Consider the following 72,089-nt stretch of genomic DNA (forward strand, 5'->3'; position numbering starts at 1 on the left):
CTGGTTGTAGTGAACTGAAACCCTTTGTCTTGCCTATGAAAGTATTTGTGCTGTTGATACTTATAACATTGTCTTTTTACCCCCTTTTAAAGTAACTGAAGTGCCATTTTGCTCCCACTTCAGGTGAGCTAAACTTGTTCAGAAATGGATTGGTTGTGTATTGTCGTATATTAGATTGTGATATTGAGCTGTTCTTACTAGTGGAATGTTTTCCAAATGACTGAGTAAATAAATGTATATTCTTTTACCAAGAAACCTTGAGTAAGTGTTTGTTTGAATCACTGTATTTGTTGGTCCTTTGTTTAACCTGTTCTACTGCTCACTTTACTCTTCAGATAAGTCTGGCTGCTCAGCCACTGCTACAACATTACTGTGTAGTACAGGCTTGTACCAAAGGTGAAATTGTACTGACACGTAGTCTTAATTGCGTGTAGTGTTCCCAAAGGGTACTGCATAAGATTCTGCCTAACACTTGGGGAAGAGGGTTCATACTATTCATTGATTTTTTATATCATACTAATCATGTATTATAGGATAAGTGAATGTATGGTATCGATTTGTGAACCCCGGTCTGGTAAAACAGCATGTATTATTAGCAGCAATGTTAAGATGAAAACTTACAAACGGCATGTCTTTGTATGTGTGACACAATACCATCTAGTGCAGATGTGAAAGTACTAGTTTTTTGATTTTTATAGTGTACAAGGATGCAGGAAATTATGTTTCTGAAAACGGGCTGTGAATCAGACCCTCCTTTGAAAATGCCCCATGGCAAAGTTATAGTGCACAGAGGTGAATTGATGTAACATGTCTACTGGCATCACAGCCACAGCACAGCTATTGCACAGGGCAGGTTGAAAGTTCACCTGTGCACTCCTGACAACTGGTGGTGCACACAGCCACTGCCAGCAGTGGTAGAAATTTAAATTCTGGTAACTGATCAGAGGACATCATTATGGAGTCACATCAATTTGATATCATACTGGTAGGACTAAGATGTGACAGCACGGAAGTGTATTGACTTCTAGTTTAAATGTCTATACATCTGTCTTGTAGAACAATAATCAGAATGTTTCTTGCTTTGATTCCCCAGTAGCAAGGGATAGTCTTCCCCCCTAGGGTATTGAAACTTCCCCCAGGAGGTATTCAGGAAATTATCAGAAGAAGCACTGACAAAACGAAGCTAGCCTCAGCAAGGGTGCTTATCAATGGTATAACATTTGAGCTAATAGACCTGTGGAAAGGGCAGAATTAGAGTAGCCAGAGCCTACAGGGTAGGCCAGGAGAGAGGTCCCACCATCTTGCATCTATTAGGGCACTCTTCCTTTTTCCTGTCCCCTATGTCCTGCAAGGAAGACACTCTGGGTGTGATGTTAAAAGGAAAAAGGGCACATACAACAACTGGAATTGGACCCCTTAAAGCAGATTTGCCTTGTACAAGCCACCTGCGGAACTTTAACTTTAAAATGTCAGGGCCATCTGCCATGTTTTTATTCATTCCATGACTCTAAAAAGAAAAGAAGAATCCACGTTTAGACCTCTGTTGGGAGCGCAGTTAATTCCAAAGTCCACTGCCAGTAAAATATTGGTAACCGAAGTTATTAGAAATCTCAAACGTGTTGCCCACATGAATCCGCTATCTATTCTACCTTTCCTCTCATTGGGTGAAGAGGACAGGCATGACTGCTGACAGCTTCTCCTTTTCAAGTCTGTACTGGAGGCATTTATACAGGACAGATCCCTGTTAGGGTTTCATTACTTACGAAACGGTATCCCTATATTTGACTGAATCATCTTGATAAGATTATGAAAAATATGTCTTGGAATCTTATTAGAACTAACACTGCTTGACGGGTGGTAGTACAGTTGAGATAAGCATTACAGAATGGGGGCATATCATTTCCTTTAAACACCATTGGGAGCCAATATCTTATGAACAGATTAGGCCTTGTTGCTGCTGCAAAACAATGATACCAAGGAAGCTCACTGCTTTCCTTTAAGTCAAATCCCCTACAAGACATTACCATCCTTCTCCTTCACTGGCTTCATCCTTCACTAAGAACAGACCCATGTTGCTAAACACTTCAATTCATTGATTGATTGATTTGTCATTTATAATGCACCTATATGCAAGATTTTCAAGGTTCAACCAGGTAGGGGAGGGGAAACAAGGGCAGGACAAGACAAACAATCTCACTAGGCCTGGAGACATTTAGATTGTGCAAGTGGAAGAACAAAGTGCAGGGGGAGGGATGAGGAAGTGGATGAGGAAGAAGTGCAAACAGGGCACAGGGCACTAGGTAAGTGTGAGGAGGCTGGGATTCCAACATAAGAACAGCAGCCTGAAGTGCAGGGAGCCCAGTGGAAGTGCGAGAAGGCCACATGGTAAGGGTGGGGGGACTGCAGGGGCGGGGACCTGGGGACCTGTATTGCTCATTGGAACACCAATCAGCCAGTCAAAAGAGGAGCAGGAACAAGGGTAGGTTAGTAGGGGGGTCAGCAGGGGAGAGAGAAGTAGGAGGTAAAGAGGAAGGTCTTGAGGAGCTTCCAGAACATAAGGAGATCCGGCTCAAGGCATAGAGTCCATTCCAGAGGAAGGCACCTGCTGAAGAGAGAGATCATACCACCATCATCTGCTTGGAGAAGCAACTCCCCCGCAGAGAGTTGGAGGCAGACGAGTGGAGGGCTTTGAGAGGAAGGTGCTTAGGGAGAGAGCATTGGAAATAGTACAGGCTCTGGCCCCAGAAGGCCTTGTGGATGATGCAGAGGTCTTAAACTTCATCCTTGCTGCCACCTGGAGCCAGTGGAGAGATTTCAGGGCTGGAGAGGTGCGATCCCTGGGCTTGAGGCCAAGGATAAGTCTTGCAGTCCTGTTCTGGATGAGTTTGAAGAGGGCGGAGAGAAGAGTTAGGAAGATTGAGAAAGAGACTGTTGCAGTAGTCCATCCTAGAGAGAACAAGGACTCTTGAGATGGTGAACTTCTGGGGGAAGGTGAGGAAAGGGAGAATACCTCTAAGGAGTTGCAGCTGGTAGTGGGACCTCTTAGCGAGGTCCAAGATGTGAAGAGAGAAGGAGAGAGTGAAGTCGAAGATGACACCAAAGTTTTTCACCTCACAGGAGGGTGAGGGGATGGGGCCCAAGGAGGGCAGCCAGAGAGAGAGAGAGAGGATTTGTGGCAGCAGGGGTCCCAATGAGAAGGATCTCAGTCTTACTGGCATTAAGACAGAGATTGTTAGAAGCACACCAAGTTTGAATAGCAGAGAGACAGTCAGGCTTGAGGGAGGAGGAAGAAGAAGGAAATTTGAAAGAGAGCTGCATGCAGGCTCAGTCTGGCGTACAGGGCAATAGGCCCATGGCCGAATTAAAAACTACAAAATGATGTTGTGGGCCAGTTTTTTGGTCAAAGTGGGCCATGTTTTTGCCCAAATTTGGGCTAGTTTGATGAGCTAATTTTCTCTGCAGGTAGTAGATTTGACCAGTGTTTCTGAATAAATATTCTTTAAAATACACAATTTTCATCTCACTTTATAAAAAAAACCTCCCCCTTGGTTACTATTCAAACAGTGTCACAAAACAAATGACTAGACATCTGCTACTGTGGCCCACTTTTTTCATTGGTGTTCAAGACACCTTTATGGTGCAGTCTGACCCTGGCTGCCTGTTATCGGCATAGAACTGAAGGTAGAGTAAAAGTTAGAGTTCAAGGGGGCCATGTAGATGTTAAAAAGCCTTGGGGAGAGGATAGAGCCCTCGGAACACCAAATGTGAAAGAGAGGGGGTGGCGAGAAAAGATCCAAGCTGAACCTGGGAAGGTCGGTCAAGGAGGAAGGAGGTCAGTCAAGCCAGAGCCTGATTAGTAGTACACAGGGTTTTCCAGAGGTGAGTGATCAGGATGTTGTGGTGGACCATATTGAAGGCAGAGGAGAGATCGAGGCAAATGAGGACATAGGAAGGGTTGCAATCAAGATTTGAGAGCAGATCTTCACAGGTGTTCAGGAGAGCATGCCTCTGGTAGCTCTGAAACCAGACTGATGGTCATGGAGACAACCAACAGCTTCAGTGTGGAGGGTTAGGTGGGAGACAGTCAACTTCTCCAGGAGTTTGCCCAGGAAGGGCTGAATACAGATTGGGTGATATTTTGCAGTGGTCGGCAGAGGTTTATTTTAGTAGAGGATGTACAATGGAGTGCTTGAGAGGAGAGGGGAGCATTCCAGTGGTGAAGGAGTGATTGCAGAAATCGGCCAAGGCTGGAGCGAGTGAACCAATGTTGTCCGTAATGGTTCTGGTAGAGCAGAGGGACACCTGTTTGGATGAGACTTTCATAGACCAGACTTGCCTGGAAACGTCTTCAGGTGAAACATGGGAGAGAAAGGGGCGGAAGGAGAGGAAGTAGAGGGACGGCAAAGGGGGGCCTGAGATAGGTAAAGGACATTAGAGAGGGAGCAGAGAGTGAGGACAGGATGCCCAGAGTTTCATTCATGGAATCAGAAGCTAGGGCCAGTCAGAGGGCCTGCGTAGAAGTGGGAGAGGAAGATACTGCAGTAGGGCTGGACAGCTCCTTACAGATTTTAAATAGTTGGGCTGTATTGTTAGAGGCTGAAGAGATGCAGGCTTGAATACACACTGTCTTCTTGGAGCAGGCGGCAGGCCAGTCTGTCAGAGGGTGCACCTGAAGCACCCAATTTTTACTCAGCTACCCTGCACATTCGTTTCTGGGTGACCAGATCAGAACTGTGCCAAGAGTTGCACTTTTTGGCAGACTTCAGGTGGAACCTCATGACAGGGGCAAGGATGTCAAGGGTGTTAGAGCTAGAGAGGTAAAGCTTAGAGAGGGCTTTCTCAGGGTGTGAGTCAGTCACAGGAGTAGGAGAAGGAGACAGGGTAGAGGCAAAGGCGGCCACTGCAGTCTCTTCAGGGGTTGAGGGACCGAGAAGGCAGGAGGAAGTTCTGGGTGGGCCTTTGTCAGGGACGCAGGAAGCCTGAAGTGAGAAGAGAGAAGAGAGTGGTCAGTCCAGGAGAGAAAAGTAGTGAGAGGCTTAGAAAGGGGGATATCTGACGAGATGGGAGCATCCAAGGTGTGCCCAGGGGAGTGCATCAGACCAGATGGAAGAATAGAGAGGCAGAGAGGGTTGCAAAGGTTGCAGAAAGACCCAGAAGAGTCTGAGGCATCCAGGTTAAGATTAAGGTCTCCATGCAGGAGAAGCTTGGAGGAAGAGCAAAGGAAAGAAGAGGGGAGGTCAGCCCATTCCGAGAATTATGGAAAGAACCCACAATAAGGTTTGACTGTCTTGGTGGCATTGTTCCAGATGGAGAGCAGGCATTGAGCCAAGGATCAAGCTAAAGTGTGTTGCAATTTGAGGAGGTGCAGATTGGGAGGGCCACCACTGTTGGTTCATCAGTGAAGTGTCTGTTGCCTGGATGCGTAGTTCGAGTCAAACAGCTTGAGTGTGGCTTTCAACGGTTTGAAGGATACTCTAGAGTCTGGTTGTCTCCTGATGAAGATCCATAGCAAAGATTATGGTGGTTTGGAGAGGTGGTTCGAAGACAGCGAAAGAAACAATGAGCGTGCATCTGTACATGGACACTTCGAGCCACAGGCAGGGCTGAACAAGTTACAAAAAGTCGCTAGATCAACCAGGACATGGGCTGGGACATCTGCAAGGATGAAGTTTCAGGTTAAAACAACCTGGATTAGCTTAAAATGCACTTTGTAACTGTCCATGGATACTCCTGATGCAAAGTGCGGGTGCGTCTGCACGTCCACGGATAGGACGACTGCCCACAAGACACCTATTGCAGGGGGATGCTGTGTGCGCATGCGCCCAGGTGTCCGCAGGTCAGGGGTGGGGCACACAAACTAATTAAAAAGTACATCACGACTACACAGACATCTCTGGACAGGGGCAGTGTTAGGAGGGCACTGGAGATCAGATGTGCATACACCCAGATGTCCGCAGGACATGGGTGGGACCCCCAAACTAATTAAAAATGTATCATGACTTTATGGACATGTTCCGGACACACTCTGTGTTCGTAGGGCACAGGAGATCAGGTGCGCATGCGCCCAGGTGTTCGTAGCACAGGGGCGGGGCCCCCTAACTATTTAAAAGTGTGTCATGACTTTGCGGACATCTCCGGACAGGCGCACTGTTTGAGGGCACCTCCATATTGGTTGCAGACTGCCCGGACAGTCGCATTGTCTGCGGATTTAAAAAAAAAAACACGCACCAACAATACATAGATATTTATTAGAACACAGAAATATACTCAATTAGGAAAGGGAAGGTGTAGCAGAATGGAAAACATATATGTAGGGATTGGGGTTTTCTACAGACTGTTCATGAGGGGAGGAAGGGATTTCATCATAGCGTCATTGATTGAAGGAATGTGGTGGGGATGATTGGCTGGGACGGGGGAAGGGGCAGAGGTACACGTGTGGTAGTGGTATCGAATATTGTCTTTAATATGACTTTTGACAAATGTCATTAACTGTACAAAATGAGTGTTCAGTTGATCAATTTTTGCAGACAGACTTAACAGTTCATTTGCTGCATTGGGAGTTTGGCACTGTGTGTACCTATCTTCTTGCTCATTTAGTAGAAATGTGAGCCCACTTTCTTCATTTGCACTATGTACCGTTAAAAAGAAAACCATGTTTTAGTGACATGTGCAATTATTTACATCACTTTTTCTACTTTAAATCTGTACCATTAGAGTTATTTCCTTCACTCATTTCATCATGGGGACATTTTCTTCTAACCATTCCAGGGTGCTTGGCATTTCTGTTTATAGAAAACAATAATGCTATTTTTTACAAGTCATGTACAAAGTCTATCATGGCTGTTAGTTTTAGAAGTGTATGGTTTTGGCACGAGTTATAGTTGCCTAGTTTACCAAAACTGGCGAATTTCTGGGGGTTTCAGTTTTACTTGTAACCATAACATCCCTTTAGTTTTTTCACTGGATTCCATAGGTTTTTATTAGTGCAACTTATCCATAACGTCCCTTTAAAAAAGTTTTCTCACTGAATATATATATAGATGACCTCCAAAAAAAAAGTATATGGCCAGCACTGAAATCTTTCGGCAAGTTGGGTGAGGTTTTGTACAAGGGGGGCAAAGTTATAGGGGTGTCCCATTGTTTTCCCCATAGACTGAATGGGGAAAAACTTGGCACACGCGGACAGCCCGAACGGTGTGCTTTTGTGTGTTTGGTGGAAATCTGACCAGTATCTTTGTTGCAAATTACTGAAATGTACGTCCCAAAGAATTGGTGATATCTGGGTCCACTCCACAGACCCATTTCCCTGTTCGCTCCACGGACCGAAGTCTCATTGGCCTGCGGCATGCCGTGATGTCAGCGAACGTTGGACACGACCAGTGGTTGGCTGGAGAGAGTCGTGCTGTGCATCAACGTTTTTTGGAAACGCTGCCATGGTGTATCGGAAGACAGTGTACCGGCGGAAGGGTCTGCAAAATATACCATACACCATGTGTTGGCCGTAAGAAGGGAGGGAAAGAGTGGGGGGGTGAGAAGTGGTTAATGTGACATATTTAAATAGGGGGAAGAAGACAGACGAGTGGCTTCAGTATTAGTGCATATTGCATCAATTTGATGGTTACGTAGACAGCCAACTACTTTGTGTGGTGATTGTAGACAGCTGTTGTAATGGCTCGATAGCTTGTGCCGCGACCTGTTCGCGGTGATGACTTTTCATGGTGAGGGGTGGCAGGTGAATTTCAGAAGGGGAGTGAATTGCACATGGCATAAGCTGGGTGAGAGCACAGATGCCTGTACTATGTGGATGGATAGCGTAGTTGGGCACATGGTGGCATGCATGGGTGCATGATGTATCTGTGGGTCTGTTGAAGGATTAGACTATTGGGTTCATGGTCGAAGGCTGTAGGCCGGCGGCCATTCACTGTAGAGCCTAAGGATTGAGCTCATCAACCGTAGCAATGCATGTCAGACTCTATATCCAGTAGAGGGGGTGCATGCATAGTATGGTGTGTGCAGATTGTTTAGAGTAGGGTTAGTGTTACGAACAGTATGTGGGTAGGTTGACAGTGATACAATACTTAGTAAAAGAAAGTCTGTACCTCAGTAGTATGTGAATGACAGTGCACAGGGGTGCAGGAGACAGTGTTTTACTTTTACCATATGGTAAATGTTAGAAATGTTGTACTGGGTAGCTGAATGACGAGGCAGAGGTTGGGTAGGAGAGCTGGTGGGAGTGTTGTGTATGTGAATGGTGTTAGTTGGTGACATGGTCACATGTATGGTGGCATTACGATGGAGTGGGTGTGTGGAGGGCCTAGACTATTGGGTGCATGGCCGAAAGCCATAGGCCGGAAGCCTTGTACTCAAGAGCCTAGGTGATGAGTAGAACAATGCCAGTAATGTATTGTTGACTCTGCATCCTGTCAGTATGGTAAAGGGTATGGTTGAAGGGCAACTTATGTGTGGTTGGTTAGTGTGCTATATACAGATTGCTTGTATTATGGGCACTATTGTGAGTAGTTTGTGGTTAGGCTGGCAGTGACACAAAAATTTCTGAAAGCGGGTCAGACAATAGTATGGGAATTAAAGGGTGTAGGGGTGCCAGAGACAGTGTAATGTGAGTACATTATGGTGACTGTTGCATTTAACCCTGTGCGTATGCATTGCGGTGTGGAGATTGGGCAGGAATGCTGGTGCCAGTGGTGTGTATGTGCATGGTGGTACATGGTAAAATACTGACATGAATGGTAGAGTTACAGTGCAGGGACTGTGTGCAAGGAGCACACCCACTGAAGACTTGCAGGTTTGATAGTGCATTAGGCACAGGGTGGTAATGTTTGGAGAATGGGTGTGGAGGACATTGTACATGTGCTACAGCAGCACAAGTGAGTTCCAAAGCATGTATTGTGCGTTCCATGGTTGTGGTGAAAGTTGCAACATGGTACAGTATTTGGTGTACGGCAGGAGATGGTGCAGTGAGAAGTTGTGTAGTGTGGCCACAGAGTGCAGTGTTAATGTAATGTAAGTATAGAAGAGGGTATGGTTTAAGTGCAGCTTACATGTGCTTGGTTACTCTGATGTGTGCACATTTATTGAAGTAGGCCCAATATTGTGCAGCTGTTGTGAATAGGTTGCCAGTGACACAATACTTTGTGAATGGCAGTGGGTAGGGGTGGTGCGGGCTGTGGTATGTTTGTGGATTCTGCTAATTGGGATATTTTTCCGTGAATGGGTGTTATTTGGTGCGGGGGAGTTGGGTAGACGTGGCACTATGTATGTTACGTGTGTGCATTATGTTAGGTAGCAAAATGGTGGTATGCATGGATCCATAGTGTTGTCGTGGGTGTGGAAAGGGCTGCACTGTTGTGTGCATGGCCATAGGTGTGGTGGGTGCGCCTCTGGATAATTGTGGATGCTGCAATTGTGCATTCTTTAGCAGAGGTTTCTGGTGGAGAGGCTTTGGAATGAAAGAGGACGTGATTGAGTGTGTAACGGTAAATATGGAGTGGTGTGCAGAAATGATAGTGTGCTATGCAGAGGTTTTGTATGTGAATGCTGCATGCGTGTTTGAACATTTGCCAGCACCAAATTGGGGAGTGGAGCAAAAATTGAAAAAGTATTTTGTGTGTGTTACTGGGCCGTGGCCCTAACTATAGATGGGAAAGCGCACATGCCACATTCTGCCATTATGAGCATGGTGGAAATCGAACTGTGGGAAATAGGCAATTAGATGTTTATGGTGTGGTCTCGTGAGGTTGGTGGAGATGGAGAGACGCACAGTGCTTATCATTGGTGACACCTTTGTGCGCCATCCGCACAGGTGTTGCGTGCAAAGAGGCGTTGCTGGTAATTTGGGGTTGGAAGGACTGGACACTTTCTGGAGCTGTCAGGGTGACTGCAGTTTTGGCAGAATGGTGCCACTTTGCAGATATGTGGCTTCTTCATCAACATTGACTTTGTCGTTGTGGACTATGGAAGTCTACATTTGGGTTATATGTCGTGTGGATGTTTAATCCACCATCAGAAGAGGTTGCTGAATGTATAATTCAGATTTTCCTACTGCTAAGGTTGTTTTCTCATGCATAACACCAAGAGACGTATGGGCCCAGGACGGTGTGATTTGTCCACAGCCAGAGGTTGGAAGGCATGTTATAACCAGAATTATGTGTGATTTTATGCAGACTGTTGGTATGTTCTCCACCCATTATGAGGTGATGAGGTTGCACAACATGCAATGGTTCTGTAGAAATGGCATTTATTTGAGCACCAATGACAATGCTGTTTTCTTTTACACTGTGCAAGAAACACTGAGCAGAATGTGGTACAAAATAGTGAGACGAGGCAAACAAAAATGCATGTAAACAGGAAAAACAAAAAAAGTTGCTTGCACAGCCATTAAAAAAAAAACGATGGAAGATACAATCCCATTTTGAGGATCACATTACTTACCCCGCCACCCCCCTCACTATAACATATATAGTACTTTTAGGATTACACGTGCCACATCCTGGGTGGCCATGTGGATTTATGCGGATGAAGAAAGAATAATTTGTTTTACAGAACTTTGTAGTGGACGTGCTTTGGAATGGCACAACACTTGTACTGTAAATGTGTAACGGTATATTTCAAGTGTTGTACAGAAGGGACAGTGTTGGATAATGGCGGCTTCGATGCGATTGGTGGATGTGTGTGTGCCTATTAACGCATAAGCCAAAGAGGTAGTGCCACAGGGAAGATAGTACCCTTGTAAGCATGCTGGGCAATGGGAATGCGCATGTCGGGATTATCCAATTAGCTTCTTAGGTTCCATCTCACAGGAAGGGGCGGTAACAAATTGATACTGTACTTCGTGCACTCAGACTGGTAGAAATGGAGAAACGCAGAGTGCTGTTACTGGGTGATGGCTTTGTGGTACATTTGCACAGGTATGCCTACGAAAAATACTTAGATGGCACTTTCGGGTTGGCAGGAGTGGAGGCATTGTGGTGCGCTGTCGATGTCTGAAATTTTCGGCATTGCCATTGACCTTTGCAAAGAAGTCGTCACTTTTGGGCCTTTTTACGTTGTCGTGCTACACTACGGAACTCAGCATGTTGGTCACTCCTCTTCTTCATATGTGGTGCATCAACTGAAGAGATTGTTGACAACAGTGAGGCGTTTCATTCCCACTGCGAAAATTCTATTCTCATCTATACCGCCAAGAAGAATGTGGGTCTGTTGGAATAGAGATTCTTCCCACCCAGAGGGCAAAGGTGTACTATCAATGGAAAAATTGCTCCTTTTTTAGCAAACTTGGAATGTTCTTCTGCAACAATGAGATCACTGGGTGTAGAAATGAGGTTTTCTTCCATGACAATGGCATGTCTTTATCGAACACTGACAATGGTCTTTTGTTGCAGCATTTACAAGATGCATTGAAAACCTTACTTTATAAATATGTGGAGTACAGGAAAAGAAAAATCTCTATGAAAAGTGAAAATCCTTTGTATTATCCTTTCCACTAGCAAGGCTATGCACCTGTTCTAGTGTAGTTTGTTCCCTGTGAGAGGGTGGATTATGTTTCAGCAATGGAAGCATGTCTATATTTTTGTATGATGCTGCAATGTTCTTCTGCAAGATTGGCATCCCAACATCATTCTTTTGGGATATCGCGTGAGGCCGAAGTCCCGCCAGGCCTCGGGCGACCCCACGAAAGAGCTCAAAGCCGTCACTGACTCAGACTAAGCTGACAGAGGACACCAAGCAGGTAGAGCTTCGGGCCCTCCTCTCAAATAAACTGGAAAACGACTCCAGAGTGTGCATTTCATTGCATCATTCTGCACTGTTGAAGGGCAGCTACCTTTGGACTAAATTCTGCACTTTGTCTGTTTTGCACTGTCATAACCAGACAAATCTCCTAGGGGGGTGTGGATCACTATGCCCCCCCCCTGCTTTTGTATCTCAGGGCCTTTGTGGACTGTGTTACTCCTAAGGTACTCCTATGGACACACTAACATAAGACACAAAGAAAACAAAAGAATTGATTCAACAATAGAAACACTTCATACACACCAATGCATGATGCAAACACTACTATAATGCAAATCTCGAATTTACACCTTCTATGCTTTTGGTGCAAATCTATAATGCAATGCAATAACTATAAGCCTGGCAGGCTTCTAATGCAAGCAATCTATTAGCAACTCCAATCCACACCATTCCTCTCCATTCCACACCACACTTCATACTCTCTCTCTAAGACAATCCCTGTCTGATTACCACATCTATCATGTCAGCCAAAGCTCTGTGTGAGTGTCTGTCCGAATTCCCCATGCACGTGTCTCATTCAATACTCCCCTTTTGCTCTGTGTTGCTCTGTCTCTCCTCTCCAGCTAACTATGCAACCAGCCAGTCAGTCGGGGCCTCTCCTTGGCCTCGCTCTGCCAGATCGTTCTCATCAGCTCTCATCAGAATGCTTCCCCTTCTGCTTCCTCTCTGAGTCTTCCAAACGTCTCCCCTATGCCACCGCCAAACATCTCTCTTCCATCTCAGAGTCAGCTCCCTCGATCTCTCAATCTCTCATAGTGTCAGTGTGTCATCCCCCCACGAACTCCATCTCCAACAACTAGAAACTACCAAAGCCTCTCCTCTCATTATACTGTTCAATGACGTAAATAGATATCCATGGTTACATGTCTCTCTAAGCTAATATGCTTCTCTATCTATCTATCTGTCAGCATTTCTAAATCTGAGCAGTGCCTAAAAGTCTGTGATCCATGCCTTGTACTTCTCTCAATTACAGCGTGTTCTGGTCATCATTAACTTTTCCACATATCTATACCATGGCCTTCCTCTGTCTGTGTTCACCATCCTACCATCTCTTCATATTTCTCCATTCACTCCCTCTCTCCTTGCATGTCTCTGTCTGCAAATTCTCCTCTCGCTTTCTGCTGCTGCCTGCCCAGACCTTTTCTGTCTGCGAAGCACAACCCAGGGCCTGATAAGCCAGCCCTTCTCCTCTCTCGGACAAGCATCACGTCTAATCTCTGTCTGCTAAGAAACTGTTTACGCATTCCACCTTCACACTAACTCATGACAACTTCTACAGTCTGTGGCGCTTCTGGGTGTATCAATGGAATGGCTTAATGCTTTCTCTAGTGCTCACTCTCTCACTCGCAAACCCAAGCGCTATCTATAATGCAGACTCAATGCATATTTTAAGTGCACACTCATGCATGTCTCTCTAGAATGCATACATAATACATAACAACATATCTTTACATATGTCTACATGTCTCTACAAATATACCATATATGTGGATAATCTAATGTCACTACTTCATGTCACTACTAATCAGTACTAATCAGAATGAATGATGGATAACTGAATCCATAAATGGATAATTATTATCTAACAATGGGTAATGATTCTTTAATGATGGGCAATGATTCCATAATGATAACAAACCAGGCTTCTCCATACTATCTGGTTTTACAATCTCTCCCCTTATCATTATATAATCTTTAATAACAATTTGCCAAGAAATGTCTCAATGTGGCATCCTAAATCAGGGAAAATAAAAAAAGGGAAAAAAACATTCTATCTCATAATGCAAAAATAAACCAAACTGGAAGCATTTCACTCTATCAGTGGCAAGCTAAAATTCAAATGCATAGCTGCAAATGTGTCAATTTTCAGATGCAATCTCTAATGTCAAATCATAGCAAAAAGTCAAGTCAGAAGTGTAAAGCCAAAGGTGTGTCTACAAGCAGATTATTCAAAATGAAAATGCAATGCATTCAATCAATGCATGTGTACTGTGGACATCAGGTGTATTCAATTACAGTGTGTCAAGCACAAAATGACAATATCACTTTCACAGGTGTCAAGGTGTATCAGTGTATTGGTCACGCAGGCCAATTCAGTTACATTTCCAGTTCAAGTTATTTCCAGTCTCGCATGTCAGTCTGTGATCACATCAGTTGTTGCCAATCAGAATAGTATGTGTGTCCTCACATCTGTGCAAAATTCCAAGTCAGTACAAATCCAGTTCTAATGCAAATACCTCAGCCAAGGAATGTCAACAAAGCATGCCAACAAAGTGAGTGTTCACAAATGGTTCACAAATGTGTTCAACGAGCATGTGTGTGGGCATCAAAGCATAGTCCAAAGCAAAAAGTAGTTCCAGATGCAAACAGATCTCAAGTGTATGTCCTGCAAACTGACAATTTGAGCGACAGATTCGAGAGCCTCACTGCTGCAAGCTCTTCTCACAATAGGTGACAGAACTTTTCTTCAGAGCAATCCCTGCTCACTGTTTCCTTCGATGATGTCTCAATCTTCCCTATTCGAAAGATCTCCCTAGTCTATCCTCTTTTGATACTGATGTATCATTCACATAGCACTCATTCAGAGTGTTGAAAAGCAATGCAAAACAGATGGCAACTCTCCATTGGCAATTCCATGCAATTTCAGTGGCCCTGCAATTCACTCCTTCCTTGCCAGGTCATGCTGTTGCCAGTTGCTGCTGTGCCATGCCATCTCATGCTAGTATTCCAGTTCATGCCATGCTAGTCCCTGCTCTTCTCATGAGGGACCAGCCAACTTTGCATGCTAGTGCAGATTTCAAACCACAATGGTGTCAGATCAATGCTCTCTCTCACTCCCACAAGAGACAAAGAACTTCACTGCTTTTCAGACATAGTTAGCACCGGGAATTCAGATGCTTTCAGAGCGCATCTTCCTGCTCATTTCTCATTTCTCTCTTCTCCTTAGGCCCAAACTTGTGTCTGGTTCTGGTTCACAAGGTAAGGCATTGCAAATGGATTCTCTTCTCGCTGCAGATTACAAAACAGGCCACAAAACAATTTCTCTCCTTTTGCTGAACATCTTTCACTCTCTTTCTCTCTCTTGGCACAGAATGCTGCAAGGTGTTGATTCTCTCTCTACAGTCAGTCACAATCTTCACTTTCCATAGCTTCAGTTGTCATGCCAGGAAATCAGGTAGCAAGCAGGTCTTCTGAGTACCTTCTCAGAGCACAGCCATTGACAAAGCTACACCCTAAGACCTCAAATCGGTCGGTCGGCATTCCCCAGAAGTGCTGCTGCAAAACATAGGTGTCAAGTACCAATGTCTTTCATTGCTGCTTCAAACAGCCATGATGCAAAGTCAGATGATTTCATCAAGGTCTGGTCAATCTGGTCTGGTTAATCTTTGTCGTCATGCTTCTGCCAATCATGGTCTGGCCAATTCATGCGATGCAATCTGGTCAGTCATCAAGGCGATTTGCAAGGTCTCACTGTCTGCAAATTTCGGTCTGGTCAGGGTGTCTCTCCATATTTCATGCAAAGAAAACAAAAGTGCAAGTATCAGTTTTCTCATCCGTTTCAGGTGTATCCAAAGCCAAAAACAATACAAAATGTATTGCTGTATGCTTCAGTGCACATAGCTAGTTCTAAACTCCCCTTGTCTCTCAAAAGACATCAATGCTAATTTCTCAGTGTCTGCAATATCAGTTCTAGTGTGACAGTGTGCCAGTGCATCTGTCTAAGCATGCCTGTCTCTCCTTACTGCATGATGCATTACTCCTGCCATTTCTATCTTTTTTTAAAAAAAGGACAACCCACTTCACCTAATTCAGAAAATGCACGACTGCATTCCTCTGTGTGTCAAAACGTTCTCTATTCATAGAATCCATTTCTCTTTCTAACATCAATGATTCATTCTGAATCCATCCATTTTCACAAAACAGATGCATTCCTGCATTCAATTGCACTCCATGCCCTGCAAAAGCATTGCTCTCTGTGTCATTTTAACGTGGTCTAGCCACCGACTCCCCTTTCAATATAATGTATTCCCCCTTTCAATATAATGTATTCATGCTGAATCACTAAGTGTTGACAAAACAAATCGATTTCATTCATATGGACACTGCTGCCCGCATGTGTAATGCAATTTAGATTCAATAATCATTCCTTCCTTTCACTGCTTACTCCTTCTTCAATACAGTCTGCTTATCCCGTGCAATGTTTCTGTATAACATAACCAACCCTTCTCTCCATGCGTTCATTCAAACAACTCAAAATATTCAAAGAATGCAATATCTCAGAACATCCAACTTTATCACGATTCACTCGATTCACTTTCTCCATCAATTCTATCCAGGTTTCTACATCGATAGACAAAACAATATTTTCACTTTCTAATGTAGGCAACGTACTGCTGTTACCAAACCTGCCAAAAATGCCATTACAAATGCCACTACTATTCAAATCAAATATTTTCACCATCTCTTTTCTGCTCACAAACCTAGTTTTCAAATGCTTCACATAAGTGCCTACATGCACATAACTGCTTCCATGCAAAGTTGTCTCCAATGATACAGTTTCATAATGCAAATCTTCATAGGCAAAACCTCTATGTTTTCCTCTAGCCAATTCATTAGGCACACTGCACATGTCTGTCAAAAATGCACTCTCCATTTCCTCTATTTCCTGGCAAACATCTCGTTCAATGTGTTGCTATGCTGTTGCTGCAATCATTGCTGCACTATCATTGGAACAAACTGCTGTCTGGGTGACACTATTTCTGTCATTATTATGAAGTAACTCTTTCTCCCCAATAACAATATTCAAATTTTCTCCATGCACTACTTCGTGATTCACCCCTACCAGGTTTTCTCTAGGAACTCTCTTCCCACCCATCACTGCTCTTGTCAAACATTCTTTCAACAGGTAATTCAATGCTGCTGGCACTTCTTCCCAGTTATCAATTACATATAAACGATATATATTATTGCTTGCAAGTTACTAATATATGGTGTCATTTCTGTTCCAGCTACTTCACTATTCATTTTCAATTCTCCAATCATTATGGTTGGTGCCAGCCAATTTTCTTATTGCTTTCAAGTCACTATAAAATGAGCTCATTCTGCAGTAGTAATTCACCCTCGGGACCTTCTTCAACCAAACCTCACAACACTTCAGTGAGTTTCAAAAAAACAAGTTTCAAGACTTCTCTAAACATGCAGATACAGTCGTCGACTTGCCAAAAATCAAAAATGTGCACAAATTCAAACCAAGAGGAATCCAAAACAAAGGTCAGATTTCCCCCAAAACTATCAATCTCCATGGAGTTCCAAACAAAATACCACAAGCGAAAAAAACTGTTTCTCTAGCTTGGCCAAATGGATGTACCTTTATTCCCAAAAAATTGCCAGTCATGAAACACTGCTCTAGATCAATTTGAATTCAAATTCCGGATTCAAAGTCACAGTCAGACAATTGCGTTCCCCTTCCTACAGTGAACAAAATTGTGGACAAAGCATGCTCTAATTCATAACATACCCAAGACAGACAAAACACACAACATAAAATATCTATTCCCACAAACTAACAGAAAACACAGCTGCACACAATGTTCAAACTTCTATTTCAGCTCATCGATGAGTGGATCCAAAGAGCAAGCTGCAACATTCTGCAGACTAAACCTACTGTTCCATGTTATCAATCAGCATCAGTGAAGTCCCACTTTATGGGTGCCATTTTGTCATACCCACACAAATCTCCTAGAGGGGTGTGGATCAATATGCCCCCCCCCTGCTCTTGTATCTCAGGGCCTTTGTGCACTGTGTTACTCCTAAATTACTCCTATGGACACCCTAACATATGACACAAAGAAAACACATGAATCGATTCAACAATAGAAACACTTTTATACATACACACCAATGCATGATGCAAACACTACTATAATACAAATCTAACATGTGCACCTTGTATGCTTTTGGTGCAAATCTATAATGCAACCCAAGAACTATAAGTTTTACAGGCTTCTAATGCAAGCAATCTAATAGCAACTTCAATCCACACCATTCCCGTCCATTCCACACCACACTTCATACTCTCTCTCTAAGACAATCCCTGTCTGATTACTCCATCTATCATGTCAGCCAAAGCTCTGTGTGAGTGTCTGTCCTAATTCCCCATGCACGTGCCTCATTCATTACTCCCCTTTTGCTCTGTGTTGCTCTGTCTCTCCTCTCCAGCTAACTATGCAACCAGCCAGTCAGTCAGGGCCTCTCCTTGGCCTCTCTCTGCCAGATCAATCTCATCAGCTCTCATCAGAATGCTTCCCCTTCTGCTTCCTCTATCAGAGTCATCCAAACATCTCTCCTATGCCACTGCCAAACATCTCTCTTCCATCCCAGAGTCAACCCCCCCCCTCGATCTCTCAATCTCTCATAGTGTCAGTGTGTCAACTCCCCACGAACTCCATCTCCAACAACTAGAAACTCCCAAAGCCTCACCTCTCATTATACTGTTCAATGACGTAAATACATATCATGGTTACTTGTCTCTCTAAGCTAAAATGCCTATCTATCTATCTATCTATCTATCTATCTATCTATCTATCTATCTATCTATCTATCTATCTATCAGCATTTCTAAATATGAGCAGTGCCTAAAAGTCTGTGATGCATGTCTTGTGCTTCTCAATTACTGTGTGTTCTGGTCATCATGCCATTTTCTACATCTCTATAGCATGGCCTTCTTCTGTCTGCGTTCACCATCCTACCATATCCTCATATTTCTCCATTCACCCCCTCTCTCCTTGCATGTCTGTGTCTGCAAAAGCTCCTCTCGCTTTCTGCTGCTGCCTGCCCCCACCTTTTCTATCTGCGAAGCACATCCCAGGGCCTGATAAGCCAGCCCTTCTCAACTCAGACAAGAGTCACATCTAATCTCTGTCTGCTAAGAAACTGTTTGCGCATTCATAACAAATAACAACTTCCACAGTGTATTTGTATTTTTTTTATTTGTAGCGCGCACCGTCAGGCCCGGAGGCATCAGGGCGCGACTTGAACAGGGTTACATAAAGAGCATAGATATATACATACTTTAGACACAGAACGAGTGTATATACAAAATATTCAGAACATATAGCAATATACATAATTTACAGAGTAGAGATTAGAACAGAAAATTTACCGGGACAGGGCTCCAAGGTACATATGTGGGCCATATTTCAAGGTTGATTGAAGAGCCAGGTTTTTATTTTTGGATTTGAATGCGCAAAAGGAATCTTCAGATCTGATGGTGACAGGGAGGGCATTCCAAAGCTTGGAAGCGAGGACGGGGAAGCTTGAGCCACCCGCTTCTTGCAGTTTGAACCTAGGGATAGATAAACAGTGGGTCTGGGCGATTCTTTGAGGTTGGGTGGGCGCGTGGCAGGATAGCCGGCTGCAGAGGTACAGGGGGGCTTGATTGGCCAAGCATTTGTGAGTGAGGCCTAGGGATTTCTGTGAGATTCGCTGTTTGACAGGTAGCCAATGTAGATTGGTTCTAGATTCAGAGATGTAGTGGTTTCGCGGGATGTTTAGAGCCGCTCTAATAACGTTGTTCTGGGTAATTTGTAATTTGTTCAGATTCTCTAGACTGGTTCCTAAGTAGAGGGTGCTGCCATAGTCCATTCTGGACATGATGAGGGTTCTGGCCAGTGTGACCATATTCGGGGTGGTCAGAAATGGCCTGCAGGCTGCAATGAGTTTGCAGGTGTATGCTGAGGCTGATCTGACTGTGTTTGTTTGTCGGGATAAGGATAAAGTGGCGTCAAGGTAGAAGCCTAAAGTTTTAGTGTCTTTTGAAACTTGGATGGTGTTGCCATCAATGATAAACGACTGTTAGGACGGCTCAAATTTACTAAGGCGTTGCGTAGTGACCAAGATGAGGAGCTCTGTCTTGTCATCGTTGAGGCATAACTGGTGTTCTGCCATCCAAGCTTGGATGACCAGGTAGACGTCATTCAGGGCCTTGGTGTCAGCTAAGTAATCTCCAGTGATGGGCATGAGTATCTGGGTGTCGTCAGCGTAATTCGTATAAGAGACACCCAGATAATCAAGTACATCAAAGAGCGGTTTTGTAAAAACATTATAGAGTGTTGACGACACGCAAGAGCCCTGGGGGACGCCACAGTGAATTCAGGAAGGATCTGAAGCTGCGGATTAAGAAAAGACCTGCATAGATCTATTACTCAGAAATGATTTGATCCAGGCCGTAGCTGACTGAGAGAAGGGGGCGGCAGAGTGGAGATGCCTGCATAGGATTTGGTGATTGACCAGATCGAATGCCGCAGAGAGGTCGAGTAGAAGTAACATGGCTAGTTTGCCCTTGTCCTTCAAAACTTAAATTTGAGTTTTTAAGTTTAGTAGAGCTGTCTCTGTTCTGTGTATGGGGCGGAAACCAGATTGTCTAAGACCTAGAAGATTATTGGATTCCAAGTACTCTTGGATTTGCAGGTATGCTGCACGGTCTAATATTTTTAGCAGGAACGGGATGGTAGTTATGGGTCTGTAGTTGGTGGGTATGCTTGGTTCTAGGGAGGGTTTTTTAAGCAGTGTGATCACCCATGCGTCCTTAAGGTTGTCTGGGACAGTTCCTGTTTTAAAGGAGGCGTTGATGAAGGATGTAATAAATGGGGCCAAATCGTGGGAAGATTCCTTAATAATGGGGGCAGGGCAGGGATTACCCTCGCAGTGGAAGGTTTGATCCTCAGGATGATGTTTTCCACCTCCTCAATAGTGAGCGGTGAGAAGGCAAACCGTTTAAGAGTGGGGAAGTCAGGGGAGACGGCCCCAACACGGGTAGGAGGGCAATTGTCCAGTTTCAGGATGTCTTGTTTGGTTATGATTTTAGATTGTAGCATGGTGATTTTATTCAGTAAGGCTGCCTGAATGTTAGCACACCATTTACTATCTTTAATGCAGGTGTCAGGGGGGATAGCTGGGATTTCAAGCTCTTTTAGGATTTTAAAGAATTCCTGGGAGTTAGAGTCAGCTTGCAGGATGCGGTTATTAAGGGAGTCTTTTTTCGCCTCGATAATGGCTGCTTTGTAGGTGAGCGCTGCCAGGAAGAAACCGTCTTTGAGTGCGTCAGAAGATTGACTTTTCCAGCGATTTTCGGCACAACGTTTGGTTTTACGGAGCACTCTTAACTGTGGTGTGAACCAAGAGTTAAGGTGTGTCTGTGGTTTAGCCTTCCTAAGTTTGATTGGGGCAATAGAGTCTATAGCTGTGAGCATACTACGGTTATAGATGTCAGCTAGGGAGGTGGGGTCATTGCAGGAGTCGGTGGCAGCTTTCAGTGATGGGAGTAGCAAAGGGAGAAGTTTCTCCTTGGTTATGTCCTTTTTGTTTCTGGTAGGGAGAGCTGGAGCTATCAGAATCAGGACACGGGGGGAGGCTTCAATATTAAAGGTGATGATGTGGTGGTCGGACCATAAGCAAGGGGTATTGGCAAGGACATAAACATTGCAATTAGAGATGGGTAGCCTGTCAAGAGTCCTGCCTTTAGAATGCGTGGGCTCTTGAATGTGCAGGGTGAGGCAGAGTTAGAAAGGGCGTTTTCCAGGTCTAGTGCAATAGGATCTTTGGGGTCGCCGAGTCCCAAATTAAAGTCGCCTAGGATGATAATTTGTGAGTTGGTTTTTGCATTGTCAAGGAGGAGGGTGGAGATTTCGCCGACAAAGGATGGTGCGGGGTGTGGGGGCCTGTAGATGAGGTGGAGGATGGCTTTTGATTGGGCGTTAGAGAGAGTTTGACTGATAGTAATTCAGCTGTCTCAAGTTTGGTGTTGGTCGATACTCTTAAATCCAGAGTGATTTTATGGATGATGGCCAGGCCACCACCTCTCGTGTGGGAAGCAGAGGTGCGGTCACATCTCATGATACCGAAGCCGGGTGGTAAGGCAAGAGACAGGGAGGGGTTGGATGCGGCATGTAGCCAAGTTTCAGATATGGCAATGAAGTCAAGATCTGAAGATGTTATGAGGTCTGCTATGTCTAGTGCATGCGCTGGGAGGGATCTGGCGTTGATAAGAGCACACTTGATGACCGCCAGTTTCGCCTCTGTAGAAGAGGATTTGCTATTAGTGGTTGAGGCGGGTGAGCACGGTGGTGTATGTCATGTTCGCTTGGAGATGTTACTGCGGGTAGGTCGTATGCGAAATCTGGTGTCTAGTCTCTTGTTTCTGAGAGATAAAGAACACACTTGATTCGGAGTAGGTTTGCTAGCGAAGTGTTCCAGCCAGAGGGCCAGGGTCATTGAAGTTTGGGCTGGTGTCGGTGTTGATGTGATGAAGGCCTATGATGGGTGTCATGGGGCCCATTGTGGGGGTCACACTACACAGAGTCGGATGGACAAGGCTTAGGTGAATCAGGGTGTCTGAAGGCTGATTGATTGTCAGCCATGGGGGAGGTGTGAGTATCTGAGTGGTAATTGCTGCTTCACAGGGCAGGACGTGGTACAGTATAAGGAGCGCTCTAAGGAGCATGGTGGAGGTGCACCTTGGGAAAGATGCATCACACCGGGAGGAGGGGGGCTGGTGGGAGCACACTGACGCTTAATCACAGTGAATATGACCAGCACACAGGCTAAGAATGCTGTGGAGACCAGCACACAGGCTAAGAATGCTGTGGAGACAGATCAACAATAGGCAAGTTCGATTTTAGCTAGGGCAGTGTGAAACAGACTCAGTAGGCAGTGCTAGTAAAATCAACAATAGGCAAGTTCGATTTTGCCTAGGCCAGTGTCAAATCAACAATAGGCAAGTTTGATTTTGGCTAGGGCAGTGTAAAATCAACAATAGGCAAGTTCGATTTTGTCTAGGGCAGTGTAAAATCAACAGTAGGCAAGTTCAATTTTGGCTAGTGCAGTGTAAAATCAGCAGTAGGCAAGTTCGATTTTGGCTATGGCAGTGTAGAATCAACAATAGGCAAGTTCGATTTTAGCTAGGCAGTGTAAAATCAACAATAGGCAAGTTTGATTTTGGCTAGGGCAGTGTAAAATCAACAACAGGCAAGTTCGATTTTAGCTAGGGCAGTGTGAAACAGACTCAATAGGCAGTGCTAGTAAAATCAACAATAGGCAAGTTCGATTTTGGGTAGGGCAGTGTGAAACAGACTCAATAGGCAGTGCTAGTAAAATCAACAATAGGCAGGTTTGATTTTGGCTAAGGCAGTGTAGAATCAACAATAGGCAAGTTCGATTTTGGCTTGGGCAGTGTAAAGTCAAGAGTAGGCAAGTTCGATTTTGGCTAGGACAGTGTAGAATCAACAATAGGCAAGTTCGAATTTGCTGATAGAGGCATTGGGTAATCATGCAGCTAACACAATAGGCACTGTATGAGGCATGAAGGAGTGTTAACACTGTGGGCGGATCACAGGCAAAAACCGTCAGAAAGCGGGCTGCAGAATGCTTCAGGTTATAGGGACACTAGATTAGAAGGTTGAAGGAGCAATGCAGGCACTCGAGTTAGTGCGCAGATCGACAGCTCTGGGTGCAGGTTGCCCAATAGTGGGCAAGCGGTAGCACGTGGCTGAGATGGTGTCGCTCAGTATAGAGGCGGCAGGGTATGAAATGTTACCTCTGGCGGGTGGTCCGGTGCAAGGCAGTCCAACGGCATCAAACAGGCATATAACAGGCAGCAGCCTTGATTCAGTGGGCCTTGGAGAACGTGGGCCGGCTTCGCCTGCCGGCAACCAATGGCTGTTAAGAAGGGTCAGAAGCCAATCATCAGATGGCATTGGCTGGTGTTGAGCCTGGTTGAGCAGATGAGGCTCCAGGCAATAGCGGGTGGCCATTTTTAACATGCTCAGTACCTAGTGTACCTGGATGCGAGAAAAGGCACAAAAAAGTGCTCCTTTGGGCGAAATTAATCTGGGCCCTCGGTTTTCAATGCAGGGCTTCCAGAAACACCTGTGTGCAATTATGAAAGTGAGAAATTGCACTTTTAAGAAGAATAGCGCAAAGTGGCAGCGCTTACCGGAATGAGCTCATAGGTGGTGGGTGCTTCTCCTCAGTAGGCCCGCTGGTCCTGCAGGGTGGGGACCTACTCGTTGGAGCTCCTGCTCCTCGGGTGTGGTCAACAGGCATATAACAGGCAGCAGCCTTGATTCAGTGGGCCTTGGAGAACGTGCTTCTGTGTGTCTCAATGGAATGGCTTCATGCTTTCTGTAGTGCTCACTCTCTCACTCGCAAACCCAAGCACTATCTATAATGCAGACTCAATGCATAGTCTAAGTGCACACTCATGTGTGTCTCCACAATGCATACATAATACATAACAACATATATTTACAGTGTCTACATGTCTCTACAAATATACCATGTGTCTCTACATGGCACTTCAAATATAACAGGCCTCATTCTATAGCAAATGCAAATGCATACATATATGTGGATATTCTAATGTCACTACTTTTTTTTTTTTTGTTTATTTGTTTGGTTGATAAAATCAACCTTTCAAATTTTCACCATACAAAACAGCAATATTTTTTTTTTTTAAGAATTACATTTCATAATTGTTTACCAGCGGAAATATACAAAAACAACAATTACAGTAAATACATTCAACAGTCTAAATTACTCAATGGCAAATTTCAATAAAATATGGCTGATGCTTATAGCATTGATCAGGAAATACAGCATCCAAAAATTGAATCGTGGCTATCTTTATAAATAGCTTAGGTGATGAGAAGATATATTGCCATAGATCCTTATGTGTATACATATTTTGTTCTTACAGATGATTTTTGAAATACAATTTACGAATGGATTCCAATTGAGAACAGTACACCATACAATGTTCCAAAGTCTCTTTCTGATCTAAGGTTTTACAAAATCGGCAATAATTGTCAACCTTCCGGATTAAATGTCACTACTTCATGTCACTACTAATCAGTACTAATCAGAGTGAATGATGGATAACTGCATCCCTAAATGGATAATGATTCTCTAACAATGGGTGATGATTCTGTAATGATGGGTAATGATTCCTTTATGATAACAAACCAGGCTTCTCCATACTATCTAGTTTTACAGCACTGCTGATTTTGCTGTGGTAATAAAGAGTTAAGCTTGTAACACAAGAGCTTCTGCTACATCATTTTACAACACATTGCTGCTAAAATGCAGACTAATTCCATGGCAATGGCATTTCTTTGTGCAATATTGGTAATGGTGTTTTGTAGTTGCATGTACAGGATGCAGTGAGGAGGTTGTTGTATGAATGGGCGGAGTGCACTAATATAAAAATCTCTATAGAAACCGTGACTGCCTCTTTTTAGAGCCACCGCTACATATAAAATCTGCTGTCCTGGTTGAAATGTATTCCACCACATCTGCACACAGCATGAAAAATAAGCGTAAACCCAGTTACTCTGGGATGTTACTTGCACATCCGGGCCATTTGCAGAATGGCGCGCACGGAACTGGGTCTGTGGAAGCTATGACATTTTGCAATAAGGCTTCTGCGTGCGCTGTGAACAAGAATGTGTTGGAAGCGTAACGTTTGTAAATTAGTCACCAACGGAATATTACAGTACTGTATATGATGTTGTTAGCAGGTAATTGGAATAGCTACTGGAAAGGGTGGGCAGGGACTTGGACACGCATTGCGAATGAAAGCCGTAGACTGTAACTAGGTCCCAATACGAACAGTGTTCCTTTCGTCTTGCCTGTGAACAAAGGGCCACTGTACAGATTGTGATCAACAGTACAATAGAACAGTGAATGTACATATCCAACGTCTCATGCACTACTCCTACACAGCTTGTGCAGTGGCGCTGCCATATGTGTAAATGTCTCACCACAGATAATTTTTTCTCGTACTTATTGATGTGCAGCATATTCTATGCCATATATTACGCCATAAAACTGCTAGTTGTACATCTTCTAATATAGCAATCTGTGCATCCAGGCAAAAGTTCCCTCACATGATGGTACGTTATTAGTGGTATCTGTAGAATGTTTGGAGATGAGTACAATTTGCCACATAAGAATGCTTTTCAACAGGAATCACGCAACAAGACAGTTGTTCAGGATGCACCATGCGCCCACAATACTTTTGTAACTAGCATTGTTAATGTTAGAGATTCGAAGATTTTGTTCTTTACTCAGCTGTGCTCACATGTAACTGTCTGGGATTTAGCAAGCAGCAACATCATTCATATTTTCGAGAGTCACTACTGATTGTCATTTGTGAAGTGCAATATTTTATGCACTTATGCAAACGGTAGTGAAGAACTTGCTACGTACCCTCACGTTGCTAAGTACAGAGACGGTGTGTGAGTTTCACACATAATGGAATGACAAGCAGCTCATCAATCAAGGCAGTGGGCCATTTAACACGCCCCCCACTGTAGACTGGAGCATCTTTCCCTTGCTCCCAATGGGCCCCAGGCAGCCAGCCATGACAGTCATAAATTGGTAGCTTTGCAACACGAAATGCGTAGGCGACAGCACAGTTTGAAATGAGGTCGTGTGTGGCATGATTTGGTAGGCGTGGCGACAGGGGCGGCATTACCAGTAGACAGAGGATGACATACACATACGTATATTTACAAAGGTAGCGGGCGCCCCTCTCTCGCAAGAACAGACATGATAACCTGTTCAGTGGTTATTAACCACTTGAGAGTTCGCAGCCACTGCTTTTACTCACTGTGCCTTTCACAGATGGGAAATATCCATTTGCATATCAGTCTTTGTCCTGCCCAGGGGCAGTCCAGCACCGAAATACAATGGCAACTCCAATCTGAACGAGAGTACCACCAGCAACCCCATACACGTGTTTCACCCTTGTTGGGGATCATCAGTGAGGTGAAGCTGATGCCTCTCTAAGCACAGTGAGAGGGAGACCACGTCTGGTTGCCCCCAGGAGACCTAGGATTACCAATCCCAGGTTCCTTAAAAAATAGATTTACAAAGGTAGCGGGCGCCCCTCTCTCGCAAGAACAGACATGATAACCTGTTCAGTGGTTATTAACCACTTGAGAGTTCGCAGCCACTGCTTTTACTCACTGTGCCTTTCACAGATGGGAAATATCCATTTGCATATCAGTCTTTGTCCTGCCCAGGGGCAGTCCAGCACCGAAATACAATGGCAATTCCAATCTGAACGAGAGTACCACCAGCAACCCCATACACGTGTTTCACCCTTGTTGGGGATCATCAGTGAGGTGAAGCTGATGCCTCTCTAAGCACAGTGAGAGGGAGACCACTACCTTTGTAAAACTATTTTTTAAGGAACCTGGGATTGGTAACCCTAGGTCTCCTGGGGGCAACCAGACGTGGTCTCCCTCTCACTGTGCTTAGAGAGGCATCAGCTTCACCTCACTGATGATCCCCAACAAGGGTGAAACACGTGTATGGGGTTGCTGGTGGTACTCTCGTTCAGATTGGAATTGCCATTGTATTTCGGTGCTGGACTGCCCCTGGGCAGGACAAAGACTGATATGCAAATGGATATTTCCCATCTGTGAAAGGCACAGTGAGTAAAAGCAGTGGCTGCGAACTCTCAAGTGGTTAATAACCACTGAACAGGTTATCATGTCTGTTCTTGCAAGAGAGTGGCGCCCGCTACCTTTGTAAAACTATTTTTTAAGGAACCTGGGATTGGTAACCCTAGGTCTCCTGGGGGCAACCAGACGTGGTCTCCCTCTCACTGTGCTTAGAGAGGCATCAGCTTCACCTCACTGATGATCCCCAACAAGGGTGAAACACGTGTATGGGGTTGCTGGTGGTACTCTCGTTCAGATTGGAATTGCCATTGTATTTCGGTGCTGGACTGCCCCTGGGCAGGACAAAGACTGATATGCAAATGGATATTTCCCATCTGTGAAAGGCACAGTGAGTAAAAGCAGTGGCTGCGAACTCTCAAGTGGTTAATAACCACTGAACAGGTTATCATGTCTGTTCTTGCGAGAGAGGGGCGCCCGCTACCTTTGTAAAACTATTTTTTAAGGAACCTGGGATTGGTAACCCTAGGTCTCCTGGGGGCAACCAGACGTGGTCTCCCTCTCACTGTGCTTAGAGAGGCATCAGCTTCACTTCACTGATGATCCCCAACAAGGGTGAAACACGTGTATGGGGTTGCTGGTGGTACTCTCGTTCAGATTGGAATTGCCATTGTATTTCGGTGCTGGACTGCCCCTGGGCAGGACAAAGACTGATATGCAAATGGATATTTCCCATCTGTGAAAGGCACAGTGAGTAAAAGCAGTGGCTGCGAACTCTCAAGTGGTTAATAACCACTGAACAGGTTATCATGTCTGTTCTTGCGAGAGAGGGGCGCCCGCTACCTTTGTAAAACTATTTTTTAAGGAACCTGGGATTGGTAACCCTAGGTCTCCTGGGGGCAACCAGACGTGGTCTCCCTCTCACTGTGCTTAGAGAGGCATCAGCTTCACCTCACTGATGATCCCCAACAAAGGTTAAACACGTGTATGGGGTTGCTGGTGGTACACTCGTTCAGATTGGAATTGCCATTGTATTTCGGTGCTGGACTGCCCCTGGGCAGGACAAAGACTGATATGCAAATGGATATTTCCCATCTGTGAAAGGCACAGTGAGTAAAAGCAGTGGCTGCGAACTTTCAAGTGGTTAATAACCACTGAACAGGTTATCATGTCTGTTCTTGCGAGAGAGGGGCGCCCGCTACCTTTGTAAAAAAAAATACACATACGTATAGCTGTGCAACTGACAGACGTCCGGTGCCACGACTAATTAAAAAGGGAATGAGAAGATGCAGACATGAGGCCAGTCCTGTAGTCATAAGGACACTTCCATTGTGATTGAACATACACCGGCCAGTTGCCCTCTCAGTAAGAAACCTCCATTTTGCTTACCTGCAGGCATTCTGTGGCAGCACTGTGCACTACAGAATCACAATGCATTGACAGCACCAAAGCACCAAATATGTACACACTCACAAACAGTTTACATGTACATGTTCAATTTGCAAGAAACATTGGCCGTATTTGATATATGATATAGGTTATTTATAACGCGCTTAATACCCAGAGGTTTCTAAGCGCGGACCTGGGGATCGAACCTGTGTTTCTCCATGTCGTCTTGTTTCCAAGGCGAGTACGTTGCCCCTAAACTATCCTCCTGAGACAAGGTTGGGACAGGGTAGGGGTACTAGTAATTGTTTAGCAATTGTTCATTTTTTTCATACTGGCTGTGTACATTACTTTTTACAGTGTCTCATAGATTTCACGTGGCTACATGCAGTTGTGGAAGAGGTGCCACTATTGATGCATTCCTTCAATGTAAAGTATGTCCTCTTACACACAAACATAAGTGTGAAGTGTACATAAAGCAATACATATTATCTACATTTCATTCTACACTGTGCTACTTGCCCATGCAGTTAGTATCCTTACTTATTCAGAGAAGAGGGACATTCTTTTCCAGCTATTCTAGGGTGCTTGGCATTGTTGCGATAAAAAAAAAAAACAAATATCATGGTTTGCTATTGTGCTACACTGCAAAAATTAGGAATTAATAGAGACACTTCAGTTTAGTTACCACATTGGAGTTACGTTTGCTGTCAATACTTCCTTACTCTATTTGTTTCTTTGTTTTCATGTGTAGTGGCAATGTGGTAATATTGCTGGATGCACACGTGACTTTGTGTACTGGTTCTTTCCATTATGGGGCATAATGTATGCCTTTGGTCTGTTTGTTTCACAAGTACAGAGTTTACACGCCAACTTACTTCATTCGTCTTGCGATCTACATAGATGATGCTGTTTATACATGTTTATTCACTTTGATGAATGGTGGCAGTATGTAAGACAACTAATGCTGTTTCCAGCAGTTTGTGTGCTGGCCACTGTATGCGCTCAGATGTACATTTTGTGGTTGTTGTGCTCCTTGGTATGGAGACATCAATTTCCTTTGCTCTATGATACATCTATGCAACCCAATGGCTTTGTGGTCAAAATCTATTAAATTTAGTGAAAAAACGTTGTTAAAGGGAAGTTATGTTTATGTTGCACTAATAAAAAACTATGAAATCAATGAAAAAACGTTGTTAAAGGGCTGTTATGGTTAGGTTGCACTACCAAAGACCTATTAAATTCAATGGAAAACGTTGGTTGTTACAGGGACATTATGGTTACAGGTAAAACCGAAAAAGCCCAGAAAACCGCCATTTATGGTAAGGTAAGCACATTAACTTGTGCCACCAGTGTGCACTGCAAGGACTAACACCCATGACATCAAAGATGCCAACACAAATCTCATTGATGACATCACTGATGACATCACATGTGCATTTAGGTTTCATGGTAAAAGTCTTTCCCTGGTGCTTCCTATAATAACTGAAAGAAAATGTATTGTGACGTTTACAGAAAGGAGTAAATTAACATGAATTGGTTTTATAGGGAGATATGAATTGTGAAAGTTAGGAGGATTTTGTACAAAGGCTGACTTAGATTTTATTCATTGTGATAAGATATGTTGTGAAGTTATTGTGTATGAAATGACAAATGTTTTCTTATATATGATAGGATTATGTAAGGAATGGACTGCGTTCTGCTATAGTCTTTTTCTATTTTTTATCTATACTATATGTGTGAAAGGTTTTTTAATACTAATACACACTAATTAAAATGAAAACCGTTGTTTTCTTGGCTGCTTATGAAATCGGAATGTCTGAAATGCAGTCAATGTCATTAGTTATTTATTATTGACGTCAGTCCACGGTTTCTGACTTTCTGAGAGGTGGTCAATAATAGCTAATGCGTGCTAATACATATGATATAATTAACTCATTTTTGTAGATTGCAACTCTTGCTAGTAGTGGTGGCCTCTTGATTCCATGTTCTTTGTTTGAGGGGTGGGCATAGGTAGAGGTAAGGTGTGGATCCTGACGTGTTTCTGAGTGCAGATTCGGAATTCTCTCGGAGGGGCTCATGATCCATGGGGGTGTAAGATTAATGGAAAACGTTAAGGCCTTGTGTGAGGCTTCTAGGCCTTCCACTAACGTTATCCTCCATTTTCAATAATTTTTATGGCGGAGAGGAGGGGCAAAATGCAACTTTTATTTCGGCCACCTCCTTCCTCTCGCCATACAAATGCACCAGCATTTGCACTGGCATGTACTTTCATGCCAGCGCAAATGCTAGCGATCCTTATGGGGTCAGGCAACTTTATACACCAGCGTATAGCAGGTGGATCCCTTAGGTATCCATTGTAAATGTCGACTGACAGGCTTGCATGTCGGACAGCATTTATTTGTCATTGTGAACACTGCTCATCATGCACTCATGGTAAGCAGTGTTCACAGTGAAAAGTAAATGCTCTCCGACATGCGAGTATGGCAAGCAGCACTCATAATCGAAAGTAAACACTGCCTGACATGCCAGAACAGCAGCTGGTGTTTGCTCCCTTTGAACTGCGAAGTACAAATGTGAAGGGCAAAAGGCGGTGTACAAATGACCAGAATTTGGTTGCAGGGACGTTTGAAGTATAAACGTAATGGGACCCAAATTACATTTTTTTTTCAAAATGAGCTGCTGTATGTTTAACATTACATTACATTGTGAGCATGTCTATCTGTCAACTACATCATATTTCTGCAAGTTTCGATTGCCCGATCATACATCATTTGCCTAACTTGTCTTTCAGAAAGCAGATGGCTTATACTATGCTAAACGCCTGGAGATTGTGCTCTACAAATTACAGCAAGCCAAGGTATGCTTCTTGCCTCTATCATGCAGCATCAATTGAAAAATGGGGTGATCCCTTTTCTTCATGCCCCGACCAGGACAGCAAAGGAATATGTATCTTCTGATGCAGTAAGGGCAAGTTAAGCTGTCGGCAGTTGTCAGTGGATGGTTTTGATGTTTTTTGTCCATGAGATATCAATTTACGTCAGTAATCACAAAGTAATAACAATGCAGTGCATAAACCTAAATGTGTAATACAAGACAGAGGCAATGTCATACCTTTCAATTTCATAGCAAGGAATGTGCACTTCATTAAGGTGCAGATATAACATTAGCATAGATCGAGTTCCAACAGTTCAATAAAATGTATTTAATTTCCATATTACCGACTGAAATATCTATATTTTCCAAATTCCAAGTAAAGCAAATTCGCTGTATACTTAAGGTGTTGTCACTCCACCACCCACCGAATTTCATAGGTTGTGTTGCACCATGTTTTCTTTCACTGAATTTATATTAAAAACCGATTTGAAAATTATTAAAGCATATATTATGGTATGTTCAATATTCCTGCATATTTTAGAATGCTATTTTGCAATTCTAAAGACATTTTACGAACACGCTGTCACTATTTTTGTAATTGATTTTTATAATTTACAATATACTAAGATCTTTTTGTAAATGTTTACACATAATACTACATTTTGTGATATTTGTATGATCTTTAACTTTAATAGTGTAACTTTTTATGTACAAATCGTTGCCATTGTCATTGTTTTAGTTCGTTTACATATAATTATAATGTATACATATATATTTTAATTAATTCAACATGGTTCTATATATTATGATTATGTGTTTCTAATTTTTAATAATTTGTAGCTTTTTACCTTGATCTTTATGACTCTGAATCTTCCAAATTCATTGAGGTTTGATAATGTTTGGGAGATGTGTGATTCTTACTCTGCATTATGCCTGGCCTGCTGGACACCTCAAGTTTTCAGAAATGTTACCAAACATATTCAAGGGTCCCATGGGACACGTTTTGAGAAGGGTTGCTCACCCTTATCTGCATGAACACGGGTTTGAGGGATCAATGAATGTCTGAGCTGTTTGCAGTAAGGGATGTTACATTGTCATTAATGAAACTTGAAGAGTTAAATAATGTTTAAGAGCACACATGTCAGCTGGAACCAAGTTCAACTACAGATAAGCCTATGAAGGAGAATGTAAGTAATGTTTGGGGTTAATGAATTAGAGCTCTATGATTGCTAATACTGTTAATCATTAGTGATTAAAAGTTGCGGCACAGCTTCCAAATGGTGGAAATGGTTTGATAAGTCAACAGTCCGATTACAGCTTTTTCATTTATAACAGCATAGTTGTGCTGACTTCATCAGGGTCGATATCATGTCTTTCTGACACATTTCAGAATATGGATGTTTTTCGGGTGGCAGAATCCAAGAGCAATAGCCATGCCGACGCTGTTGAAAATATTTTAGCAAAAACAGTTGAACTATGCTTCACTCATCCTCAAAGCGGGAATGATATTTTCTGAAAAGGACAGAAAATGAACCAGATGTTCAGTCTTCCTTCTTTCTCTTTCAGCAAACCACTTCAAAAGGCAACGACCATGTGCTGAAGTGTGCATTGAACGACCTTGTGACAACTGTGGTAAAAATGTGTCTTGCTCTGAATATCTCTACCACCTGTATTCCACCTGTATTCCACCTCTAACCAATGATCCTTATCATTAGTGTATTTGAAATAGAAAAACATTCCTAATATGACTGTATGCTAAGCGTCAGAAAATCCAAATGGATCAAGCAAATGTACAGCACATCCACATATCACAGGAAGACAAATACAGGTTTTTCCAGACTTATATTTCAATAATAATAATATTTATTGCGATTTAGTTTACATTGGAACTTTACACATTTATAAAAGGAAACATTTTAACATATAAAAACATATTACACACATATTTAAATCCAAATCTACAACAAAAAACAAAATTTCGTAGACAAACAATGATACTACCAACTTACATTTAGGCATTTCCATATTTTCTCAATCAGGGCTATGAAACCTTCCAAGGGAAACGTTGGACTAACACCTATGTTCTTTTAGCCACACGTGGTATGCAACTCGGGATACACATCTAGGCCTTTAATGAAAAGAACATCAGCACCTTACAATGAACTATCATTTACCATATATGGCAATGTTCCCAGGTCACATATATTGTTTTTTTTGTTACCAACAGCTTTGGTTAAGCTTATTGCCTTTTATCGACTCCTTACATTGTTAAACCCAGACTTATTTCAACCTTCAACCAGATTTTATACAATGCCATCAGTAAGCTCATACTATTAGAGTTAATAAAGTGGAGCCAGAATAGGTCCTCCTTAATATATTCATAGCTGTGTACATGTTTACTCAAGTGGAGGTTAATTACATCCGTCATTTCATGGCATTCTGTCAGCAAATGTTTAGCTGTCTCCAACTGATCTTGTTCTTTACATAGGTGACATTGCCGTAGTTCCACCGCAATCTTTTCCCTTCTCCCAGTTACCATTAATGAGGGTAGTTGTTGTTTTTGTGGGGTGTGCTGTTCAGATTTACATGGGCTGTATCTTAAACAAAATAACTGAATTCTCAAGCATTACTGGTGCAGCAAGTGCTGTTGGTAATAGTAGCATCTACTGTAGACTGCGAAGATTCATAGTGTCTGTTTTCTTTTTCCAGAAAGAACTTTCCAAGGACCTTGGCTGCTCAACTGACGTCATCCTTCGTCAGCTGGTAAGATCACTGTATGTGTACAGAAATAAGGAGACATAAATTGACACTTTTACAGCCATAGTAATTACGTAACCCAATTGTGTACCTCTCTACTCCAGATGACCGTATACCCAGATTTCTTTGTAATGGTAGGGCCGAGTTTTTGTTTGTTGTGCATCACTCTTCTGCGCCTCTTATTCTGAGTTGAACAATCTTAGTGCTAGCTTTTGTTCTTACTGTCAGTGTTACAAGCTAAGCAAAATGTGGCCATCTGGATGTGTTAGCCTACAACGTCTATGATGCCTTGCTGTATACTGGCTAGGTTGAAGGGAGTTGCACACAAAATCTCTGAGGAGACTCCAGCTGCCATCCCATGCTGTAGATAAGTGGGCCCTGATGAATTCATGTATTCCTTCGTCAGCAGCTGATAAGCACCCATCCGAGTCTTGTGCTTTGATGATTGATCCCACGTCCCGTCCCGCAGTGTCAGAGCCCCAGGTGAAGATTCCCTCACGTGCACAGCATCGGCACCCTCAGACCAGATTTTATGCATTATTGTGGTTACAGTGATTATTATATTGACGAGAAAAAGGACCTATTAGTTGAGTTTCTTTCTCTCCATATGCTGCAAAGCAGTAAGTCAGCTTTCTCAAAATGATTTCTACATTACTATTTGTGGCAAATCCCCTTCAGATATCAGGCAAAATTAGGCAGTGGAGTCGGACAACACCTGCTGTAATCTGGGTTCATGTCTCACTGCCCATCATCTGAAAGGCATATGTTCCACAGCTTAATAAGATTGTGTCATGGGGCCATTAGGGTAAGGGTAAAATGGAGTCTGTATGCATGCACATTAGAAACCTTATTTCCAGGGGTTAAGGGTGTAGAGGAGGTTCCAGATATAGCCTGCACTACAGCCACCCACTTTGAAATCCCAGGAACAAACTTGCCTAGATATGTGACATATGGGGAGCAAATAAACCAACAGAGAGCCACACTGGGGCTCTGCCCAGTGCCCATCAGAAGAGAAATACCCGTGGAAGTGCCAATAACCAGTCAACCATGGGCAGCACGGTACCCATTGAGACAACCGTACCAACAGCTGACACGACATGAAGACTACTTTCAGACTGTCCCAGAAGAGACCCAAAGGGCCTTGAGCGAAATCGAATGGTGACATCACGAGGGCCCGGACAGAAGTACAGATAAACGAAACAACAACCAAAAAGATGACACACGAAGACGAAACACCATGGATAAAGTTATCACAGACATAGAAGAAGAGACAATGTCGAAATATAAAGAAACATAACCATAAAACAGGATGAGAGTATGCAACCAGCTAACGCCTGTACATAGGCTTGTAATGCAAGAAGCTAAGAAAATAGTGCGGCTTGCTATGCTTAGTAGAAGAATAGAGCGGCAAGCGGCTACTATATATATATCTACCTCAATGAAGCACATTATATAAGTGTAGTCCACTTTACATGAAAGCAGAATTAAGCCCAGGATGGTAGGTGCCAAACAGGCCAGGATTCATATACGAGCCCAAAGCCACACGAAAGAGCAGAATCAAAACTTAGCAAGAAGCAGCTCGTGCCTGGGAATTCGAGGTCAACCCAAGGAAGGGAGGAGAGCGGCAAATCCGAAGAATCGAAACTTAAGAGCATAGCAGCCTTCCCGTGAAGGTTGAGATATAGAGGCCCAGGCAGATGGTGAGGCCGAAGGGAGAATCAAATACGCAAATAGATAGAAAATGAAGCAGCTTCACGGTATACTGACACGTGACCAGCCAAGCACGAAGAGGTACCAACGTATAATGTCACCCAAAACCAGAGGATGCCATAACTTTTTCTGATAAGAAGCTACATTTTCGAGGCCGTCCTAAGCCAACTAATTGACACATAGCCCTAAAGTACTGATTCATGGAAGGGAGGCAGGGTGAATCTTGGGGCATGCCGCATCTGGTGAACATTCTGCATGCTGTTAATTAAAGTGGAGATTTATGCCTAGGGGTGTAACCGGCTCAATCACAATGGACCAAATAATCTAGGGTCCTATAGCTAGTAGAACCAATGAGACGTTGTACTTGTAGTGACGTCTAGCATGAGTGATGTAGAGGGCTAGGCGTAGACGCCCACCCGATAAGAGTTATCCAATCCTCACACCCCGTTACCATATACAAATATAGTACCTATACTTAAGTTACCTTTTCCAACCAATAGACTTGCATGACAAACTTTCAAGTGTTACAAGTCAATGATGACGAATATTGCCTATAAGAATTGCTGTTTGAATGAAGATTTTGGAAGTTGAAGCGAGACGGGCGATCGCATCACTGATGATTTACTAATGTTTCCCCGTTTTATGTACTTGTCATTAAACGGACTTCCCTTTACCAAACCATTTGAGTTGTCCTTATTGATTGGTGTTGGAGTAAGAGAATCCTGCACCCCATCCACCTCAAGGTGCAGCTATCTCGTCTTAAAGTACTCGAGGGTGAGCTCTGATCCCATGGGCCCGTCAGAGGTCGCTCCGCTCTCCTGTACGAGTGTGTATCTCAGAGACTGGTCTGAGATGCTGTGTCACACAGATATACACAAGAAAAGAAACGTAGTACAATATAGAGGAACACCAATGATTCTGCCTTTTAAGGAGCCTTTTGAAGGACAACAGGCCCTCGCTGAGTCTGGTGGCCATTGAACCACACACTGATAAAGGACTGATCAAGACCACAACTCTGTCAGGGGGGGCAGGTGTTGAAAAGGAATCAGGTGCCCATTGGGATTGTGCACTAATACTCTCGAAGAAGCTCACCATCATGTAATTTGGGTTCAGGCCTTAACTGTGCCAGTTGTTGGACAATTCCAAACCATTCAGAAGTAATTTAGTATTATCCAGACATATTGTAATGTAAAGTAAATTGATCTGATATATCCCCCTTCTGCATATTTGTTGTCCTTGCGGCACATTGTTCTTTAAGAAAGGAGAGGTTTTTTTAGTTTTTTTTTTTAATGGGATGTCTGGAGCGGCAGATGCAAAACCTGTGGTGCTGTTTGGTGTAGGCTAAAAGTATCTGCTCTCTATGGATTGGCAGTGTCTGATGGAGTATGTTATCCATAGAGTGTGTTAGAGTTAAAAAAAAGAGCTCAGTTATAGCTGAATTATTTGAATTATTGTTGATGTGCTAATGAATATACCTGTGGTGTCTGTTGGGGATTTCTGTGTGAATCATAAGGTAGTAGGTGATCTTAGTCTGAAGTCAATTAGTCAGGGAAAGGGAGCAGTAGCCCCTTCCTGCACTCTTACAACGGGCCTCTTCCAGGCATGTTCTGCTTCCCTTGCCACTATCAAGTCTCTCTCTCTCTCTCTCTCTCTCTCTCTCTCTCTCTCTCTCTCTCTCTCTCTCTCTCTCTCTCTCTCTCTCTCTCTCTCTCTCTCTCTCTCTCTCTGCCTCTCTCTCTCTCTCTTTCTCTCTCTCTCTCTCTCTCTGCCTCTCTCTCTCTGGCTCTCTCTAGGCTCTCTCTCTCTCTCTCTCTCTGCCACTCTCCCTACCAAACAGGCACAGCTCCACCTCACTGATGAGGCCCGGTTGCTGTCGGTACTCTTGTTCACTTGTTCAGAAGGGAATTGCCATAGCATTTCTGTGCTGGACTGCCCATGTGGGCGGGACAAAGACTGATATGCAAATGGATATTTCCCATCTGTGAAAGGTACAGTGAGCAAATCGTGATGACTGCGAACTCTCAAAGTGGGAAAAAACCACAGAACAGGTTATCATGCCATGTTCTTCCTGGAGAGGGGCGCCTGCTACCTTTTTTGAAAAATGGCTCTGAATTTGCAAGGTCTTCCATGCCTTGGAAAATTCAATGAGGTTTAACTCACGAAAACAAATGCAAACTGGAAGGGTTTACAAATGATAGTTCAATGCTGAACCTCAAGGTTGAAATGCGAGGAAAAGATTTCCCATGGGAGGAGGACTTCACCCAGAACACCAGTTGCACAAGCTCTGACAGAAGAATGTGATGCAAAATAAGAATGAAATAGCAGAACATACAAATCTCAACAGTGCCTTGAAGATTTGTTTTATAACTAGATTTGGCGCAAAGAAAGGGAAAAGATGGGGAGGTAGAAGGGAACCAATCAGAGAGCAAATGGGTGATGCTCTAGTGTATATCTGGCCTTGGGTGCCGGCCTGTGACTCACGTTATCTTCAAAGCACATAGAATCCAGTTGAAACTTGTATTTCAAGTTATTTATGTATATTTGGCTTCCAAAGCGTAACTTAGAGCTTGTTTGCTAGCCAGTGCATGGTGATGTCATTGAGAGGAGGGAGATTTCAAGACTGTGATGTCAGAGGTGGGTGGTGTGGGTTTTGGTCCCAAGAATAATGCTAGCCAGTAAGATTACATCAATGTATGGGACATGATGGATATTTGCACCAATCTGCTTGTTCGACCTGCCCCAAAATATAATTAATGTCTTGTATAAAAAGTGTGTTAGAAGTGTGCAGGGCTGAGAACCTTTTCAGCCAGTTTCAAGCATGCAGGGCTGTTTTTAAATACTTCCCTCTGCTGTGGGGGGCAATAAAACTCTGTACTTCCATGCCCATTTGTCTGAGACTATTTATGTATCTATTTTTGGAGTATTCCTGTAGAGTACACCTTCATTTGTAAGGTGGATTGTGGATTCCTAGAAAAGCCCCACAAATCTGCCTGTGCCGTCTCTTGTCATAAAGGGGCTACTGCAGGTGCAGGAAGGTGACAAGAACATGCAGGCAGTCAAATATAAGGTGCTTGGGTGAGCAGTACAATACCACTGCATTCTCGAATTTGCAATATCTCTGGTACCCTGCTACGTAATGATCTCTGTCCAGGTTCATTGGCAAGCTTTGCGCAACAGCTAAATAATGGGACCTGGGCCTGGCTAGTATGAAGTATGTATTTATATCAATGTAAACTCCCTATGCCTTACAGGCCCTGGGAGAAAATGCAGCACTTCAGAGCACCTGGACAAAGTGTGATGCACAAATGAACATTGCATATAGGCCAATGCACAGTGCATTCCACTTCATCCAGGAGGTGTGAAGAGCTGAATATTATATGGAGTCGGGGTCCAGTGAGGTAGGGAGGGGGCGCAGGGAGTGCATTGGGAGACAGATGGGGAAGTCAGTTGTGGGCCTCGAAGCAGCATCAGTGTGTGGAGGCACACACCTCAATGACCAGGGGCAGGAGTGCAGATAAAGATCAACCTTGTGGAGGACATAAGACATAAAGAAAGGTTGAGGCTCTCATGGAGAGTCAAATGCACAAGCCAGGACAGCACTGTCTCATCATTAACAGCTACGTGCAAAAGGGAGACGTGCAGGAGAGGGTTACCTTACTGAAGTGAGATGGGGTTGGCTGATTTGTGCCCTACTATTTATACTTTTACACACATTGGTATGATTTCTGGTTTGAGTTTCAGAAAATTGTTTTTGTGTAGTTTTGAAGCTAGCTCCAAAAGCTACGAAAAACATGTGTTTTCTGACACATGACTGTTCATTTCACCCCTATCTTTTATAATGAGGTTGAGGTGCCTGTCTACACACTTCGTCTGCCTTTTCTCTGTACAAGAATAATTTTTAATGAGTTGTGTTTATTTGCACACCACCAGCATCCTACTAGCTACATCCTTTTTTTTCATAAAGAGCTGCAAGTGTTCAGGTCAACAAAATCTACTAATGTATCATTGTTTAAGGATTGCAAACCTTATGCTTTCAGGCATGTGGCTTATTAGTTGTATGTATTGCTTCCTCAGGGTATTTCTGACTTCACTGCGCACAGCATTGCATCATTAATAAAGGTAACATTTACTTTTACGTTCATTCATCGTCTCCCTAACCTGCCAAAAAGACGGTATGAGTTACATTCCTGCTATTGATATTGCAGACGGCAATCCTTGCAGTAAAGGTACTTCCACGTCCCAAGAAAAGGTTAATTGTTTGGATGTCATAAAATGACAATCATTTTGACAGCAGCCATTGCATGCAGAGGTTTGTGCATTTTGCAGGAGGTCACTTATATGGCTCTTCAAATGGAAATTGTTCTTTTCCTTACACAACAGGTTTATGGTAGCTTTCAGGCAGTGAGGTGTTACACTATTGTCTGCCGGTAAAAGGTGAAAGAGAACGATATATAGGGCGTCATTAGGAGTTTGCCAGTATCTTGATGCTAATTCGGGTCGGATACTGGCAAGCAGACCTAATGTTACTGGCACCTGATAGCCTGGTACTACAGGTGCCGGCAACAACAGTTATTCCCTGTTACTTAGAGTCAATATTTCTACATGGGGGGAAATTATCGGTATTATCAGCACCAGTAATACTGGATGTTGTTTGTTTGCCGTTGGGGCCCGATTTACCTCGAGCTCTTGACTGGAGGTAAATCAGTCAACCCCCACCGGAAAACTTGTAGTTTGGCGGTGCAGGAAAAGTGGCAGTTATGGAATTAAAGTCACTTTTACCACCCCTTTTACTGCACCGCCAAAACCTATAATGCACCCTTTGCTGTTCTAATATCAGACAGCTGTGAGAGCATGCCTGACAGCTGAGTCCTTATCGGACGACTCCCTCTACTGAGGTACCAGTACCAAAGTAAATCTCCAATCAATATGGGAAACGGCAGGGTATTTCAGGTGGACTTCGCAAACTGAAACACGATGCAATGAACGTATCAAAATAGGCAAGTCCAAGTTCTTGCGGTTCTTTGTGTTAAGTCACCCGTTTGAGGTTGCTCTGAAAAAAGGCTGCCTTTTTTGGTCACAATAGAGTGGACTCAAACAGATCACTGAAAGAGATATTTCATTTTCATTGGGAGCTTCACCCTCTTACCACCCAATGAGAAGCATCACCCACTGCCTCGCTTCCTGCCATACTTCCTTTGCCGCAGTATCTCCCTGACCGCACCTACCCCCAGTGACCCACTTGGTCCATCTTGAAGACTTCCAGGCATCCTGATAACCCGCCTCCAGGCCCACATCCGCTCCTTACCAAACGCTTACCTGCGCGACCCTGCAGTGCTGCTGACCTCCTCCGCCTTCTTCCATTCCTGCATGCTCCCCTTGCACCTATTGGCAGGATTTTATGGGTATTGTTTCTGGGTCCGAATATTTTCAGAGTGATATATGAACGTGGTGCTTAGCCGAGCATCACGCTCTTCCAAGATGAAAGAATATAGTACAGCATTATAGGGAATGTTGCTCCCTCATAACTTCCTGGCTTTACATGTCGTCACTTCCACTGCCATACAGGCCACTTCCTGTCAACCTCATATCCTGTAGTGCCCATGCTCAATGGGTAGTGGTCTCCATTTTCATTAAAGTAGGTCTAATACAAAAAGATGGTCTGAAGGAGGGCATTGCATACATTTTGCAATTTCTGAAGATTGCTGCAAAAATCGCTTAGTGACAGTTTTCGCACCATGAAACCTTTTGGTATGAAGCACTGTTGCATTGGCAGACTGGCAATTTCTCGTTTTGGAGCCTCCTCCTAGCTTCTGGTGTGGATTTAATTATACAATACTCTCTGGAATACTAAAGACTAGATGGCCATGGGAGAACACAGTGTAGGCCTCACCAAAGTGAAGTAGTGACCGGGAGGATTTGGAGCTCCGCGGTGAATTAATGTATTCAAGACATGGAAGAGACAAGCCTCCAGTCCAGGGCGGTGGATGGTGCTTCCCCCGCAACCCCCCTGGCTGTTAGTACACAACCGTATACCACAGTGCAGCGTGCACCACATAAGCCTACTTCATTTGATGCTGGTCACAGTTCTGCTCTTCTGTTGTGACTTTCGCGTGGGCTGCATCTAGTGTGTCCTGTAAGGGTATAAATAGCACAAACACAATTAAAAAAAGCATTTTAGTTGATATGTATTTATTTCCAAAGGCCTTTCTTTGCATTGGAATTCACTGTTGCAGAGTGGCGGGAATTATAATCATAAATGCAGAGAGGCAGAAGCCGAAGCGCTAAATGCCTCACACGATGTTTGATGTTCTTTGGTCACAGAGTAAGAGCTATCACTTGACTAGAGTTCTCTCCCGCTTTCTTTAGGATGGAGGCGCTGTGAGCGGTATCCTTTCCTCGACTCTTCTCGATACAGTGAACGACCTGCTGGGAGGAGTCACCGGTCTGCTGGTAACCCGGATTTGTGTTTTTAATAGTGCAGGGACATTTATGTTTCGAGTGTGAATGTAATAAAATGGAATCCGAACGGCCGAGGACTAAATAATTTTAATCAGAAAAACCATAATACTTGTAAACCGAAATGGGTAAAGGTTTTGTAGAAGTCAACGACATGTTGATTCATTTTGCCCCATGATTTCTTTTGACACAAACTTTTATTTGCACCTTTTGGATAGAGAGTTATATCTAGTCAGCTTTTCTATCAGAGTCCAGTTTCTGACAATACCTTCCAGTTGCTGGCACAAGTGCTCTAAATTAAATAAGAATATCATATACCCATAACGTCTGTGCACAGCAAAGACGGCAACGAAGAATATGTAGAGGATTTTCCACGCCTCACTGGACTCCGTAGTTCCGGCAACCGCCACAGCGGAGGCACGATGCTTACGACCGTGTGAAGGGACGCACGAGTGCATGCACGTGACCTGACAGAGATCATAAGGGAGCAGACAGAAAAACGGGACCACATCTCCACAGCAAGTCGCTAACAAATGCAATAACAGCAGAAGTGTATAATGGCAACATGCTAAGCAGCAACGAACACACAAACGGCGCATGTCAAGCAAAAATTGATGACTGTTCAAGAGGTGTCACCCTGACACCAAGAATAGGCCCTGAGGAAGCGTTTTAGCGAAACACGTGTAGCTGTTATAAAGATTGAATTTGCCACTAGTTTTTGTAGCGCACTATTGAAAATGAATCACTTTGATGAAATATCTATAACTTATTAGTGTATGTATTATTACTGTACACATTAATGGGAGATAGAATCTGTGTTTACACAACCTTTAATGCCAGCGAATTACAGAGCAGAAATCACCTGAAAAAACACTCATACTCTTCAGACATGCGAACAGGGAAAGTGGACATTCTTTCTTAATCATATTGGTCAAGTTCGCATCTGTATTTTAATTTATAATCTTCTTTTTTCTTATTTAGAATAATCTGTTGGGAGCCATTGGCCTCGTGCTGGGCAATCTTCTCAGCTCAGTGACTGGACTTTTGGTAAACTTACTTACTATATTTTGTCTGATGTAAATATTTGTATATTCAGGTAAAATGACAAGCAACAAACTAATGTTCACTTGGGGTGACATAATCTGAGTCATTCCAGGTACCTTCAGAACTAGCCAGCATACATAAGGGAGCATGGCAGTCCTAGTCTGAAACATCTGGTCGACCACAGGTCATAGGCCCTGATATTGAATGGCACAAAAGCAGTGCTGGAACAAAGAGAACACATACTTTGCTTTTCCATCTGGGGTGAAGGGGGTGCATCGGGGAGGGTGACAAGGTCATTAGTTGGCCGACCTTTGGTGCTCTGGAGGTGGAGTATTGGCAGGCAAGTTACAGACTTGTAAAAAGTGTAAAATGCACAGGACCATATAGCTGAGCTGAACGAGAAAGACTAGAGCTTTATTGTTTCTGTACTGAATGGTAACCTATGGTGGCAAACAAGAGCAGTAACTGCAGCCTAACATACATTCCTCGAAAAGATAATGAGAAATAAAATGTATCCCATTGTGTCATAGAACATGAATCCCTCCCTTTTTCATTAACCACAATTCCAAAGTCCTGAATCATTCCGCTGATACTTTGTTTGGAACCGCATTTAAGCGCTCCCTGAGGCAGCTAAATTCTAAACAAGAGAACGAGATAGGCCCGAGCAGAGCTCTTCAGAGCTCCAAACGTCTCCAATAACCACAGTGCAGTGGGTGGCGGCTCACGCCTGGGCTTTCTGTTCCCCTAGATTTAGAGTCTGAGGAGGCAATTTTTTGCAGATTATAAATCCCGATAAAATCCAACAGTGGAGAAAAGGTATGTTGATCTGAGGAAAGTGTGGGAGAACACTGGCAACGTGAGAGGGAACAGAAAATAATGGTGTGGAGGAGAAAAAGGGCGGCCCTGGAGCTGATAAATGAAACGTGGATTGGGAGTCATTCTGTACAGTATTTCAATGTGCAGCTTGCAAGGTTATGAGAGTATAACTTTGATTAGTACCCGGCGAGGGACAATCAGATAGTAAAATGCAATCTGATTGGCCCTCGCTGGGGCTTTACCCGACCCTTTACCCGACCGGGAATCCATCTACGGCCTTGTTTTCCTTTGTCCCCAGTGGGGGGCCGGGGGTGTGGCAGCCCCTCAGCCAATGAAGAGGCATGGAACAGAGTAATCCCTGACCCGAGCCACCACATGGCTGGAGCCTTCCATCGTCCCCTGGCGGGGATTCAGGTAACTATTCTGTCCCAACACATTCCCATCCAAACAGTCCCTTCCCTGCCCTCCCAACCCCACTTACCTTCTTTTTGGTCCTTTTTCGGGAGCAAAAACGCTGGGGACATTTCTTTCCCCAGCGCATCCCCTCCCAATGGCCGCCATTGAAAGGGAAAATGGACTCAGTTTTCCCTTACCGGCGCCCATTTAAAAAAAAAAAAATTCTGGAACAGAAAAACAATGATATTAGTACCCTGGTCTTGCGGGCCGGGTATTAATAGCAATAAGCCCCTCGCCGCGGGGGCATTACTGAGTCAGGTAATGCCCCTGGGCCTTCGTTAAGGCCCTTGCTTTGCTCAGGTCTGTAACTATGGGCCCCAGGGCATTAACTGACTTGGTAATGCTCCCGCGGCTCGGGCTTGTTGCTTAATAAGAATGTTGATTGGCCTATACATTCTGAAGTCAAATCTGCTCACTTTCATCCATTGAGGTCGTAAGCATTTGACCACCAGTACCAAGCCCAATCTATGGACTTATCACCCCTGCCACCGCTCATAATGTCTGCAAGGCTGATGCCTACTCAAAAAGGGAAAGCTACGCAGCATCACTGCTGCACAACTGACATCTTTCATCTGCATACCCTCTTCAGTAAATTGGAGCAGTGTAAAGGAGGTATACCCAGGGAAGAACTGCACACACGTGTGTGAATCTATCCTCGTGAACTGAATAAGGGGTGAGGAGCAGAAGCAATGTGACCTTGCACAGCATATATTGCCCGAATCAGCAATTGTCTATGCTACTTAAATTCTGTTTTCTTGGAAATTAATAAATATGTGTATTCAGGCCTAGACGGTCGATAGACTCCTCCATGGCTCTTGCTCTGCCATACCTTAATTAAAGGAGAAAGGCAAAACTAGACCTACCAGCATAAAGCTTCTGTGGGTGACTATTCGTGCAAAAAAGAACAAAACACTGAAGATGTAAGCAGGGCAATGACACCATTCTTTGAAGTATGCATTGCAAACTGTGTTTCTTGGCAATATCTCTTATTTTTATTTTAGAGCGATGTAACTGGGGGAGCTCTATCCTCTCTTCTGGGCCCGGACGGTCTCCTAAGTGGAATCCTTGGACGAAATGGACTACTAGGAGGTATCCTTGGACCAAATGGATTGGTTGGAAATCTTCTTGGAAATAATGGCCTATTTGAAGGGCTTCTAGGAAACAATGGGCCAGTTGGAGGTCTTCTTGGACAGAATGGATTGGTTGGAGGTCTTCTTGGAAAGAATAGGCTAGTTGGAAATGTTCTTGGAGGAAACGGGCTGTTTGGGGGCCCTCTTGGATGAAATATCCTGGTAAGAACTATGTCTGCAATTTAGAAGATTGTATAAAGTGATGCAAATGTAAAGGCAGTTCATGATAGGTTAAAAATATCATATTACTGGCTTTTCTGCATGATTACATAGGCATATTTTAACACGCACAGTATGTAGACTATGCAATCAGAAGAAATGGGGTATCTTTAGGAGTCTCAATCGCAAGGTAATTTAAATGAGGGACACATGCAAGGGAACAATATGTGTCTATTACACTTTAGTCTTTGAATTCCATTATTTTAGATGTGGGCCCATAGTGTGCGTATGCCTATCTTAACTAATGGGTTCCTGGGTCTCCTGCAAGTATAAGTAATTACCGATCTGACGTCATAATACATGGTTATAAGCCAGAGTGATTCTTTCCCCACTGCCTTGCATCTCACAACGTGCATTGTCTTCTGTTTGGTTTCATTTTGACTGAGACTACCTTCCTTGATTTCCAGTTGCATATTGACTCTCGAATTTGGGCCTTTTTGACTACTTGTACCGGGAATCAGCCAAAGAGCAGCAAACGCTGTGGCTTCTATTTTGCTCTAACCATATCCCAGTGTCATTTATGTTGCAGAAGTATTGGCTGATTCCACTAAGACCCTTCAGAGATGGCACCTGTTAATGTAATCATGAACCAAAACATGTTCTTATTCGTCCAACATTATTGACATGTAATCTTTTTTGATAGATACACTTTTGATTCCTCTGCAACCATGCAGCATTGTCAGCAATGCATTGCTGTATTGTGGTTTGGAGCTACATTGCACTCCACGTCAGTGATAAAATGTTGTAACCTAAGCAGACTAGTCCCAGTTGCAGGGTGCTGTTTTCAAGGAGGGGAGTTAAAGAATCACCCCTAACCACTTCCCAGCCAAATAATTCTAACAGCAACAAAATGGTATCATCTGGGATAGGGGTGCTTGGAATTATTACCACCCTCAACAGTGAACTCATGTCTTCATTTTTCAGGGAGCTGCAGTGCTGCTTTCCGGAGTCTGCATGCCAGCAGAAGAATACCAGAGACAGAGTCTACCACTGCTTTCTAGAGTCTTTTATGTTCAAGGAAATGTCTTCCACTGATTAACATGCACAGATCTATTATGAACCTTGACCCTTGTGTTTCTTTCCATTAAAGTAACAATGCCACAACTCGTATTGCCTTTTGTATTTTTGTTTTATTCACTTACACAGTACCGTATAGGAACGAACACGCCCCCCCACACACACACACGCAAGGATGCACGCACACGCACACGCATAGACACATTCAGGTAACCCAGCAGCACACATACACATACAATACCGTTTGATTTAATATGTCCTTAGCTCTTACATTGGAATGTAATTTAGATACTTGGAAATGCAATCCATAATGTCTGCTACTGAACTACTCTGAATTCTCTCTAAGCACACCCACCTGTTTGATAACAATGATGATGTTTCAAGGAGAAACTCCAAGAGAAAAATAGGGATGATTGAAGTGGGAAGGATGGGAGATGAGGCGCAACACTGAGGCATGCACTTGATACTATTGTTATTCATTTCAGAGATGGACGTCCCCTCGCCTAATAGTTCTGGTGAAGGCTAACAAGGAATGTTATTGACCAGCACCTCTTAGCGATAATGTGCCTCTCACCAAACGCTATCCCTGCCATTCTGCGTCTGTTTGTCAATTTGCAGACCCATCCTAGCAATGTACCTTGCGAGGAGCACAAGCAACACGCATCGATCACACAAGTGACACCGTTTTATGTCCATTTGCATTCCTATGTTCTGCCCAAATGCAAGAGCATGTGAGTCACAACTAAAGCGCACGCTAAATTACCATGTACATGCTGAGATCTGAACTAGAGTACTTTAATTACTACATCAGACACACATACCTATACGCACAGTTTTAATGAGTTATTATCTGGCTTGATGTCCGGTACCCTCGCCTTGGGTAGGGTACTTTCTCTGTTGCAGTAATTCAAACTCTTTTTGTTCTCAAGGGTGATGTTCAATGCCACCACCTGTTCAACAATGAAATCCATCAAATTACAGCTCATCTCTATGAAACACAGACACAATATATCTCCACAGTACAGAACATATACAAGCAGACGCAGACAACGTGTAACATATTGCTACTTTAATTAAAGCCCTAGCAAAGTCCAAATCCTTTGAATCCAGAATCTCGGAAGCCCAATCTAGCTCAAAAGAAATCTACGCCATCTTCAGGGAGCTAGAGACACCCACTCCCGCCCCCCAGAACTTCACCAAAGACAAAGCATGGTGCGATGAAATACAAACGGCCATGCAAACCAAATTGAAGACTCTCCAAAGCAAAATACTGGCTACCAAACTAGCCCTGCCTAATACACACATCCCTGTCCCACCACCAGCCTCGGACCCCCCCAACCTTTTTCCTTCAAACCCATACAGGAAAAAGATATCATCAACATAATGAGGAATATCAAACCCTCTAACTGTAAAGGTGATGCATGCCCAGCCACCATCATCAAGGACTGTACTGAAGCGCTGTCTCCCTTCCTGACAGCCTTTGTCAATGCGTCCTTTGCCACATGGAAAGTCCCCGCTTCCCTCTAGGAAGCCTGGGTCCGCCCTCTCTTAAAAAAAACAACTCTTGACCCAACATCCCCTAACAACTATAGACCTATCACCACTGTCCGTTTCCTCCTCAAAATATTGGACAAAGCAGCCTACCTGCAGGTCCAGCACTTCATTGAAGAGAACAAACTCCTGGGACTCCGTCAATAAGGCTTCCGCCCCAGACACGGGACTGAAACCGCCTTACTTGACCTGAAAAACCAGATGGACGATGCCAGAGACATGGGCAAACCAACACTTCTCCTACTTCATGACTTATCCGCGGCTTTCGATCTTGTAGATCACAACGTCCTATGCCACCACCTCTCCTCCACTGCCAAGTTCTCCCCTGACGCCACTGCATGGATCACTTCCTTCCTACAAGACAGAACCATGCAAGTGTTCTCTGACCTAGCCTCCGCCTCACCCTCCTTCATACTCTATGGTGTACCCCAAGGCTCCTGCCTCTCTCCCACCCTGTACAACATCTTCACACGGCCCCTCTTCCTCATCCTCGACGCTATGGGTATCTCGTACACTAACTATGCTGACGATACCCAGATCCTCCTTACCCTCACTGGCAACTACACACTGACTCCTTGACCCTTAACAACCTCTACAACACCATTCAAGCCTGGATGACAGACAATGGACTATGCCTCAATTCCGATAAGACCGAACTCCTCCTGATAGGTTCCACAGACACACTAAGAAATCTAGACTCCCAATTCAGTCACTTCACCATCTACACCATCAAAATACCTGTCTCGGACTCAGTCAAAACCCTTGGACTCTATTTGGATTCCAACCTATCCATGGAGAGACAAGTCAATGCAATAGCCTCCTCAGCTGCATATCACGCTAAACTAATCAACGCAGTCAAGCCCTTTCTCTCCAAAGAGAACTGCACACACATAGCCAGAGCCATCACTGGCTCCAGGCTAGACTACTGCAATGTACTCTTTCTAGGAACCTTCAACAAAAATCTGGAAAGGCTACAAGTCATACCGAACAGTGCTCTCCGTGCAGCCCAAGGCATTGCTAAAAGAGAACACATCTCGGAGGCTAGAAAACTAGCCCACTGGCTCCCAATTAAGGAAAGAATCGTCTTCAAAGCTCTTACACTGACCCACAAGTGCATTCACCTCACTGCTCCCGTTTACCTCTCGGAAAGGATCCACCCTGTCTCCTCCACAAGGCCAACCAGATCACCCTATACCAACATGCTCTATGTGCCACTAGTAAAAAGAGCCAGAGCGGGTGGTTCCAGCTTCCCATATCTTGCACCCACACACTGGAATGCCCTACCTCCCACTATCCGAGGTGAGGCCTCCCTCATCGCCTTCCGTAAAGCTATGAAAACCATCCTCTTAACATAAGGTCCCTCGCATCAGCATGAATACTATACATTTGACCCACTGCATAAGCTGTAATGTAATGACCAATCGCATAAGCTGTAAGTATTGTATTATGTCTGTAATACTTATAATGTACCAACAACTGCTACCATTCCTCTACCTCTGTAACTAAGCTCTCACAAGTAACAGCGCCTCAATGCCCGTGGGCTGCTTGCGCGCTATATAAATTTAAATAAATAAATAAATAAAAGATTTCCTCCATAGAAAATGTCATTGTGTGTAAAACCCTTGCACAATACCAACACGTATTATAGCATAATTGTATGGTCACTACATAGAGAAAAAAATGATTTCTTAATGCTGATAGCAGCCATATGAAAACATTGTCACACAAAACTTACCAAAGTATTCTTTATGATATGATATAAGTCATTTATAACACGCCTGTACACAAGTGTTTCTAGGTGCGACAAGACAAGGAGTGGGAAACAGAAGGAGGACAAAACAGTGATCTTACTAGGCCTTGTGTCATTCAGATTGTGCAAGTGCGGGCAAGAGGGCGGCGAGAATTCTCAGGGGGTGGGGGAGGAGAAGGGCAGGTAACTCAATGAGTGCTGCTTGAGTGTGGCTCATAAGTGCAGAGAGAATGGACTGTAGAGTTGCAAATACAAATCCTTAAGTGCTGGGGGAGACCGGAGGCAGTGCAAGGGCACCTTGACATGCAGGAGCCTGGCCTGAGTTCAGAGGGTGGCCAGTTGACCAGTGCACAGAGCAGTCAGGGACATCAGCAGGGGCGACGAAGAGAGAAAGCGAAAGCGAAAAGGAAGGTCTTGAGTTGCTTCCGGAACCGGAGGTGGTTCTGCTCAAGTGAGGCTGTTCCAGAGGGAGGGCCCTGCCGAGGAAAATTATCTGCCCCCCCCCCCCCACTCTCTGCTTGGAGAAGCGTCTGAGCCTCAGAGAGTTGGAGGTGGATGAACGGAGAGCTTGAGAAGGAAGATGTTTAGAAAGAAAAAGTTGGAAGAAGTGTGGTCCCAGGCCCCAGAAAGCCTTGTGGGTGATGTAAATGGTGTTGAACTTGTTCCTTGCAGCCACAGGGAGCCAGTGAAGAGATTTCAGAGCTGAAGAGATACGATCTCTGGGCTTGAGGCCAAGGACACGTTTTGCAGTCCTTTTCTGGATAAGTTGTAAAGGTTGAAGAGTGGAGACAGGCAGATTTAGAAAGAGGCTGTTGCAATAGTCCAGACTAGAGAGGGCCAGGGCTCTGGAGAGAGTGAGTCTCTGGGGGAAAGTGATAAAAGGAAGAATACCTCTGAGGAGGTGCAGCTGATAGTGTGACTTTGTAGAGACATCTGAGATGTGAGGAGAAGAGGAGAGGGTGGAATTGAAGATGACACCAAGGTTATTAGCCTCAAAGGAAGGAGCAGGAAGAGGGCCCGGGGTGGGCGGCCAGAGAGAGAGGAAAGGAGGGAGCCAGTGTCCTGATTTGTTTAATCTGTAAAAAAAATAGGAGGGCTTGTTTATAGTTCCAAAAATTGATAGCTTTAATCATGGATTCGCTTTTGATGTTGCACTCTCCTTTTCCCTACATAACTAACAGTTGCTTTTAGGTCAAAATAGTAGTGTACCCGGCATAGCAAAGCAAGTCCATGCTCAATAGTCACATACATATATCAGCTACTACTGAGCAGCCAGTTGCAGTCCTAAGCAGCAAGACAGTTTTAACTGAAGGTTTTAAACATTCTTTAGTCTCCATGCGGAAAAAAAGATGTTATGTAATTTCTTCTCTGACCCTGGAGAACAATAATACGGATAACTATTCCAAGCCGTCAGCCCTTAAGTAGGTATTTTTACGTTGACAAATGATAACCATGTGTGCCTAGCACAAACAGCACCCCAGCACCTGCTTTACAAAAATATATTCTCTCTTTTTGGAAGATATCCAGAATCTTTATATCACCAACTCCTGCGCCACAAGTGGCAATTGCCATAGATCTGGCAGGATACATCCTGACTATTGGACCAATCAGAATATGACCACTACTTCGACAAAATCTAAAAATCCATTCATTCACCTGAGACATTCTGCACAGCGGTTTGCTAATGTGAGATTTCCAGGTACCAGAGCTAGCAAGTCTAATCCATGGATAGTTATACTGCAGTATCCAAGGAAGCCTTTGACCACTCAGTGTCAATGCACTCTACTTTTACACTTAGAGCCACAGTTCATTTCATTGGATTTTGTTGTGCTATTTTTTTTTAAATCATGAGACTTCTGGAAATACATCAAAGCATCTATTATATTTTAAAGGGCATCACACGTTTTTGCAACTAATACTGCCTCATCTACATAGATTAAGAGTAGAAATGCATGGCAACTCACCGAAAGAGAACATCACCTCAGAGACTAATTACTTATGTAGGCGGTAAAGAGCAAGGTAAGAAGGGACCAGCCTTGTCTAGATACTGTTGCTGTAGGCAAGAGGAAGTGACTTCCATATACCTTTGAAATCTGACTAAATTTTTCCAAATCAGGATGCATGCCTCTAAGGATGTTCACTAGGTAATAAGGTGCATTGATGCATTGGAGACTGCTTGTTCATATCAACCCCATACTGGTACCCACAATGGACTTTGGGAGGGAGAAGAAACATCAACATCAATCCATTTCCCAGACATACATTTGTTTTGCAAAAAGCTAGCTGGAACTTGCAATCATGAAATAGGTTGATACCAATTTGCTTCCCCAGTAGCTCATTTATTGGTGATTAAGGTATCTGGTCTTTCCATCTAATGCCATTGCATCTAATGCCATTTCATTGAATGTTTTCCATCTAAAAATTTAGCATCTGATGTATTTGTTTGGGGGGTAACGGGTTAATTTTTGCTTAGGTGCATTATAAAGGGTAAAAACGGGGGTGGGAAGGACCCCCCCAAAAACATTTTTCTGTTAAATGCAAAGTTTTTAGATGGAAAAAATGTGATGGAATGGCATTAGATGCAATGGCATTAGATGGAAAGACCATAAACCGGTGATTACTATGATGTCAGTCGTTTCTTAGCCACTAGGTGTATTATTTGTAGCAATCACATGATTGTATATGCTCGACAATGTCCTTAAAATGGTATTCAATTTAACAAATCCTCTGATAACACTTAGTAGTTATATGAGGGTAAGTAGAGTCAAACAGTTAATTCAGTGAGCTGTAATAATGGGTCCATCACCCACCTCTGTATTCATTGTCACTGCAAGTGTATTTTCAATATAGAGGATGAAGAAGCGTGCTTCCCATACACTCAAATGAATGTTGGCATTAAGACCCGCTGATGCACTCTTACCCCTATAGCCTTCAGCTACTATCTCCTCAAAGTGATGCTGATCTTGATAGAAATATGTATGTTTCATTGTGGGTTTTCATCACATCTCAGTGAACCTTATCTTGCCTGTTTGTAAATCCTCCTATGCATTTTGTTTTACTTCTGACTAGAACACTATCTAGATTCTAGAAGGTGCAGTGTTTGAAACCATCGACAGGTCTTCATTTCCACGTCCACAGAGGCTATTTTGTCAAAGCTGAAGCTTACCATTTGGAACATTCAGCATTCCTCTTTCATACGGCTTTACAGCAAGCATACCTGTGCAATGTGTACGTCACACACACACACACGCAATTTCACAAAAAACACTCATATACCTTACACCACACACACTTATGACACACACTCTTATGGCACAACGCTTACAACACATGTTCTTACTCTAAATGCGCATAAGACTCACACTTGTGGCACACACACTTATGGCACACACTTTCTTCATACCCACCTATACCCCTCGCTCATAAGGTACACACTGTTACTGCACACTGTGTTACTTCACACACTTTTATGCCACATACATTCAGCCAATGTCCTCATACTTCTCAATTGCCATGCACTGTTATACCACACGCTCCTATACCATAGCACACACTCTTTTTCAATACTCTCCCACTATTTTTGGTGAGGGCCAAAAAGTGATGTTAATGACCAGCAACACTTAGCAATAATGTGCCTTTCCCCAAATGCTATCCCTGCCATTCAGTGTCTGTTTTTCAACTTACAGGCCCATACTGCAGCAAATTAAGTCCCTGCTTATATGATCGCTGTACAACTCACAGTCAAAGGTTCAAATTCAGGCAAGGCCAACAAAGGCCTACATCCTTCAAAGAACAATACATTGGATTTGATTGAGCTAAAATACAACAATTCCTATCAGTGTCACCATGCAGCAAGAAGAGCTATGAAGACGGTGCTCCCTCTCTTCACAGGAGCTCCACGTTGAGCAAACTCACGGCCCGCACAGCTTACCTCCTTACTTCCCACGTTGCCTGGTTTACACCTGATAGAAATGACCTGGGCACTTTGAAACCCTGCTCGCAAACCCCACTTTCAGTCTTAATGTGATAGTATTGGCCTTGTCAAAGAGACGCCACAATCTTTGCCAGGACGCACCAGGCAGACAGGGCCTGGCCTTTCCCACTCACTGCCCCGTCCTGTCGCTTCATTACTTTGCATGGCTGCAACCAGCAGCTGCTGTGTGGGAAGGGTCGACCCCTATTCCTCTCCCAGCACGTGCATGCTCATTAGCATGCTCTCCTTATCATATTTTAGCTCATTAACATGAGGGGTTATAAAAAAAATAGTAATAATGTCTCCACCTGTTTGACAAAAGCCTGAACATGTTCAATTATATCTTCAAGGGGTGTACGAATAACCGTATAGACCATGCCCTTGGGCCACACCGGGAGTTATGGGCCTCTATACTCTGTTAAAAGACATTGCTTCGCTCAATGCCTTTAACTCGGTTTTGCAGACCCATAACTTCCAGTACAGCCGTCGGGAAAGGTCTAAAGGGCTTAATTATAATACTATAATATTGAAAGTTGACAGAACATTTTCATTAAACAATCTCTGGGCTATATGAACCATGGAAGCCTGTGGATTGATTTACCTAGCCGCAGATTGTTCAGAACACACCATTACAAGAATATTGACAGCACAGACCAATATTCACAGCCAAACGACATAATGGCAAGATCCAATCAAAGAAGCCTGTGTCACAAAAAATATGAACAGAAAGTGCATGCTTAGCGAAGTGCCACAAGGTATCTGTCAGCTTTGAAATAAGATACACAGACTATGTAATGGCACACCTCAGAGACTGTGAGGAATTTAACGATCGGCACAGGGAGAGTGTGCTCGACTGGGCTTTCTTGATTTTCTGATAAATGAAAATGAATGATGTGAGACCAACCTCTGAGAAATGAGTGTGGCCATTTCGCACCCATTTCATCTGCTTTTTGCACCAAACACATAGTCATCTGTACTCTGGGAAGACACAGCCTACAGGCACTGTCTTCCCCTGCATATTCACGTGGAATGTGACAGCCCTGGGTACATCAAAGCATTCCAAGAAGGTGGAAGGCACACCTTCCCCCATCCATGAGCAGCCTAATAATAATATCAAAGGCTCCATGGATCTGCATTCCTTTGTTCTCCGGCTGATGGCAGTGTATACTAATGAGAGATAATTGAGGCAAGCCTGAGTGGGCTCGGTTGCAGGAGAGACAACAGGAAGGCAAGACTAACACCCCTTTGGTGTGCAATATGTCAACTTGAAGCAAGTTCCCACCTCTTTATGTGAAAGGCAGTGACATGCATGTCTGGGTCCACTATTTACTGAAGACAAACCCCTGCAGAGCTGACCCCTTTCAGAGGGGAGAAGATTGTGGTTTGGGGGAGACAGGCAGGCTGCTCCAAGCACATACTTCTAGGGAAAATCTGCTCTTTAATCAAGAGTCACAGAGGGCTCAGTTAACCAGAGAGACACTGTTCTTGTTTGTTTTTGCTGACTCCCGGTCGCACAGATTGGTGCATCCATGATGTGTACACTGGAAACAGTAAGCCGGTGAAGAGTAGAATTCAGATGTCAGATAAGGTGAGGGACACCATCAAGGAGGAAGTTTCCAAGATGTTGTCCCTGGGAGTGATATATCCATCCCACAGCTCCTGGGCTAGCCCAGTCATACTGGTCCCTAAAAAGACCAGTATTGGGAAGACTGAAGTTCGCTTTTGTGTGGACTACAGGGGGCTCAATTATGTCATGAAGTCATGCTCACCCCATTCCTCGGGCAGATGAGCTAATTAACCTCACAGCGGGGTTTTAGCAGGTTGGCTTGACAGATGGAGCAAATTAGAGGTCGTCATTCTCAACCCCAGAAGACATTATCAGTTCACTGTGATACCCTTCGGAGTGAAGAATGCCCCTGACACTTTTCAGAGGATGGTTAATCAGGTTTTGTCCAGACTGGAAAACCTCAGCGTCATCTATCTAGATGACATTTCTGTGTTCATCCACACCTAGGAGGATCAAGTATCCCACCTGAAACAAGTGCTTCAGGTGCTGCAGAATGCAGACCTCACTGTCAAGGCCACAAAGTGCCAGATAGCGGAGGGTACCGTGACTTACCTAGGCCACCTGGTCAGTGGAGTTAAGAAATAACCTTTTGAAGCAAAGGTACAGGTTTTGAAGGAGTGGGACATCTCTGCAAGACAGACATAGGTGAGAGCCTTTCTAGGTCTCACCAGGTACTACCAGTCGTTCATCAGAGGGCATGGGACCATTGCCATGCCCTTCAATGATGTAACATCTAAAATGATGCCAAAGAAAGTAATTTGGACCCCCACCTGTCAAACCTTCTTTCAGGATTTAAGGATGGATTGTGCAGGGTCAAGTTCTGGAAGTGCCGGACTATGGTCAGGAATTAATTATCCAGACAGATGCCTGTGATTTTGGGATTGGAGCAGTGTTAGCAAAGCTGCACTCTGAAGGGGTAGAGAAACTGTTAGGCTGAATTGCAGGCAGTACCTCTGAGAAGACTACGCACAATTAGGACTACAGGTGTTAGCCAAGCCAACCTTTGGTATAAGTCTGTACCACACAGTTTTTGGTAGCGAGCAGAGCAGCCAGGCTTATCTCAAGAGTGAATGTGAGCAGTACAAGTAGTTATACAGAGGACTTTCACTCATAGTGGTTCAAGTAAACACTTATACTCAAGGTTTCTTGGTAAAAACACTTATTAATTTATTACACAATTATTTAGAAAACATTTCACTGGAAGAAGGCAACTTAATAATACAAACAAATACACTCCAATATGAAACTGTAAGCTTTTGAGGCAGTTTCAGCTCCCCTTTAATAGGAGCAAAATGGCAGTTAAATTACTTAGCAGTGAGCAAAAAGGACAAAAGTAAGTAGAATAGATTGCATATACATTCTTAGGCAGTGCAAATAGTTTCCGTTCACCAGAAGAGTCACTTCAAGTCAATAGGCCAGGCAAAAGTCAATGGGCTAGTGTTCTGGATAGGAAAGAGCAGTTCTGGTATCAAATGGTAAAGTCTTTGCAAAAGTTCTCAGAAGTAGTTCAGGCGAAAAAGGATCATACGATGGGTCACAAGCTGATTAGGTCTGTAAGTTAGGAAAGTTTCATGAACTATCACTGTGAGAATGGCGTTCTCTCAATGGGGTTAGCACAGTACCTTTGTATGAAAAAAACAAATGTTGCTCATGTTGTGGTTCCTAGCAGGTCCTGCAGATCTCGCTGTTCCTCAGCCTCAGTCGTGGCGACAAGATGGATGATGTTGAGGGACACCTGCACTGCACGGGATCGTCGAAGAAAACAAACAAAAAATTGAGTCACTTCAGTTCCAGTAGCTGTAGATTCAAGAACACAAACAGATGTCCCTCTCCCTGGTTAATCCTAATCAGCTTTGAGAATGATATCCAGGCATCTTATGAGTTGATTGGTCCCACCAACTCAAAGGAAGAAGCTGTCCTTGAAGGAGCTTCTCTGTCAAATGGAGTTTGGCAATTCAGACCGGCAGCAGAGCTTCACCAGGCAAACCAAACCAACGGTCCAGGTTTTGCAGCAGCCGTCCTCTTCCAGCTCGTCTTCGGTTCTTTCGTTCCAGTGGTCGACTCTGCTTTCCAGTCCTAGAAACTCACCTTTTAAACAGTTTTCTCCCATTCATTCTAGCCTAGCTGTCACTCACCCAGCAGGGTGGCTGTCCTTGGCGGACAGTCAGACAGCTAATCACGCCAGAGAGCATTTGGGTATCCTTGGAGAATAAGTACAGGGAGTTTCAGGCACCTGCCTCACTTCCTGCCCACCCCAGACACTCAGACGCCAGAGGCGGTCTTCATTTCTGAAGCCCGCCAAAGGCACATGAACAAAGGGACCAAACCTGGTTTGGCGCGCAGAGGCAAACACTAGAAGGACCTTTCAAAAAAAAAACAGTGAAAAAGAAGACCGGGTCCTGTTTAAACAAACGGGTTTAAGGCACCATCTTGAAAAACATGGCTCCCATGATATTTAGTTATCGGTGTTTGCGGTTGGGAAAAATCCTGGTAGTTTGTTGTAAAACCACTGCCACCGGCCTTTTCAATAGGAAAGGGTAGCATTTGATTGCTACATGAGGATTTTAGACACAAGGGATACTATGTAACCCCTCCAGCACTCCATTATAAAATGGTGTGTGCTGGGTCTAAGAATTTGGAAAGACTAGTGTTAGGCAGAAACCTGTGCAGTTCTCTTAGGGACCACTGCAAAAGGCTTAGGAAAACAGGTGTTGGCAGTAAGCCCAATTGGTAGCAGTCTGTACCAACCAGATTTACCTGGTAGCTGTGGCTGAGTAGCCAGACCTCTCTCAAGAAGAGTTAGACAGTGTCTAAAGTATACAAGATAGGTACCAAAATACAGTAGCACAAGCAAACACTGACCAGAGCTTTTTTTCTATCAAGTATATAATTATTTATTTAAATACACACTTAGAAATACTCTAGCACTATTTTTGTAAGCAAGTTCAAAAACACAGTCACTATTAATATATATACATCCCTTATTCCTTATTAGACAAGTCTTAGTTAACATCACTTATTTCCAGACAGAGGTGAGCGCTTAACTAAAGATGGCACTACAATAAGTTAAGAAAAGGGGAGGGAAAAGGCAGAAATTAGAAATAGCACACAACACAATACTTTAGAAGCACCCAGCAAGGCAGGAAAGTCAAAGTCTACTTGTGAGCAAAAGGTTCAGAGGCCAGGCTCCCTCTTGGAGAGAGTAGAACACCAATGCGCCCAAGATCACACAGTTTAAAAGGCTTGGAAAGTCTTGCAGAGAGTTTAAAAAGGAATCAGTTCAGCTCAGAAAAGTTCAGTTAGCCAGCCTAGTGCTAACCCAAGTGGTAAGATGAGGATTTACGAGACACCCCACACAGACCGTTGCGAGGGAGACCAGGCGGACACAGTACCTTGAAAGTGGAGCGAATCCTCCAGCGGGGGCAGTTGTTCCTGGCAGTGGATGCAAGTCGCGGCGTCGTCCAGAGGAAGAGATGGTCTCGACGTGGAGGAAAGCTGAAGGTCGTTGCACTGCCAGGGAAGAAACCAGCCGCAGAGTTCTCCGGTTAAAAGGTGCTACCCTTTTATTCGCAGTAGTGGTAAAACATGGTATCCCGGTTGCCGGGGTGCTTGGCACAGGTAAGGAGGCCATGAGATGATCCGGGAAGGCGAAAAGGCGGGCAAACTGGTTATCCCCACCAGTCAAAGGAAGAAGACTCTTCGGGATGAAGATCTCCTCTGTCGTTGGAAGAAGTGGTGAGTCGGTTCAGCAGGGCTCCACCGGGGGTGTCGTCGTTGCAGGTCGGCTCAGCTTCTCCCTCTTCGGACACTTTGGTCCTGTGGCGACGTCTGAAGTCCCAGTCCCCAAAGCCCTGCTTTTATGCAGAAAACCCCCATTCATCAGTCCTAGCTGTCACTCAAACATGCTAAGTAGTGAGCCGGGCGGCTCACCACTGGGCCAATCACACAAGAGTGCGACTTGAGTTGCCGAGGCAACTCAGTCCAGGGTGCCTAAACCCCCTCCCACATCCCCTGTGGTACCCAGACAGAGTGGCACCACATTTGGAGGCTTCTGTGGAGAAGCCCGCCAAAAAGTGGAACAAAGGGCTCGACTTGGGTTGGAGTCACAGAAGCGAACACAAATCCCATTTTGGAACCGAGTTCTGGCAAAAAATACCAACCGGTGAATTAATATTAAATAAATAAACCGGCGGTATGTTTGAGGCCATGTTAAAAAGTATTAACTCGAACAATGGGAAAATCCCATAGGAATATATCCGCGGTTGAATATAAAAAGTAGTATCCACTGCCAATAGCCAAAACTCGCTCAGGGGGGACTGGACAGTGCCCCCTCGAACAACAGACCCAGGGGCAATCGAATTGCCCCTACCAGTACGCCCACAATATGATGGTTTGTACTGGTTCTGTTCACAATTTAGGACTAGTAAAGCCAATGGTGTCTTTACATGCTCTGGGAGACAGTAGTCAGTGCCAGGGTACGGAGTCTATGTTTGGGGGTCACTATGACACCCCTGTGTTACGGCACAGAGGGTGCTGTGTAACACACATAACAAAAACACATGAAGCCCTATGGAGTAAAAGACCCCATAGCCCATAAAACACATGCAAAGTCAAAGGATATCTCAAATCATGTCTAAGAGTGGGAGAAAAAGAGTCTCACTCTTAGCAGGAGAAAAAATAAACCCCAAAAATCCAGCAAAGCTGCTGGGGGACTCACTAGGTTTGGGAAATTAGCCTTAACAGAGAATTCTCTCTAACAACTAGTAAAATCAATTTCACTTTACATTCTCTGGGAAACAGTAGTTTATCCCAGAGAAGGTATTTAAACCCCTGTTTCAATGCACTGAGGGTGATTTGTAACACACATGACAAGATGCCTATGGAGTTATCTTAAAACTCCAAAGTCAAAGAACACAAGTGTAAAACACAAATCAAAATACATGAACGAGTGGGAAAAAAGGCTCACACTCTTTCCAGGTATTAAAATCAAGTCCTCAAAATCCAGCATAGTTGCTTGGGGTCTCTAAGGTGAAGGGAATTAGCACATGTATGAGAATTCTCCCTAACTGAAACCTGTCGCCTACATTAGCATGCAGTTGACAAAAAGGGAAAGGAACTGGGCTGTCACAGGAAAATAGGCGTACGCGGTTGTGTGGGCTGTAAAGAAGCTGAAACCTTACAACTTTGGGTCTCAATTTACGATCCAGAAGGACCACAGGCCTCTGCAATGGTTAATGGTCATGCAAGGGGAGAACCCCAAGCTTTTACGTTGTGCCATCCCTACAGGGATTAGATATGGACATCCAACAAAGCCAGGCTCCCAGCATGGAAACGCAGATGGCCTCAGCCAATACTTTCACCTTGATGATGAACCAGACCCTCAGCAGAGTCGGGGTTCACATGTTTAGGCGGGGGCATGTGAGGAATTCAACCGTCCACAGAGGGAGTGTGCGCTCACCATTCCGCAACAATTTCATCTGCTTCCTGCACCAAACACATAGTCACATGTACTCTGGGAAGACACAGCCTACAGGTGCCATCTTCCCCTGTCATATTCACATGGAATGTAGCAGTCCTGGGTACATAAAAGCATACCAAGAAGGGGGAAGGCACACCTTCCTCCAGCCATGAGAACTCTTATTAAAATATCAATGGCTCCATGGATCTGCATTAATTTTGTCTCCGGCTGGTGGCAGTGCATACTAATGAGAGATAACTGAGGCAAGCCTGAGTGGACTTGGTTGCCGGAGAGACAACAGGAAGGCAAGGCAGGACTAACACCCCTTTGGTGTGCAATGTGTCAACTTGAAGCTAGTTCCCACCGCTCCGTATCAAAGTCAGTAAAATGCATGTGTGTGTCCACTTTTACCGTAGGCAGACCTCTGCAGAGCTGACCCCTTTCAGAGGGGAGAAGTATGTGGTTTGGAGGAGACAGGAAGTCTGCTCCCAGCACATACCTCAAGGGAAAACCTGTGCTTTTATCAAGAGTCATAGAAGGCTCAGTTAACCAGAAAGCCACTTTGGTCTACAACAGACAGAAATATGGGTGGGACTTAGGTATATGTTGTCACCCCCTCCTCTTTCCCGTTGCACAGCACTCTGGTCCTGACCTCATGCATAACAGAAGATTGTTGGTGGGGACCCAGGACTGGTACATTAAGATAGGCTTAGCCTACACCAATCGCTGGGGCCCCTTTGGCTTTAGAAGAGGGCTCAGCCCTTCACTGATCAGATCATCTGAAGACTGCAAGGAGTAAGAAGAAGTACTCATTTGGACCTGAGCTGAACGTTCAGTCTACCTTACATCTTTCAACAGAAAAGGGAGGCCAAGAGTTCCTAGAGGGAAGCAAGATCACTCCCCTAACACCTCGCAGGGAACAGAGGGAGATAGCAGACTCAGAGGACCTGCCCAGCAGCTCCAGAACACGTACCCAGCCAGCACACAGCATGCCTTGCTAGGTTCTGAAAGCAAACTTCATGAGGTGGGAGGTGCCAGAGAGTCTCTGGAAAAAGGACAAGGCTTTTGCATGCTAACACTCTCCTGTGCTTTGGGGCGTTGGCCTTGAAAGGACACGAGCCCTGCGAAGAAACTAGGAGGAGTGCCACCCTAGCATCATCGAGCGTCCATCTTTTTAAGGACAACATTTGAGAAAGTCGAGTCCTCGAACTGCATCCGGCTGCACTGCTGACTGTTGTAATGCCGCAGTTGCCAGAGCCATCCGGGACGCCTCGACCAGCATACCCGATCCGCCAACCAGCACAGAGACAGCGATTCTTGGCCCCAAGCCGCCGCACTGGATAGAGACGTCCATCCAACCTCGTTTGCTGAACTGCCTGTCGCCTGGTACCCACAACTGGCTCCCGCCACTAACTCTGTCTCAAGGCCTGCAAAGCGCCCTGGAACCACCTCGACACTGTCAAGCACCAAGAAAATCTTCAGCAAATTGTGGTTCTGCCCCCCCCCCCCTGGTCCTTCTACGAAAGCCCCTAGAGACAGTTACAACCCTTTGCCCCTTTGGTGCTGGAACCAAATAATCTTGAACTCTAAGACTGATTACTTTACCAACTACCCTCCTGTCAGTATCCAGAGTGCATCCCTTTCCTTCATGAAACTGTCTGTCCTCTGTGTTCCTTTACAGTGTGGGTTGTAATTGGAGTCTGCTAGAACTGTCTGTTTTAGTCATAATAAAGTCGATATTTTTATACAATCTTGACTGGACTGTCCTTTTTATAATTGGGTAATAATTGTATTTTCGCTGTGTTGCAACTAACCAATGATCCACGACCTTGCGGAGATAAGCCTGCTGTTCTGTCCATGTTACCAAAAATTGGACAAGGAGCTCTTATAATTCACTTGTATTACAATCTGTTTGGATCCCTTCTGGTGTGTGGGGTTGATTGATGGTTTAGAAACTGATATTCACCCCTGGACCACTGGTGCCCCGGAAGTTGATTCATCACAGAGAGATAACAGATAATTTGTATCAGAATGTGCTTCACTATTATGGGAAGAACAGTTCTCATGCAACAGATACAACCTCACTGGGAACTCTTAGGAATGGTCTTCCTTACAAATGCAGAGGCCATGTAATACCATTTATATAATGCTGAATAGAACAAAGGAAAGACAAATTAATACTGAGATTAAATGGAGCACCAAACAGAACACAATGTTTGGATGGCAAGGGGAGTTAAAATATTAAAGTGAGTAAGATGGCCAACATTTAGTTTGAGGAGAAAAATTGGGACTGATAATGTACCAATGTGGTGCAATAGGTCCAATATCAAGTTTATAGAGCCATTTAATGACATCAACAAAACAAAAAATGTGTATTTTGAAGGCTTTGCTTACCTCACTCCATGAAAGCACTTCTTCCTCTTCTACCTCAAAACTTTCCTCTACTCCTTCCCCCTCCTCTATCTACTGTCTGTCTTCTGCCTCTACTAATATAGTCCCACTCTTGTACATCCTCCCACTATTCCTCCTCTATATGATATGATACGGCATTTATAAAGCGCCTCTACACAAGTGTTTCAATAACACACTGGGCCTCATTAGGACCCTGGCGGATTTCGCGGTGCTAAATGCACCGCGAAGCACGGCGGAAAGCCGTCGATAGCGCCATGGGGGTTGGCGGATTTACCACCCCATGCCGACCTTGGCGGAGCGGTAAATCCCCAATCCCCATTCTGCCCTTCCCCATTCCCATTCTTGCCCCATAGGGTATAATGGGAGTGGGGAAGGAGTTAATTACGCCACCGTAAAATACGGTGGCGTAATTAACAACGAGGTCCCGTAGCGCCATGGTTTTCTCCGCCTGGTAAAACCAGGCGGAAAACGGCGCCATGCCGCTACGGGAACTCGTAGTGGGGCGGACGGGTCCGCCGCGAATACCGCTGGCGGAAACCCACTCCGCCAGGGTCCTAATGAGGCCCACTGTCTCGCTTCTCCATCACCAACGCATCGGAACTCTCCACCATAACTTCTTCACTGTTCACATTCACCACCACCCCCTATTCCACAGACTCCCTCACGCAACCTCCCCATTCTCAACTCTCTCCTCCATCAGGTCTCTCCGTTTCCTCAGATCAAACTTCATGATCTCATCAGGCACCACCATTAATGTAACCTCTTCAGCAATGTTCCCTCTAACTATTTTCTATAAGATGCGGAAATGGTTGGTTTTTGTGCGCACTTAATTATCCATGTGCGCCACTAACTAACAAAGTCAGCATCATTGTGAGCATGCATTTTTTGTGAGATGTCATCTCTGACGAAGGTTTGGAAGAGAACGTCCCCTTCCCCATCCACTGCATTGTAATGAAGGTGCTGATTCAGCGCCAGACAGAGGGGCACAACTACCAATTTTCGGGAGTAAGGGGATGGGCCGGGGCACCCTCAAGGGAGGACACACAGGAGTCACTGGAAGCTGTAGGCAGCTCCAGGGACCTAGCAATGTGGAGGACGTAAGGGAAGTCCCCAGTATATAACAATCTATGGACACAAGGTAACAAGGCCCCCAAATGCGAGGGAGGCAAACCCAAAGGTAAGGCACTCCATGGGGGTGCCGCATGCAGATCTCACCCCATGGGTCAGCTCTGAACACAATAGCTGCACACTATCAGACCACAGTCGCTGGGAACAATACTGGGCGATACATTCTAGGCGGGGAACCACTCCCATAGCAATTCAGAGGGAGCTGAGGACATTTATTTAATCTAGTGATGCACTCACATGGCCCCAATATGGTTTCAAATCACCCCATTGCCAGGCAGACATGCGAATACGTATGTTGGGCGGAAGGGCAGAGCCAAACAGACTATAAGTTTTGGTGTCCCTGGAACGTAAAAAACTCCCAGAGTATCTACAGTAGTGTTTGTGAAGGCTAATAATCAGGCAGGTGCCGTGTGAATCTTTCCCTTCCCACTAGTTCAGGGTGTCTGGTGTTCCTTCCTTCCTGGTGCTGACCAGTGGCAGACAAATACAGATCTGGAGGTCAGCACAATTATGACATTGCTAACTGTACATTGTTTGCCGGTAAAGCGGAAGGTGATGTTGTGCCCCACTGGGAGAGGATGAGCCAGGAAATGGCAGGTTCATTTTTACTACAATCATGTTAACTAAGGTATGTCTATCTATAGGGGTATGACAAAGTCTAACCAGTCAGCTACATGGGAACAGGAAAGATGCAAAGTTTGAAATGCAACTGTTACTAACTGTATTTACAATGTTTTAGCAGTATAAAAGTGCCTTTCGCAGTGAGCCTGATTGTCAGCTCTCATCAATCAGTTCTATTCCACTGTGCTGTTTGATTTGTGCTTGCCCAGCTATAATAAACAGCGTTACTTCTTGCCCGGTGTGCACTCCTTTTTGGGATTGCTACTGGTAACTTGATTATTGCAAGCTCTAGTGGACCCTTAATAATGCATCATACAGCACTTTCCAAAAGTTATAGGCTAAAAAACGTTTTATATTTGGAGAGACCCCCATAAAAAAGTAATTTACTTCATGGAAATTATATGGAATCCTTTTACATTTGATTCAGTAGTACTACTATATCTTGTTAAACTTAAAAAGTAACCAAGTGGTAGGCTTTTTTAATGTGTTTAGCATGATATGATGCCTTTGATAATGTAATCTACATGTTTCCTGTAAGTTGCTTTCTGGTATGTTTTTACCACTAATCTTTCATATTAGAAAATGGTGAGCTCTAAAAAATTCACTGCCAAACTACAAATAGTCTGAGTGAATGTTATATAATGATTGTTTATCAGTTGTACACATTTGCTAGCTGTTTGTTCCCTACCTGCCAAATGATAATAACTCTTCAACATAATGCAACTAAGGGCATCATTGAGGTGGCGCTGTGGAGCAGCCCAAGATGGCTGCTTAGTCACTGAGCTCCGTGTGGCTCCGGCACGTATCAGTCTGCATCTGCGGTTGGCATCTTCCTAAACACTCGATTCCCATCTGTAGTGCTGCCTCCTTATGTTGGACTGCCCCCTGTGGGCTTTCACCAGGAACTGGACACTGGGGGCCCTTCAACGGGCCTTTTGCTTCTGAGGCCTGCTGCCTGGCCTGGTCTGTTGTGTGTGGCTGGCCCCCGCCCTCCCTTTTGGCTGAGCCTGTTTGCCTGCACCGCGACGCGCTGTGGGACGGGACTCCCGAGTGCTCCGCCTCTTCATTCCTGGACCTGCTGGACTATCTGCCTCCGCGACTGCAGCTGCGGCGAACCCACTCCAGGGTGAAGCCGCGCGTGGGACCATCTGCTGGGGTCAGCGCTGGAGCTCGCCCCGACCCCCACGAGTGACACCTGCAACAATGGCCCTGGCGGCCACACTTCGGTTGAGCCGCTGCGCATAAGACTCCCTGCTGGGGCTGCTTCAGTGAGCCCCGGCTCCCGCGAGTGACACCTGCGACAACGGCCGCGGCGGCCTCTTCGGTTGAGCCGCTGTGCATAAGACTCCCTGCTGGGGCCACGCTGGAGTGAGCCCTGGCCCCCGCGAATGACACCTGCGACAACGGTTGCAGTGGCCCCGCTCCTGGTGTGCTGCCGCGTGTGGGACTCCCTGCTGGGGTCTGCGCTGGAGCGCCTCCCGACCCCGGCATGCAGCACCTGCAATGTTGGCCGCGGCGGGTCTCCCTCAGGGTGAGCCGCCGCATGAGGGTTTCTAGCTGGGGCCTGCGTGGGAGCACGCCCCGGCCCTTATGCATGTATCCGGTCTGGGTCTGCAGCACCGGTCGGCCCTGAGCTGCGGGACAGGGACTTCAGTGCTGACCGGGTCAGGTGAGGAGCTGGGGAGGCCCGTGGTACCCCCTTACCCTTCATTGACACTCTGCCACACTCTCTACTGGGCGCCCCTGACCTCCTCCCTCCGCCTGCCCTGAACCAACACCCCCAGCCACGTACTCTGGAGAGTGCACCGTGGGGATCCCCGGGCACATTCCCATCCGCAGCTGCATGGGGCGGCCGGCTTCACACTGCCATCGTCCCTGACTTGGGGCCCGCCGGGGGCGCGGGGTGCTGGCCATCCCTCCACTTGGCTTCGTGGCAGCTGGACTCCGGGTGGGACTGACCTGCTGTGCGTATTTTGCCCCCCTAAATGCTTCAGAGACTGTGCCCCGGCTACACCACAGCGACAATTGCTTGCTACCAACGAGCCTCCGTGTGCTGCTGCCCTTCCCTGCTGACCCCGGGGTGGCCTGACGACCTACGGCCAGCTGAGACCACTTAGCCCCTGTGACATTCGGGGCCCTGCGCACTACGGTCGCAGGTATAACGCTCCCTGCCCTCCTGCCCTCCAATCCTCGGGTTGCCCAAACCCCCTCGGTCACTGCACCTCTGGACCCTGCCACTCCTGAAAGGAAACCAGCAATGTCGAATAGATCCAGGGAATCCTCCAAACTGGGGCCATGGATAAATTCACCAAATCAGTCCCGAGGGCTGAGATGGGGCATGCATCGTCCCTACAGGAGGAGCCGGAGATTGACCTGCACCCTGGTGCAACGGCCCCTGATCTGACCACGCTCATGGAATCCATGGCTAAACATTTTGCCTCCTTCCACGAGAAGCTGGATGACATTAATGTTAACGTTGCGATCTTAAAGTTTGTGTGGATCAGGCGGGGACCAGAATTACCGAAGCTGAAAACAGGATATCCACTAATGAGGATGCGATACATGTATTGCAGGATACTGTTGCCTCCCTGTTCCGCGACATGAAGAGTGTGCGCGCAAAATGCGATGACCTCGAATCGCGCTCCTGCAGGAATAACCTGCGCATTATAGGGGTGCCGGAGAACACCCTCAAGGGGTGCATGGAGGACGCGGTCGAAGCCTTACTCAAAGACTTGCTGGGCAACCTGGCGCTCTCACCGTACTTCACAGTTGAGCGAGCTCACCGAGCTTTATCACCTCGCCCCAAGCCAGGTGACATTCCAAGGCCCATCATAGCCCGAATCCTCAATTACAGGGACAGAGACCTCATTCTCCGCCTGTCCCAGGAGAAGGGGGACCTGCGACTTGAGTCCCATGTCATCAGGATCTTCCCGGACTTCTCGATAGCGGTTCAGCAGGAGAGGCGCCAGTTTATTGGAGTCAAAAAGCTGCTTATAGAGCGCAATGTCCCGTACGTCATCCTATTCCTAGCACGCTTCAAAATCACCCACAATGGCAAACTATACTTCTTCACTGTTCCAGACAAGTCGGGGAAATATATTGAGGTGCACATACCACTTCCTAATTCAGCGGGGGATACGCCAACGGGGATTGATTCAGTCAGATATGGCCAGACACTGACTACTCTTCAGGGTAAATCCGTGACTTGGATTATGTAAATGGCAATAATGTACTGCATCTTCAGCTTATCAGGCCCCCTCTGCCCTGGACCGGGTCATGGCTCAACCTGGGTGCGGGACACACTGGCTTCAATTGCACATCTGGGTGGCCGATCTAGTCATGTGCCCCAGGTATCTCCTTGATGCCATTTCACTTACAATGTTCGCCTGGCTCTGGGGGCCTGCCATAGAGTCCGTTTTCTGCAGAACATCTCTTTGACAAACTCAATGTCATATATGATACTTGAAGTGCCACCCACACGGCAACAGCACACCTCACTGCAATTGCAACTCTTATGTTATGTTTGATTTTACTGTTTGTTGGCCCCTGTTGGGCATTTAGTGGGGCTTTCCCCTGTTGGGTATGGTGCTCGCACCTCTCTATTTCTGGGAGTGTTGGTACAATTGGTGACGTCTGCATTGGGTGGCAGGCGAAATCCACTGCAAGTTGGGGGTGGGCAGTGAGGGTGGTGGGGGGGAATGTTGGGGTTTTGGGATGTGTTATAGTAAATGGCGGAGGCGGACTGGCAGACCACATGACTTCGGGGCGTCCGTATTGGAGAGGGCGCGGCTTTATAGCTGGACCACGACAGCAGTGGTGGGATGTTCACTAGACTTTTTGTATGGCCAGCAACTGTTTTACCTGGGTTCGCTCTGGTATTTGGGGACCGATCCATGGCTCCGAGAATCATGGGGTGGGTCATTGCACATGGATGCATATTGGTACTGGGGGCGCACTCCGTGAGCTCCATGGAGGGGCGGCCGTCACGCTGGTCCAGCATTGTGACACTGGAGGTGGGATGTCATTTAGATCATTGAAATGCCGGTGTCAGTGATGTCTTGGAATGTGCGGGCCTGAGGAGTTACACCAAGGCTTGTAAAATTGTGGCGTACGCCAGCAGACATGGCTGTAAAATTCTGCTCCTACAGGAGACACACTCAACGGGCCCTCTGTACAAAAGTATAGCACCAACGTGGGGATCGCATAGGTATTTCACCTCATATTCCACACGCGCCAGAGGGGTACTGACGCTGATCTATAAGTCGCTTAAATTTGTTTTGCATGAAAGCTATGTAGATCCCGAGGGGAGATAGATTGTGTTGTACTGCGCCATAGCCAACAGAGATTATCTGCTGGTGAACACATATGGCCCTAACGTTGACGCCCCCAAATTTTTCAACCAGGTGACATCCATATTGCTAGGTTATGTCGGGGTACAGATCATTTGGGGTGGGGATATGAACTTTATACTTGACGCAATGATGGATAGGTCTGGCACGGCCCCCAGGACCCTGACTGGCGCAGCGCGTAGACTATTGACCCACTGTATGACACTTGGCATTCACGATGTATGGAGGGTTCTCCACCCACAGACACGGGAGTTCACGTACTACTCCTCGGTACATGACAGTTCCTCCAGGATCGCCATGTACCTGGTGTCTGGTACTATGCTTGGTAGGGTTGTGGAAATTCGAATTCTGGCGCGCTCTCTGTCCGACCATTCACCGATTCTTATGACCCTAGAACTGGGAATGCCTGCTCCCCCCATTCATTTGTGGCGATTCAAATCGGCTGCTCTGCGGGACATTGTGTTCAAGGCAGATATTCTTGCCGATATCCAGTCCTATTTTGAGCACAATGGGCCTCAGTCCACCACCCTAGGGGTCCGCTGGGACGCGTTTAAGGCTTTCATCCGGGGAGCCTCCATCTCTAGAGAATCCGGAGTCCTTAAATCTATAAGAGCTGCTCTGTCCCGCTCCGAAACTAAACTGGGGTCTGGAGCGAGCCCATCCGGATTCAGTTGACCCGGGTGTTCTCTCCCAGATCAGTGAGGAGCTGAAAACCTTTAACGAACATGCTACTAGAGAGTTCCAGTTCTTTAGCCGTCCGCAGGCCGCTCAGAAGTACTGTGAGGGAGATAGGCCCGGCAAAACATTAGCTGCACTGGCGAGGGGCGAATGGGGCCAATCCCAAATTATCTGTATTAAGGACAACCAGGGGATAATCCAGTGGTCTGACCAGCATATCCTTGAGGTATTCACGGGCTTCTACTCCGATCTATACACTCAGCCCCCTGAACACAGTAACTCGCAGATGCGGGAATTACTGGAGCAGATACCCACCACCATTGTCTCTGATGAAACAAGAGACCAATTAGAGTCCCCCATTACATTAGATGAAATAGTGAAAGCTATATCTAGTCTCCCTAAGGGAAAGGCACCAGGTCCCGACGGGCTCACGGCTGAATTTTATCAGGAGCATGTAGCTATATTAGCCCCCGAACTGCTCGGAGTCTGGAATGAGTCCCTTTGGGTAGGATCCCTTCCCCCTACACTGCACGAGGCTGTCATCACGGTCCTGCTCAAGTCTGGTAAGCCTAGTGATGACTGTGGTTCATATCGGCCCCTCTCGCTTATGAACTTAGATACTAAAATCTTTGCCAAGGTGATCGCTAATCGCTTCTTACCTGTTATGCCATATATCGTGCATGACGACCAATCAGGCTTTGTACCCGAGAGATCCACGTCTCATAATATTAGACGGTTCCTCAATGTCATGGCACGAATCAATCAGGGTACGAGCGCAGTTGCGGTCACTCTGGATGCTCAGAAAGCCTTCGACATTGTGTCCTGGAGGTACATGTGGCTGGTCCTCGAGACTATGGCCCTCATTACGACCCTGGTGTTAAGTGAAAAACGATGCCGGTAAAGGATTACCGGCATCGCTTACCGCTAGGTCCGATTACGATCCGAGTAAGTGCAATTAGCGGCACCGTAGTTAACGGTGCCGCTAACAACACCAAGGGCGCGGGCACGCGACCACCCATGCCAGAAATAGCGGCATGGTGCAAATTGGGGCACATCACGAGTCAAGCGGACATGCTCTTAACGCCCTTGCGAAGGCTGTAAAGTACCTTACCGCCATGGTGCAAATACCGCCATCGCGGACCAACCGTAAATGGCCATGTGCAGTGTTCCCAGCTGCCACAGGTGCACAAAATCAGCACAGGTGGAGGCAATACAGACTCACCAAGTACAAAAAGAGCACACCCCACCCCTTCCCACACCCAGTCACACTCCACAATGATTCCAATAGGACTAGCAATGTTGGGGCTGGAGGACCTGATTGCAATGCAAGTGCTACAACAACAACAACAACAACAACAGGCAGCACAGAGGAGACGCAGGAGGAGAAGGAGGGCAAGGCAGGGCCAGCAAGCCCCACCAGCACAGCCAATGCCACCACGCAGGCAGCACCCAATCCCACGCA

This window comes from Ambystoma mexicanum, chromosome 3p (assembly GCF_040938575.1).
Source record: "Ambystoma mexicanum isolate Mex_15411 chromosome 3p, UKY_AmexF1_1, whole genome shotgun sequence".
Taxonomy (NCBI): Eukaryota; Metazoa; Chordata; class Amphibia; order Caudata; family Ambystomatidae; genus Ambystoma; species Ambystoma mexicanum.